Here is a 71,388-nt window from a genome sequence, read left to right on the forward strand (position 1 = left end):
AACCAGTCCATTCTGATGGAGATCAGCTGTGGGATTTCTTTGGAAGGAATGATGCTAAAGCTGAAGCTCCAGCACTTTGGCCACCTCATACGAAGAGTTGACTCATTGGAAAAGACTTTGATGCTGGGAGGGATTGGGGGCAGGAGAAGAACGGGACGACCGAGGATGAGATGGCTGGATGGCATCACTGACTCAATGGAAGCGAGTCTGAGTGAACTCTGGGAGTTGGTGATGGACAGGGAGGCCTGGCGTGCTGCAATTCATGGGGTCGCAAAGAGTTGGACACGACTGAGCGACTGAACTGAACTGAACTGAACTGTGGGAAGGAAATGAATTTGGAGGCTGTAAGTGCACCGAGGTCATAAAAGAGAGACTAGCCAATGAGCTAGTCTGTTTGGTTGGCAGCATTTACAACAGGGAGTGATTTCTCATGAAGTCCTCATTTCCTCAGGTCGGCCTGCACTGGCCACCACGTCCCACGTGGCACCCATTGGTTGAGCTTAGGTGGCCCTTTCTGAACACTCTACCTGGTCTCACTCCCAGAGGGGCTCACTCATCACCTGCCTCAGCTCTGAGAGCACTGAATTGCTGCTCCTAAGTTTCTAGGAGGCTGCTTTTAGGTTGCCGTGAAACAGCACTCTCATTTCCATCAGTGCCCTGGGGCTACCTGGAACTGGGTCATGGGGGTCCTGCCCTGAGGACCTACAGTCCCCAAAGAAGTCTGACGAGACACAGCTGAAGAAGAGGCGCGCCAGCGTTTCCGAGGCTTTTGCCACCAGCGTCAGCATTCAGGGTCTTGGGGCAAAACAGATAACCTGAAATGCTGGCCACGTAGAAATAATGAAATCAAGGTGTATGCGAACTTCATAAAACTTTTATTGGTGTATTTATCATGCCAACATTATTTTTTATTTAAAATTCAAATTCCATTTGAAAAGGAGGCAGCAAAAGATCGTTGGGATCCCAGGCTGCTCCTGGAGGAGCCTCCACACTCACAGGGAAGCACGCACACCCTACAGCCACAGGATTTGATCGCTCAGAGTTGCATTCTGGGAAACTCCTCCTAGAGCCCTGGCAGGATGCCTTTTGTTGGTGGCAAGGAAACAACAACGACAAAACAACTGCATCCTAAGACTTCTCAGAACATCTTTGGCTTTGAAACTATTGACCCTGAAGGATCCATCACCACCCAACCTAGAACATATGTGTATATATATATATTCCCACTGAAAAAAAAAGATGACGTTTTTGTTGCTGGCTGTCTCGCCAGACCCTTAGGATGGCCCTGGTACACTGGGTTCCCCTCCTCAGCAGGATCCTGTGGGTTCCGGCCGTGGGCAGTCAGCCCTTCAGGAGCGTTTGGACTTGCTGCATGTTGGGCACAGGAGCTGACCCTTGGTGACAATGTATGCCCGGCCACCCAGCAGCTGCTCGCAGCCCTCGCACACAAAGTGCTTTCGGTGCCAGGCCAGGTCTTCCACACGCTGGTAGTCCTCTGAGAAGATTATCTGGCGGAGGGGAAGCAGAAGACGTACAACTCAGGTTCTATCTCGAGGAGACAGGGCATGTGAGATGGTGGCCCCTCCACCCCCATTCTTGTTTTGTCCTTTAAATGCTTCAGTGGAGAAACCTGACATAAGTCTCAGGCAGTAAGTATAGTATTTGATGAAGATCATGGTTGCATCTTAGCATCTCGGACGGAAAAAAAAAAAACCCAACAATCCTCCACTATTGGCAGGTTTTATGAATCTGGCATCTGTGATGCTCTGTGGGTCAAATCTAAAGCCCAGTTGTGCTCTGAGCTGGTGAAGACCACCTCACTACTGCCAAGTGGCCAATGGTGAGTCTGCAAGAGTAGGCACACCCAGCGTTACTTGGGCTTGGGACAAAGTAAACTTTGGAACATCTGTGCGATCTGGTGAGGAACCAGAGAGGGGAACAGCAAACTGGTTCAATGTGCCTTCTCATCTCGTGGTCAAACAGGGACAAGGTGTGAATGTTCATTTAAATACATAACAGCTGCATGACTAGGGGCAAATTTCTCAACCTCCCTGTGCCTCAGTTTCCACATCTGCAGGATGGGGATATAAATACCACCTGGCCCAGGGGGTTTTATGAGTGTTCCAAGTGTTGCTGCAGATGGAGTACTCAGAAAGGTAACAGAGTCAAGGTCAAGGCTGTGTGATTAGCACTGACCCCTCTGAGCTACACTTTCCTCAGATGTCAAATGCAGATAGTGATTCCCTCCCCCTAAAGGGGTGTTGTAAGATGTTAATAGCACATCACGTAAAAGTCTACAGCACATTAGGATGAGGAGGGGTTACCGCAAGCATACTGTGGTCCTTAAAATGTAAGCCGGGGCCCAGGCCTGCTCACAGCCCTTTTCCCTTCTTAATGCTCTTGCTCACACAGTTAACGATGTAGGAGGATTACAGGGTCTTAACTTTTCACGGTGTTGGAGAAGACTCTTGAGAGTCCCTTGGACTGCAAGGAGAGCCAACCAGTCCATTCTGAAGGAGGTCAGTTCTGGGTGTTCTTTGGAAGGAATGATGCTAAAGCTGAAACTCCAGTACTTTGGCCACCTCATGCGAAGAGTTGACTCACTGGAAAAGACCCTGATGCTGGGAGGGATTGAGGGCAGGAGGAGAAGGGGATGGCAGAGGATGAGATGGCTGGATGGCATCACCGACTCAATGGATGCGAGTCTGAGTGAACTCTGGGAGTTGGTGGTGGACAGGGAGGCCTGGCGTGCTGAGATTCATGGGGTCGCAAAGAGTCGGACACGACTGAGCAACTGAACTGAACTGAACTTCTCACAGAGAGCAACAAGTGGAAGGTGGGAGGCGGAGATCCTAGCTCAAAGTGAAGAAGGCATTTCTGACCCTCATGTGTGCCAAAGGCGAAGGTAGCGAGTTTGCCGTCACCGAGGGCATGCAGACAGTAGCTGCTACCGTCATGACTGCTGCTGTCACTGTTCACACACCTGTGAGTGCCTCTAGTCTGGACCCATACTGGAGAGCTGCACCCCTTTCCTAGCGTCTCTGACTGTTGGCTTGTGTTATGTTGACACTACATGCTACAATAGTACTGTCGTCTCAGCGTGTATTACCTGATTCTAAGACTCACGGCAGCTTCTATTTTTTCAGTCACTAGGTCGGGCCCGTGCCAAGCATTTTCGGGCATGATCTCGTTTGCCCTCACAGCAACTGCACGGGGTGGGCACTGTTACCCTCCCATTTTGTAGGTGATAAAACTGCGACACAGGAGTTAGGGGCCCATATGCAGAGCCAGGTGTGAACGTGTTCTCTCTGCCTCAGGGCGCACCCCATGATGTTCTGAGCACTCACTAAGTGCCGGGGCCCTTGCCAAGGATAAGATTTGACAGGTGCTCTGTGTCCCACGCATCCCAACAGACCTGGGGGCAGGAACTAATTTCTGCCCATTTTGCAGATGGGAAAACAGAGGCCAAGAGTGTGAAGGGGGCTCTAAGCCCCAGTTTTCCTACGTGTGGATCACATCATTGGTGAAACCACACCCTCCTGGGCCTCGGGGTCCTCTCCTGCAGTCAGAGGCACGCCTACCCCACCGTCCACCCCCACAGGTCCTCACCTCATCGCAGCCGGAGCACCGGGGCCGCAGGCTCTCGCAGTAATGACGGCCACACCAGGGTGCCCCGTCCTTCCAGAAGTAGATGAGGTCCACCAGCGGCTCGGAGCACTTGGTGCACACGAAACAGGCAGGATGCCACTGCTTGCTGTAGCCTGCCCTGTCTGAGTAGACCACAGGGCTGTCGGCGGGGGCCACCCCCTTGCAGAGCTCACAGACCTGGAAGGAAGGGCGGGGGCGGAGCCCCAGGACACAAGGTCGTCAGGAGTGCCTCATGACCTGGGTGCCAGTGTCAACCCCAGTCCCCTGCTTCCTGGGTGACCTTGAGCAGGTTATGGTGCCTCTCTGCTATTCAGTCTCCTCATGTGCAAAGTGGAATAATAATACTACCTGCCTAGCAGGGAGTTGTGAGGACTGGAATATTTGTTTAGTACAGTGATTCTCACATATTTTGTTCTCAGGGTCTTTAGACTCTTAAAATTACTACTGAGAACCTCCAAGAGTTTCTGTTCATATGGGTTAACAGCTCATGGTATTTACCATATGAGAAATTATAACTTAGGAAAAAGTTAAATAACTACTTATTAATGCATTAAAAATAGAAAACCAACAACATGTCAATATAAATATTTGTGATTAGAAATAACTGTATTTTCCAAAACAGGAACATGGAGCCAGAGTGTGGCTTTGTTTACACTTTTGCAGCCCTCTAATGACTGGCTCAGTAGAGAATTTCTCACTTCCTGTGACGGCTTTAACTTTTCATCTTTTGCATTATGTGGTTTTCTGAGGAATTGAAAAAGAAAAGAGGGCATTTTTAAATAGCCCTTCCAGATAACTGAACTATTTTTCTTTGCTATTAATCAAAATTTGACAAGTGGTAGTTCCTCAGAAGCAAGTTAATGCAGAGTCTGAAACCATATCAACCAGCCTTTCATCCCTGTTTTCAACACAGTAAAACCCACCAGTCCACCTTGCACTTTGAATGAATCTTTTACCTGTGCAGGGTTGCCTTTTACTAAACTTAGAATTTTAGAAGTTTTTGATTTGCAGCTAGTGCAGAGAATTCTTGCAGACCCCACACCCACTGTCCTGCTTGCTTGGCTTCTTACAAGAATATGGTGTACTCGTCACAATCAGGTAACCAGTACTGATATGTTATTATTAACTAAAGTCCAAACCTTCTCCAAATGTGCTTCGACTTTTCCTAAGGCCCCTTTCCTCTTCTGGGATCCCATCCAGGATCCTGCATCATGGATAGCGACCCTGTCTCCTTAGGCTCCTCTGGGCTACGACAGTTTCTCAGACTCGCCTTGTTTTTAATAACCGTGGAGAGGTTCTGGTCAAATATTTGGTATTTACCACAGTGGTAAACGGCTGTCCTCATCACATCCTATCCAGACGGCATCCTCAATCTGTAACATCTTTCCAGTTGTTTTGGAGTTCTCGCCCACTCCCCAGAACTCCAGTGATGAGGGTGATACTGGATACACCTGGGGCAGGTGTATATCCAGTATTATGCTTGGGTGTTTTCTCTCCTGATGGACACCCTTATGGAAACCCAAGAGAGTTACTTTCCCTTCTCGAGTTATTTTCCTTTTAGGGAGACCTGTATGTCCTGCTCCCCCCCTTCCCCTCCCTCCACCCCCCAAACACGGCAAAACCCAGGTTCACAGAGATTCAGTCACTGTCGAGCAGCAACAGCTGACGGGAGGCAAAGCTGGGATTTCAGCACAGGCCCAGCCTGACCCCAAGCCCGAGGTTCCTTCTACTCCGCTATGTGGCCTTTCCATCAGTGCTGGCCCAACTACGGCAAACACGGCTTCTGCCTGCTCTTGTAGGAACCATCAGCTTCAAATGCATGTTACATTTGAACTCCAATTTAGTGGCATGTTTTTCTGCCCCCAAAGAATTCCATTTTTCATGAGCAGACCTGTCTTACAGACTGAATGATTCACCTCCCCCAGTTAATATGTTGAACCCCAAAGTGTGACTGTATTTGGAGATAGGGCCTTTAAGGAGTTCATTAAGGTTAACCGAGCTCATTAGGGTGGGGCTTTAATCAGACAGGACTTGTGTCCGTAGAAGAAGAGAGACCAGAGATGGCTGGCTCTCTTTCTGCTGTTCTCTCTCTGGGAGTACTCACAGGGAAAGCCATGTGAGGTGGGCTTGTAGCCCTCTACAAGCCAGAAAGAGGGCTCTCACCAGAACCCAATTGTGCCAGCACCTTGAGCTTGAACTTTTATCCTCCAGAACTGTAAAAACACACATTTCTGTTGTTTAAGCCCCCTGGTCTATGATATTCTTTATAGCAGCCCGAGTTGACTAATGCAACGTCTTGTAAAAGCCTGTCTTAATTATCCTACTGTATTTTGAATTTCAAAAAGTTGTGGACATTTATTTTCTCTCTTGCCACAGAAAGTTCTTATGTGATATCACTGATTTTAACTCTTGGCCCATAACACCTAATTAATTGATTACCTGGCCCTCTATAGAAATGCTTGTTGACCCATGGCTTGAAATGAACATACTGTCTTACTAAGCACTAATTATATGTCAGCCCAAATAGAGATTATTTATTTTTTGCTATGTAAAGATGAGTAGGCATATATTCAAAGCCTAAACACTTTGTCTTATTTATATGCTTTAATTGTATGCTTAATATATTCTTTTAAATGAAGAAGAAACAAAATTAAAATGGTGATAATCAGGGAAAGAAAACCAAGTGACAAAAATAAGCTCATGTACTGAGAGTGGTCCCTAAGCACAGCCGTGGCTGAGCGCGTGCCCAGATAGGAATGTGTTTGATTAATTAGTCCTGGCTGCCTGACGACGTGCCTTGGACCATACTGGCTTTGTGGTTTCATTTACGCTCACAAGAATGATGTGTGTGAGCTCCTCCCCAGAGTGAAACCCTGTCCCTTCGCACGTGACTGAGCCCCAGCTCACCTGGAACTCATCAGAGCCTGCGTGTGCGTGCCCGCTCAGTCGTCTCCGACTGTGCGACCCCACAGACCGTGGCCCGCCAGGCTCCTCTGTCCATGGGATTCTCCAGGCAAGAGCACTGGAGTGGGGTGCCATTTCCTCCTCCAGGGGGTCTTCCCCACCCAGGAACTGCACCCACATTTCCTGCACTGGGAGGTGGATTCTTGACCACTGAGCCACCTGTGCGGCCTCACAGGAAACCCAGATAACGGACCCACATTCACTGACTGTCACTTCTCTTAAGCAAGGCTGGGAAGTGTCAGCTGTCTGGTGAGGACTGTTTGAGAACCAAGTGAGTTTCCTATCCATCTGTCTTTCCATATTTCACAGAATGAAGTTTCCAGCCCCTTTTCTCCCACACAGAAGGGCTTTCTGCCCATCCATCATGCCTGGTCAGGCATCACCAGGCAACATCAGTGGGGCTCCCAACTTCAAATTAATTTCCAGCTGTTTTGCTAACACAGAGGTGGGAAGAGGAAGGGATGTAAATGCACCTGGGTGTGTCTGGGCGGGGGGAAGTGGTGGTACTGGCAGGTGCCTGCGACCCACCGAAGGAAGCAGAGGGCTGTGAGTCAGAGAGGCAGTCTGGGTGACTCTGAACTGTGGGTTGGGACCTCACTGTGGAGGTAATGGGGAGCCCGTGCTGGTTCTGGAAGCCAAGAGTGCCGAGTTCTGGTTCATGCCGTGGGAGAGAATTCGGGAGCACTGTCTGAAAGGGCTCTGTCAGGGCCTCTTTGGGGAGTGTCTTTTCTCTCGCTGTCCCCCAGCATTCCTGCTCTGCACCCCATTATTACCAGTAGCCAGTCCTTTTTCTTTTAAGCTGATCCTTTTTAAAGCAAACAGTGTCACTGCCGTTTTATGAAAACATGATGTTTGATTAGTAAGTCCTGTCAGCATGCGTCAGGAACCAATTTCTTCTTGCCTCTGAACTGTTTCCCATGCCCCCTTCCCTGTGGTCTCAAAGGATGAGAGATCTGATAGTGTCCTGGTGCTATCAATCTGGTGGTCCCTCAGCCACCAGGGTCATCCTGGCACCCAAGAGTCCAAAGGCCCAGCCTGCCTGGGTCCTGTGATCCGGGGTCTGCCTTTCTTTGCATAAACTTATTCTATCATCCTCGGCACTGAGGATTACAGTTTCTAAACTGCAGTGGATGCTTGGGGGTGGGGGTGGCTAGCTGTGTAACCTTGGGCAAGTTAACCAACCTCTCTGTGCCTTAGTTTTTTCCATCCGTCAAATGGAAAATACTACTAATGATATTCAGAACATCACAGGCCTCTTACATGGATTAAGTGAGATCCTAGAATAATGAACTTTATAAGGGTTTAGTACTACTTAGCTAAAAATCTACTGTCATCCCTGCTGCTGCTGCTGCTAAATCTCTTCAGTTGTGTCCGATTCTGTGTGACCCCATAGACAGCAGCCCACCAGGCTCCTCCGTCCCTGGGATTCTCCAGGCTAGAACACTAGAGTGGGTTGCCATTTCCTTCTCCAATGCATGAAAGTGAAAAGTGAAAGGGAAGTCGCTCAGTCGTGTCCGACTTTTTGTGACCCCATAGACTGCAGCCCACTAGGCTCCTCCATCCATGGGATTTTCCAGGCAAGAGTACTGGAGTGGACTGCCATTGCCTTCTCCGACTGTCATCCCTACCCAGCCCTATTTATAAAAAGTTGAGGCTTGGAGGAGCTAAATCCATTTCCTAAGATGACAGTGATGTCTCAGGCAGGATCTGCTTCTGGTTTGAAGGCTTGGGTTCCTTTCAGTAGGACCATGAGCACATGGAGTGTGAGGAGGTCATTCCTCCCACCTGTGGGCTCTGTGTTTTTCCATGTCTGTTCTCTTTCTCTGTACAAGGCCAGAGAATTGAGTCAGGCGACTTCCATCCTGTCACTACCCCAGACGCGGCTACAACCAGTCCCTGGCTTGGCAGGCCTGCTCGTCTCCCTCTCCCATCGTACCCCCTCTAAGACCGTGCTCTCCGGTTCCAGACAGGGAGGTGCGGCACCTCTCCGACGCTGCAGGGTCTGATGAGTAGATCTGGGAGTGGGGAAGGAATTTGCAGACTCCTAAGGGATGCTGGGGTAATCCGGGGACCACAGTTCACGAACCACTGTCATAGAGAATTTAAACATGACCTTATATATAAACTCAGCAAAAATGACATCACCAGTAAGGTTCAGTTGGCGCAAAAGCCAGTTTGAATTCCTGGGATGCTTCAGTTCTACACTGTTCTGAAGAAAGCTCAATAATAGTCATTCCCAGGCGATGTCCCCTCTGGAGGAGACAGCATGGTCCAGTAGAAGTCCTTTGGGACTGGGTTAAAAGGAGCAGAGAAGAACATTGATCATTGGCATGTCAGTGGGTTCTCATTCAGACTCCCAACTGGCTAAAATCAGAGCTTCCTCATGGGAATCTGTCCATGTACTGGTTGCCATGTGACCTAGTTTTCAGACTGTCATCCCTTGGGGAAAGGAGCTGCAGCACGGACCTTTCTTTTCTTTTCTTTTCTTTTTTAGAATATGTATTCATTTATTTGGCTCCTCTGGGTCTTCGTTGCAGCCCTTGAAATCTTTAGTTGCAGCATGCAAACCCTTAGTTGCAGCACGGGGGGGGTCTAGTTCCCTGACCAGGGATCAAACCCAGGCCCTCTGCATTGGGAGCATGGATTCTTAGCCCCTGGACCACCAGGGAAGTCCCCAGACCCATCATAAGTAGAACATACATGATGTTTTTCCCGTGAATGTCTCTTTACGCTGAAGTTTTGCCCTGTCCCTGTTCAAAAGGTGAAAGTATTTATCACAAGGGTCTCAATGAAAGGCTTTTATCTATTCTGTACTCTGGGTCTTTGTAAACACCTGCTTTGAGAAAGCACAGGAGCATGCTAAATTCAGTTGCCTCCAAAGCTCAGACCCTGTAGGGCTGGGTTCCATCCACTGTGATGTGTGGAAATGATGCTGGCAGCTCTGTGGACCTTCCTCCCACCTGTGGGTGTCTGTTTCCTTTGTTCACACGGGTCCTGCCTTAGTGACTCATTTCTGTAGAACCGAATGTGGCAGATGGGATGTTGTCAATTCCCGAGGCAGGACATAAAAGGCAGCTCAGCTTCCGCCAACTCTTCTTTGTGAGTTCTGGTGGGGGCAGAGGCAGAGGACTGGGAAAAAGTCCTGAGGCCCCCTTTCTAGGGCAACTACGCAGAGAAAACACAGAGATAGAGGGAGAGGCCAAGGGCCCTGCTATGGTCCAGCCCCAGCCCTCTCCGTCTTCCCAGCATCATGGCCGGAGACAGGCTAGGCCACTGAGCCCTGCCCGAACTGCTGATTTGTGAGCAAAACAGACATCAGTGCTCTGAGCTGCTGCCTCCTGGGGGGGTTTGCTGTGGGGCCCCAGGTAACAGAACCAGCACACATGGGCACGCAGAGTCATTCAGGCTTCTGAAGTGGAAGTAACCCACACACAAAGTGATTCAGGAAACAGCAGGTCCAGGCCAGTGGCCCCAGGTCCCACGGCCAGAGAACTACCTCCAGGGACGAGACACACTAGCCTTCAGAGATGAGTCTGCAGACACCGAGAACCTTCCAAACCAGCCACAGCCTCTCCGTCAGGGTGGCCAGCAGTTCTGCCCCAATCATGCCCTTCCCTTCTGGAAGGCTCTTATCCAAAGGCCTCCCCAGTCTAAACTCAGATTACCTCGTGAAAAGCTCGCCACTATAACACAGTAAATATTAACACAAGGGCCTTGAGTCCAGGCGCTGGGTTCCCTCCAACACAAATACTCAACAATTTATTCATAAACAGCATCTCCCCATTTCCTCTTATGGCGATTATTCACCATCTTGGCTTTGCAACCTCGTGCATCCCAGAGTAGTTTGGTTCCACGCCCCATCTCTGCTCTCTTTCCTGGCCCGGTGTTGTGGCGGGCATCTTCAGCTCCTTGTGCTCCGGGCCCCCACACCAGCATCTTCCCGGGTTCCTTCAGGTGCAGACTGCTTGGGATGGTGCAGGCGTGGTGGTCAGGGTTCTGGGCTTTTGTACGAAGTCCCAGCATTGCTTCATCTTGGGGGCACCTTGGATGACTCAGCCACCTGTCTGAGCCTCAGTGTTCTCCTCTGTGACACAAGGCGGGCCCTGATGCTGGGAAGTGCTTAGCCACCCCGTGCTTTGCCTCCCACATCTTCTCAGCCAGGTCCTTGGGGAGGGGGCGCTTTGCCAAGCAAGGTAGAATGCCAGGTGTGTAACCAAGTCTCCCTCACTGGTGGTCTGCTGAAGGGGGAGGTGGGAGCCACAGAGTCTTCTTAAATGCCACATTTGGAAGAGAGGCTGTCAGCCTGGGGTCTTCTTGCGTCCCCCTTTGACAAGCGTATCCTTATAGGGGGAGAGTGGGGACGAGGCTCACATGGGGCCATCTCCATTGCAGCAGCCTCACGTGGTGCCCAGGCCCCTGGGAGCTCTGGAAGTGCGGGAGCTTCCGTTGTTTGGAGTCTGTGCAGGGTTTGGAGTGAGGCTGGCCCGTGCTCCAGTTCTGGCTTCAGTGCTCACCAGTTAGACGACTGGCTGCTGAGGGGAGTCTATCTTGTCGAGTAATTCTTAGAATTGAATAAAACAGCCACGAGAAGCCCCTGGTGTGGTGCTCGGCACAACACAGGTCATCAGTGAGTGGCAGACACCACCACCCTCCGTGTCATCACTGTCACCGAGTAACCTCCAACAGGAAAATAAAAGCCCTGTTTTAGTCAATGGACTATTACGCAGCCCACTTCAAGGGGGGCAGGGCAGGGCAAGATACTTGTGAAGCCTTATGTGGCAACATGGAGAAGTATTTATAGTATCAAAAGTGGGATGAAAGGAATTTTCTGTGGAAAAGAAAAATCTCCTTTAATGTCATTAAAATATCTCCGCCGTAAAGGAGGAGGCAGGCGGATGTGGAGGAGCCTGGTAACCATGGCAACTGGGAGGGCTGCCTCTTGGGCCTTTGACCCTCAGTCCTCAGCTCAGATGGGGCTCTCAGGCATGGGGTGGTGGTTTCAAGTGTGCAGAGAGAGACTGGCTCTCCTGCCAGCCCACAAGCCAAACATCTGCTCTGACCAAGCTTTGGAAGTCCCTTGCCCACAAATATGTCCCCATCGGGGCTGGAGTTGGGCTGAGCTGCCAGCTGCTGTAAGTTTCCATCTGCGAGGCCGGCTCACGGGAGGGAGGGGACCAGGCCTCCGGTCCCTCCTCTGTGCATTCTTGTGGGGAAACAGTCGGGGGAGGTCCACTCTCATTTGGGACCTGAGGAACACATCTTTACGACTTCCAGAAATGTCTTCGCTTCTTTCAGTCTGTTCTCCTTTTAATCTTCTCTGGGGCCATGGCCTGGCCTGTGAGGCAGGAGCTGGGGGGCTCCTGGCAAGAATGAAAAATACGGAAGGGCGGAGATGACATTAAATGCTATGTCCTGGCTTGCTTGCTTCTTTCTTTGGTTACAAGTTTGGGGTGTAGAGAAGAGAGGAAATTCCTGGGCAGGATGACCATGCCCAGGAAATCTGTATATTTAATTTCTGAGAACATATCCAGTAGGCTCTGTAAACGCAGGGCAATGGTCTGGTAGAGCCGTTCACGGTCAGCACATCAAGGTCCGGTGTCTGTGGGATCCATCCAGGTGGGAGGGGTTGGGAGCTGGATGCGGGGCCATGCCTTGCGGCTGTGGAGTAGTCCAGGCTGCTGGGGTGGGCAGCGCCCTGACCATGGGATGCTTCAAAGCCCCCAAGACCCCTGGGAACCCATGGCAGATGGGATTGGAGTGGGGCAGACAAGCCCTTCCCTTGTTCCTGGCTTGCCCCTAGATTCTTTGCTGGCTGGGCTGTCAGTGAGTCCACATATCACCACTCACACCAACAAACAGAAGTGCACGTGCCTTTGCTTTGTCCCCACCCTGCCGAGACCCCACAGGGTGGTGACGCAGAAGGACTTGGCTGGGATCTCACTAGCAAGCCAGTTAACCTCTCCAGGCCTCAGACTCCACATCTGTAAAATGGGTACAACAACCCCACCCTCTCTCACCGGTTGTTCGGGTGATTCAAAGAGATGAATGAGACTGCTGTGCAATGACAGCCCTCCTGCCCACTCCAGGCACACGTAGTGGGGCAACTCAGGGAGAGAGAGGGAGGCTGAATACTGGGGGGGCGTTACTTGGCCTCAGTGGTTTAAAGGGCCTGCTTTGAGAGCGACAGCGGGCAAGCTGGAACCTGGGATTTTCCTGTGTGACTTTTCCTCATGGAGAGGGCTGACTCTCATGGGCATTTCCCATGCTGCCACCTCTCCTAAGCACAGCGTCACGGTGGCGCTTCCAGGGACCTGCTGCTCCCGCCATGCCGCCGCTCTCCGGCTTCACGCAGCACTCAGCCCGTGGGCGGGGATTCCATACGGATGAGGATGCCTTGGAACAGGCTTTGGCGGGAATGCTCCTCTGGTCTGGTCAGTCTGGTGGAGGGAGGAGTCGGCAGTCCGACCCTGGGGTTGTCACGGTCTGGGATCCTCCCAAGGTTTCCGAGGAAGGCCATCACTGTAACAGGCTGCCTAGCCTCAGGACGGAGCCGAGCGAGCACCGGGGAGGACAGCCGTGGGGCGCAGGCTGCGGGAGCTCAGATAGCAGGGCTCTTGGCCTCTGGCTGCTGAGAGCAGAGTGTTGTGAGGTCCCAGCTGGGGCGATCAGGGCCGGGAGAGAGTGGGGGCCTGCATTATCTGCAACTGTTCCCTGAACTCCCCGTGGCCAGTTCAAGGAACTTGAGAGTGCTGACAGTGTTCTCAAAGCTGGACACCCAAAGTCGGGCGTGGCGGGGAGGCCGCACACGTCTAGAACACGCCTAGGTTAGCGTCTGGAGGACCCTCACTGTGTTAACAGATTGGCGATATCGTTTTGGCTGAGTTTATACATCAGGTCATTTTCAATCCTCTATAGCAGTGTTCTCAAAGGGTGGCCCTTAGCCCAGCATTGGCATCAGCCTGGAGACTTGTTGGAAATGCAGATACTCAGGCCCCACCTGCACCCGCTAGTCTGGGCTGGGACCCAGGCTGCTGGATTTTAGCCAGGGTGCCAGGTGCTTTTAGACATTGCCATAGTCTTCTGAAGGCTCTGAGAAGTCCAGCCTGAAAGAAACCCGGTTCATTTTGTCCACTCTGACGTCCCCTTTACATGGCCACATGGCCCTTTAATAGCTTCATATCCATGAGCTTTCTGGGCAATACGCTTTGGGAAACAGGAAGATGGGCTTGGGGGCTGACAGAGGTTGGTTTGAACCCCACAGCCTCACCTCCTGTGGCTGGGTGGCTGGGAGCTCTACATCAGATGCTCCCCTGCTTAGCACTGTCCTTGGTTCAGCAAAGGCCACTGAATGGCAGCTGCCAGCAACAGTCCTGACGCTCACCGTCAGGCTGACAAAGCGTGGTATGTTACAACCGTAGCTCCAGTGTACTGCATGTCACATGTCCTTCTTTTTGCCTCCTCTTTCACGCATCACTGATTTCGAATGTCAGTTCTATGCGTCCTCCCTGTACCCGGGTTCTTAGGTTGAATGCCCCGATGGCTTCTAGCCAAGTTCACATCCCTCCTCAGGGGAGCGAAAGTCAGGTTTGTGCCTGACATTTGGCTTTGGAGGCTGTCCTGCTTCCCTTTTATGAGAACAAGAGGAGCCCAGCACACAGGCCGGCCAGCACCCACATCCCCTTGATATGCTGCCCCCTGGGTTGGGGCTGCCAGGGACCCACTGTCTACAGCCTGGCAGGATATTAGTTACCTTAATAGAATTTGCTCCTTGGCTTTGAGGAGATAAACACTGAGTTAAATACAGATAACAGGCAGGGTTTTATATTCAGCATCACACCGTAGAAAGAGTATCAGATCCGGAGTCTGCCCACCCCCTCCCCGCCAGAAACAATGGGGCCTCAGACAAGCTACCTATCTTCTCTGAATCCCTGAGTCCTCCCCTGCAACACATGTGTGCAAAGCGTCATGTCTGACTCTTTGCAGTCCCGTGGACTATAGCCTGCCAGGCTCCTCTGTCCATGGGATTCTCCAGGCAAGAATACTGGAGTGGGTTGCCATGCCCTCCTCCAGGGGATCTTCCCGACCCAGGGATTGAACCCGCCTCTCTCGCATCTCCTACATTGGCGGGTGGAGTCTTTACCACTTGTGACACCTGGGAAGTCCCACCTATAATAGGGGGCTTGTGACCACCAGGTAACGGTCTGAATTAATCCAAGACCTGAAAGTAGTGAACGTAGCATGCAGCACACAGAAGATGATTAAGGCATGTAAACGCGAAATCTCACTGTCCTCTCAAGCAAAACAGCCACCCAAGTGGTCCCCGTCTTTAGAGGATCAATTTAGTTTCAGCACTCGTTCATTCACGCATCACATAATTATCAAGCACCTTCTCTGTATATCAGTGGTACCTGCTGCAGAGATGGGGTGGTTTGATTTGTAGCCCTAGGTTACAGAGACGGACAAGACAGGACCTCAGTGTCTAGAGGGGGTGACGGAAGTGAGTCTACCAGTGACACAATTAGTTATCTAATTAAGATCAGGTTTAGGAAAAGGAACGGGCTATGGTGCTGGAGAAGACTCTTGAGAGTCCCTTGGACTTCAGGGAGATCAAACCAGTTAATCCTAAAGGAAATAAATCCTGAATATTCATTGGAAGGACTGATGCTGCAGCTCCAATACTTTGACCATCTGATGTGAAGAACTGACTCATTGGAAAAGACCCTGATGCTGGGAAAGATAGAGGGCAGGAGGAAGATGGGGAGACAGAGGATGAGATGGTTGGATGGCATCATCGACTCAAGGGACACGAGTTTGAACAAACTCTGGGAGATAGTGAAGGACAGGGAAGCCTGGCGTGCTACAGTCCATGGGGTCACAAAGAGTTGGGCATGACTTAGCGGCTTAACAACAACTACTAAGGAAGGAAAAGTCTGTCTTCCCTAACCAGCCCACCCCCCAATATCACCTTCCTGTGGATCCCCTATTTACTGTCTGGTCTTGCTTAAAAGCTTCTAAGGTGTCAGAGCTATTTTCTAGAGCTGACTGTTGCCAAGGACCTGGGATCTTAGGCTGCCTCTGCCCTACTTCCACGCTGTCCAAACATGTGGAATCCAGGATGAAATACGTTCTCAGATCAGCATTTCTCTCCTGGGAATGGTAACTGGGAGATGTCACAGACTTCAAGAAGCTGCCTTTCAATCTGGAATTCCGCAGTACTTAGCTGTTAAGAGGCGATGGCTACTGGAGGGCGGATAGAGAGCAGGGCTGGAGAGGGGCTGGCTTCTGAAAACATGGTCACTGCATGTAATTTTTAAAAATCAACTCCTGGGGTGTGAATTCTTCCTGAGAAACAGGTCTTTTCAACACCAGCACTACTTTGTGCTAGCGAAAATCAGTTTCATTCTTTTGTCTTCGAGTTCATTGGATAGCAATCCCAAATGAATGTGCCCATGGGGTGGGCGTTGGAAAGACAGAACGCAGGTTTTGGATAGCAAATGTGAGTTACTACAGAGAAGAGAGACCCCCTTCTTGATGTAGTGACAGCATCATTTGGGTGGGCATTTCCCTGGGATTCCTGGCTCATGTGGGTGACTCTTGCCTGTTGCCAGCAAGGCAGGTGATTTGCTTGATGGATTGGGACTTGTATTTCCAAATGTCACGTAGAGTCACAGGGCCTCTTCACTGATGGGGGTTAGGGTTGGAGTCCCATGAAACTTAGCAGATAGCCCCACATGGCCCCCAGTCTCAAGCCCACCACTGTTCTCTATGGCCCTTGGAGTAAAGTCTTAAGTCTATGACATCCCAGTATGGGGACAGGGTCCTCTGCTTGTTTAATTTCCTGGATCTCGGCAGACAGTACAGGCTAATGGATCCCTGAGTGATGGATGGATGGAGGGCGTGACTCTTCAGGAAATGTGGCTCCGCTGACCTTGCCAGCCCCCCAGTACCACACCATCGCCACCTGGCACTTCATTCAGTCCTTTGACTGCTGTGCTCTGAGACTCTCACCTCTTATAGGGCATGCTTACCTCTTGAAGGCAACACAGGCCTCCCATGAAGAGCCCAAAGGCCCAGGGGACTCCTAGTGACTCTTGCAAGGCCAGAGGGGGCCTCCCCTCCTCCCCCAAGCCCACCCTCACCATCGAGCAAGGAGAGGTGCCCTTCCTCTGAGCTGGTAGGCTCTGCTTGTCTGTGACCTGCCTCTGGACCACGACCATAGATGAACGCAGGAATGAAGGAACAGGGCCTGGAGCTGGGGTCTTGACCCTGCAGCCCCCACCTGGGCATTTTCATCCAGACCCGAGGCATGCATGGGTGGATGGACGGAGGGGTGGGACAGACTTACATATTCCTTGGACGGGTCACCGATGCTGCCGTTGGCGGTCGGGGCGGCGGTCTCGGCTCCCTCAGGCTTCTCCTGCTGCTTCCCCTCCTCCTTGGGCAAGCCGCCCTGCCCGGGGAGGGCCACCTCGCCCACACCCAGGGCCTCGCTCTTATACTGCTTCACAAACTCTTCCATCGCTTTCAGCTCGTTCTCCAAAAGTCCGCGGCAGCGAGAGGGGTCCTGGTCGTAGATGGGGAGCTGGTGCATGAGCTGGCGCCGGCGGTAGAGGGCGCCCTCGGTGCCGGTCACCGGCTGCTTCTCCTTGGGGATGAGCTCCATGTACTGCAGGCCCTGCGGAGGGGGAGGCCCAGCACCGTGATTCCCATGCACCCGGGCATGGGAAATCTGAGCCCTGGCAAGACCTGGGCTCCTCCAGGTTTTGGAGAACCCAAGGATTAGTCTCAAGGAAGAAAAGGGGTGAATCTTTGGCGGAACACCCACGAGAGGCCTGAGCAAGCTTCCACTCTCCCCCAAGTCGTAACTGCAGCTTCACATGCTTGATGAGAACGGGATAATTTCAGTAGACTTTCATTTCACATCTGCTGGCTCTGCAACAGGGATTTTGTTTCCTTAAAAACTGAAGATTTTTACCTCATTTACCTCATGGCAATGCTTCTCATTAAAAAAACTCATTTAAAATCGCTTTTCTTAGCAAAGTATAATTAAAATCCTTATAGGCAGAAGGCATTTCATGGTTTATTAATTTTAAAATATGCAAAGGCCCCTTCTAATAGTAGAATCAACAAGGTCTCAGGTCAATAACATTTCCACACTGATATGGCTGGGATAGATGGTAGGCCATCTAACTATACATATGGCCATGGATAACTGTCTGATTGGCCTTTCATTAGTTTGCTGGCTTGCTTTTCTTTAAAATGAGTAGAAATGTTATACTTGGGTGGGTCCCAGGTATGGGGAGATAAAGGTCAAGGCCACACAGCTTGAGAAAGTGTGAAACGCAAATTGTCTATCCTCTGTTTTCCACCTCTGTGCCCAACCCTGACCCTAACCCTCCCGCTGGATGGCCTGATGCCCATGGCCGTGGCTGCTGCCTTCTGTGGAAGCATTGCCTGGTGCCAGGATGCCCAGGCCCTGGATCTCTGCATGGCTCCCACCTTCTAGGGCCTGCACCCCTCCCTGCTCGACTTTATAAATCAACCCTGTGGTTGAGACTGTGTGTGTGACCTGCAGAGCTAAGGGGTGCCTGGCTGGCATCCTGGAGATAGAGACCTACTTTTCCTGTTGCAGCTTAAAGCCCCAGCTGGGTACCAGCTCTCTGCCTCTGCATTGACAAGGCCCCAGCATCTGGTTGTGTTTCGTGATCCTGGCTGGCTTGAGGCCTATGCTACCACTCCCTACTTACACACGGCAGACATTAATAATCAACCCCAATGAGGGTCTCAGAACCCACCTCAACATAGCTCTCAGACAGTTGCCATCAATTGGCATGGACGTGGGAAGGGGGCGATGGAAAGAGAGATTGGGTCAGAATCAGCGATCTCTCCAGGAAGCCAACCAAGGTCACGTTCCCAAAACCGTTAGCAAGAGGCCTTTTCTCAGGTCAGTTGGGAAGACTGCTTTAGGTCCTAGACCAATCTTTGGTTTAAGACTGGATGACCTTTCTGAATCATTTGGTGCTTTGCTCTCTGGTAGAGAATTCTTGGGGAAGAGGTTCCCAGAATCAGGCTTTTCCAGGAGAGAAATCAAAAGATCAGAGAGAAGAGTGGAGGAGAAAGGTGCTCTTTCCCAGGTTTGGGCAGTAGGACACACACAGGCTCCGAGGTCAGAAGACCCAGTCCCGGTTTTCCTTTTTCTATCTTCTCCAGCTGTCAGGCAAGGACGGTAAATGGGCTTCACATTCCACGCGGTCCTGGTCAGTCCTGGCAGCCTAGAGTGCGGTGCTGAGAAGGATGCTGAGGCCCAGTAGGGCTCAGTGGGAAACTGAGCAGTGGGAGGCTGAGCAGTGGTGTCTGCCCTGGGTTCAGGGGTAGACGATGGCACATGAGAGTGCCAGTCCTGCATGGACTCCTCCCCAGCGTCTGTTTGCTCCTCTGTAAAATGGGAGCAGTAATGCCGCCCCCTCCCCCCCCGCCACCCGCCATGGCTCAGACGGTAAAGAATCCACCAGCCAATGCTGGAGACCTGGGTTCTTCTATCCCTGGGTTGGGAAGATCCCCTAGAGTAGGAAATGGCAATCCACTTCAGTATCCTTGCCTGGGAAATCTCGTGGACAGAGGACCCTGGTGGGCCATAGTCCGTGGAGTTGTAAAGAGTCAGACACAACTGAGCAACTAACACTTTCCATGCATGTATAGCTCTTAGCGTAGCGCCTGGCACACAGTATGTACTCAATAAATACTAGCAATTAGGTTTATCATGACTTTAGTCTTTAAAAGCTCAAGAATTTCTCTGGTTTTTATTCTGGTTGGGAAGGGTGATAAAGAGCAAGATTCAGGCCATTTCCAAAATGTAGTCAGTCCCGATCACTTGGTAATTTAAGGAAAAGTTGGAAGGGTGAGTGGGAGGAGAGTCATCCAATCTCAGAAATGCGACTTGCTCAGGCAGGCCAGACACAGGGCAGACAGAAGGGCCTTTATCCCGTGTGGTTTTATGAGCCGGCATTAATCACGGCCCGACGATGCCTTCCTCTGATTAGGCTGGGGCTGAAGCATTTGAGGTTTTCACCAGCCAGTTCCTGTCGCCCACAGCCGGCTCTTTTATGAGATTCTTGCTTTAGTTTCCACTAACATCTTGGAGACCCAGTGATGGCTCACCCGGGCCCGGGCGCTGGAGGCAGACCTGTGTTTGGAACCACCGGAACCCAGCACTGCTGTTGTTCAATGCCTCCCTCTGTGGCCCCTGACCTGCCCCTGCCTATCCCCTCGTGCTGGCAAAGGGCAGTGAACCATTCTGTGTCCCCTCACAGGTAAACTGACCCCTGCCTCACCAGGTGGCTAAGCTCAGGCATCTCTGAAGTGTTCTTTGAAAGTATGCTTCTCAAAAAGCAAAGCTTAAAAAAAAAAAAACCAGAACTTTGTCTCTCTTTGCTTTATCTAGAAGGGATTTCTGCACCCCTCCTCCCTTAAACTCCAGACTTGAACCTTCTATGGTAAAGAATCAAGGTTTGCTTGGGGGTTCTGTTGGGTGGTTTGAATTGCAGGACGATCTGTGGTCTCACTGTGCCTGGTGAGACGGTTCTCAGGCCACGGGAGGCTGCGCACACGAGAGCTTTGTTTGGCCATCACGCACTTGGGTGTCAGTTGCCACAGAGGTTTCCTGATATTTATTCTCAATTCCTGTGCTTCTGTTTGTGGGCCAGTCACAGGGATTTTTACGGAGCAGGTCCAGCCCACTCACTGACCATACATGGTGTGTAACTGGCTGGGAGGTCACCTGGGCACAAATACTCATCAAGCCCGCTGCACGCTCTGTGCAGTGTGAGGCAAAGGATGCACCATGCACAGGACACGTGTACACATGCTCTGGGTGATAATGACGCACAGGCTTGCATGAGACAAGGACAGCTTGAAATAAGAGCTTCTAAGGATATACCTATGGCTGTTCATGTTGAGGTTTGACAGAAAACAGCAAAATTCTGTAAAGCAATTATCCCTCAATAAAAAATAAATAAATTAAAAAAAAGATCTTCTAAGGAGACCATGGAGAATGGAGAGAGGGAGAAAAATATCTAGTGGGATGAGTGACATCAGCTGTAGATGGGGTAGTGTGGTGAGGCCCGTCTGAGACTTGATTGACAGAAGGACCCAGCTATACAGAGAGCCAGGAAAGGATGTTTCGAGTAGAGGAAACAGCATGTGCAAACCCGGAGGAGGGCAGGAGCCTAGAGTGGTCCAGGGCAGGAAGGCAGGTCAGCGCACTGCCCGGTACTGAGTGAGGGGGCATGGCAGGAGCTGCGGGAGAAGCCTGCAGGGCCAGGCCACACAGGACTGGAAAGGCACTTCTTTCTCCCAGGAGGGATGGGATTCAGTGGCAGGTCTGCATTGCTAACCTTGTAGGGCTTTTAAAAATCTCATTAACCTGCAGAAATCACCCAGGTCCTTGCTACTTCAGGTGTGGTCTAGGAGCTGGCAGCCTCAGCATGACCTGAGAGCTTGGCACGCCAGCCCCGAGCCTGCTGGGTGTGTTTCTGCAAGCTCTCCAGATAGTTTCTGCACTTGTGGAAATTTGAGGGGCGCTAGTCCACTGCTCTGGGTCTTGAAGGGACCTGCGTGGGATGTTCATTTAAATTCTCGTGTCTGATGATTCTGACCCTGCTGTCTGGAGCTTCCCAACTTAATTGTCTGGGGTAAGGCCTGTTCATGGGGACTTCCCTTGGGTCCTTTTAGTTGGAAGCTGAAGGGGGCTGACTTGTGCAAGTCACCTGCTCTCTCTAGGCCTTGTCCTTCTCTGGGTGCCATTTCCCCAGAGTTATGTAAAGTAAACTGGCATAACTCCCTTCCAAGCCCAGGGGTTAGGGAGAAGAGAGGAGTGTTCCTGTGTTCTCCCCTAGGCTTGCAAAAGGCACATCACAGCCCACTTTGAGGGAAAATGAACAACTTGCGCATGAAGACAAGCACTCTGAGAATTCTGAAGGATAAAGCATCCTCTATTCAGAAGCAGAGAGCCCAAAGGGAACCATAAGCAACTGTGTACTGCAGCTGGAATTCCCATGAACACCTCTACCCATTTCATGGATGAGGAAAAATGAGGCCCAGATAGTTTTCACTTCAAGATCCCAGAGGTAGGAGCAGCTATGAAACCATAGCTATTCCTACCATTCTTATAATCTTGCACCTGTGTTCCCTTGTCTTTGACATTCAGGAACCCATGGTATGACTCCTATTTACAAGAGAAAGGAAATAACCACTTGGTTGCAGGAAGCTGTCTTACCAGTTTCTGGGTGACTCCAGGGGGAGCCCACTCGTAGGTGATGGTGTCAAAGGTGGGATCTTTCCCTGTGGCAATGGGGTTGGTCATGATCATCCGGTTCCTCTTGTAAATCCGGATGCCGTCCCCGCCTTTCACCCGGGCTGTGAGCGTGGAATACTTGGAGTCCATCAGCAAGCGGCCAATTTTCCGATCGTCTTCCAGGTCAGAGCTCAAGCAGTGGTCCTCTTGGCTGCATCTGCATGACTTGCATATTTTCCTGAGGGGTGGGATGGGGACAAGTGAGATCAACCTCCAGAAAAGAGACGCAGAGTCTCCCGCTGGCAGCATCTACGCTTTGGAAAGCAAGCGCAAAGTTTAACTTTAGTAACTTGAAAAGGTTAGCAGCAGACAAATGGTAACCGGAGACCAAAAGGCCTTTGGAATCAGCACCTCAATGTCTTCCTATCAATCTCTGGGGAATTTGGTATGACTTTTGTTGGTAAAAAGAACAGCACAATTTTTCTCTTGAGAAATTTTCCACCGCATTGGGGTGGCAAAGGCTGATTCATCATTGGAGATGTTCTAGGTCAGGAATCTTCACAGCCTTTGGGCTGAACCTGGCCCACAACTTGCTTCTGTAAATAAAGTTTTATTGGAACACAGCCATGCCCATTCATTTAGTGGTCTGTAGCTGTGTTTGGGTGGCAACAGCAAGTGAGTAATTACAAAAGAGGTCAGAGGCCTGCAGAGCCTAAAATATCTGCTATCTGGCTCTTTATTTTAAAAAGTCTGCTGATTCTTGCTGTAAAGAATTATTGAAATTGTCTCCCAAGATTCATGAGTCTCAGAGCTTCAGCAATTTGTAAACACTTTAGCACTCATCCTGAAGTTAAAATACAGCTGGAAATTTTCTTCAAGAAACTGGTGGACAGGACCTGGGGGGAAAGAGGATGAGCTTAAACCCCTCGGGCTAGAGAGATTGACATCCATTGGCAAGCCTTCGTCTTGGGGCTGGAAGAAGAAAAAGTGTCCTGGGGAGGCTTCATAGGCTGACTTGAAAGCCTGATGCTTCCCTCTGACAATTAAAAACAAAAGCAGTTGGCAGCTTTGTGTCATGCTGTTAAGGTTTAGCTATCCAGAATTCCCAGAGTGAGAGGAAAAGCGCTCCCCTCCCTTGCTGGCCGGGTCCCCTTAGGCAGGCTGCATCTCAGATGCTGGAACACACGCGATGTAGAGCTGGTTAGGTCAAGTAAGCTGAACCACGACCTATGGTGGGATGGGGCAGGGCTCGGTGGGAAGATGTCAGGGCAGTGGCCTGAGCGCTTCACAGCCAGGCCTGCTCAGAGGAAGCCTCCTTTTCTCTTCAAAACTCAGGAGATTGATGCATTTAATCAGTTAGCACAAATTTTGACTGTGGGGCTCTGGGAAGCTTACCCTGATGCTCTCCATCAGTGGTTCGCAACTACGGTCAGAACTGTCCCCAGGGGGCATTTGGCAATATCTGGAGACACTTTTTAAAAAAATTATTGGAGTACAGTGAATTTACACTGTTGTGTTTCTGCTGTATAACAAAGTGAATCAGTTTTAACATATGGATGGGCATATATCCACTCTTTTTCTTTTTTAAAGATTGTTTTAGGGTCTTTTCTCACATAGGCCATTATAGAGTACTGAGTAGAGTTCTCTGTGCTATACAGGTTCTTATTAGTTATTTACTTTATATATCATAGTGTGTACATCTCAGTCCTAGTATTCCAGTTTATCCCTCCCCCAACCTTATCCCCAGGTAACCATAGTTGGTTTTCTACATCCGTGACTCTATTTCTGTTTTGTAAATAAGTTCATTTGTACCTTTTTATTTAGGTTCCACATTTAAGCAACATTATACGATATTTGTCTTTCTCTGTCTGATTTACTTCATTCAGTACAACGATCTCTAGGTCCATCCCTGTTGCTGCAGATGGCATTATTTTGTTCTTTTTTATGGCTGAGCATGGAGACATTCTGGAGAAGGAAATGGCAACCCACTCCAGTGTTCTTGCCTGGAGAATCCTGTGGACAGAGGAGCCTGGCAGGCTACAGTCCATGAGGTCGGAAGAGTCGCACATGACTCAGCGACTAAACCACGGAGACATTTTTGATCGTCCCAGTGGGGTGCTCTGGCGTCTGGGTAGAGGCCAGGGTCACTGCTAAACATCTTACAATACACAGGGCAGCTCCCTCCACGGCAGACAACCATCCAGCCCCCATTGTTGGCAGTGCTGAGGTGGAGCCTGAGATGAAGAGAAGGAGGCCCCGTCGCAGCCTTCAAGGCGACTGCAGTGGGGATGGGAGAGAGAGAGACGCGCGGGTGGAAACTGTAATGCAAGGTAGAATCAGGGTGGGCCACACGAGTTGCATCCACTCTGGGGTGGTTCTGCTGCCTGGACTGGTTCCCCCGGGAGTCAGGATGTGGCACGTGGAAAGCGCTCATCGGTGACGAGTCTGGAGGACAGCGGGCTATAGAAGGTTAAACACGTTTCTTCAGTGCAAGGCTTGCTTCTTGTTTTTAACGCATGGTGGGCAGTGTGGTGTTCAGGAGAAGAAAAGACAGCCTTTTAAGCATTATTTGAGGAGAAGCTTCCAGCTTGCATTCAGTGGGCTGCCATTTCAGTCAGTTCAGTTCAATCACTCAGTCGTGCCCAACTCTTTGTGACCCCGTGGACTGTGGCACGCCAGGCCTCCCTGTCCATCACCAACTCCTGGAGCTTGCTCAAACTCGTGTCCATCGAGTCGGTGATGCTATCCAGCCATCTTATCCTCTGTTGTCCCCTTCTCCTCCCACCTTCAATCTTTCCCAGCATCAGGGTCTTTTCCAGTGAGTCAACTCTTCACATCAGAGGGCCAAAGTACTGGAGCTTCACCTTCAGCATCAGTCCTTCCAATGAATATTTAGGACTGATTTCCTTTAGGATGGACTGGTTTGATCTCCTTGCAGTCCAAGGGACTCTCAAGAGTCTTTTCCAACATCACAGTTCAAAAGCATCAATTCTTTGGTGCTCAGCTTTCTTTATGGTTCAACTCTCACATCCATACATGACCACTGAAAAAAACCATAGCTTTGACTATACAGATCTTTGTTAGCAAAGTAATGTCTCTGCTTTTTAATATGCTATCTAGGTTTGTCATAGCTTTTCTTCCAAGGAGCCAGTGTCTTTTAATTTCATGGCTGCAGTCACCATCAGCGTGATGGTGGTACAGTGGTTTTGGAGCCCAAGAAAAAGTCTGTCACTGTCTCCATTGTTTCCTCATCTATTTGCCATGAAGTGATGGGACCAGATGCCATGATCTTACTATTTTAAATGTTGAGTTTTAAGCCAGCTTTTTCACTGTCCTCTTTCACTTTTATCAAGAGGCTCTTTAGTTCCTCTTCACTTTCTACCATAAGGGTGGTGTCATCTGCATATCTGAGGTTATTGATATTTCTCCCGGCAATCTTGATTCCAGCTTGTGCTTCATCCAGCCCGGCATTTTGCATGTCATTTGGGACATCGTAAAATCAACACACTCAATGATAACTTCCGGGCAATTATCTCTAAAGATAAATTAGCACCCTAAAGATGGTAGGTAGCAAATGCAAGAAGGCTTTTCTTTTCATTCTCATGAGAACGGGTTGCTTGTTTTATGCAATTGGAGCATTTTTTCATGACCAACGGGCTTCTCAGGTGGCTCAGTGGTAAAGAATCCACCTGCCAACGCAAGTGACGCGGGAGACGTGGAAAGACCTGAGTGAGCCGTGAGACCTGAGTCGGAAAATCCCCTGGAGAAGGAAACGGCAACCCACTGCAGCATTCCTGCCTGGGAAATCCCATGGGCAGAAGAGCCTGGCGGGCTACAGTCCACGGGGTCATGCAGACTCGAACATGATGAGCGAATGAGCACGTGTGCACATGCGTGACCAATAGTATTCTCTAAGTGCCAGGCATGGCGGAGACGCCTTCTTTAAGGAGACTGGTGAGGGCACTTTTGGTCTGTGGGGGTGAGGCAGCAGCAGAGCCAGAAGCGGAGAGAGGAGGAAGAGGAAGGAAGGGAAGCCCGGAGTCCCATGGGCTCCTCTGACATCCGCACACCTTCCGTACTTGGACCTGGGGGAGGAAGCTGCCCTTTGGCAGTTTTGGTTCACTTGGATGCTATGAGAGGTGTTGGGATGCAGAATACCTTGAAACGGAAAATGCTGAGAAATATGAGATGTTCTTTGATTGTGTCAACATTACTTCTCCTTTATTTGTGCTGTTTTGGTTGCCAGACTCATTTCTGGGACCTTATAGATGAGAAGGACACCTCCTTGGTCCCATTCCTGCTCTTTCCAGGCACCCAGGTTGCGGAGGAATACACGCATCTAGAGAGATCCTCAGTAGTGCCACAACGGCCTTTTCTTCAGCCTGTCGCAGGTAACGTGAAGTTGCGGAAGAGGCATGACATTGGGATATAATCTCAGCCTGAACACGAGCCTACCACAGGCGCCTGCCAAGTTTCTTATCTGTAAAATCAGGCTTTGTCTACACCAGGGGTTGGCAATGTATAGCCCACTGGGCAAATTCAGTCCATCAGCTGCTTCCCTATGGCCTATGAACAGTTTTTATACAAGATTTGGAAGCAGATGATTACTTGGGGACACATGAGCACGGTGAGGAAGTTGAGTTTCAGTGGCCCTCACTGAAGATTGACTGGAACACAATGACACTCATTCACGACAGACTGTCTCCTGGGCCAAGTCAAATAGTTGTCATGGGAGGCCATGTGGCTTGTGTCCTGGACAGGCAGGACCTACAGGCTGAAGTCTGTATTTCTCAATTAAAGTTCACTTGATGTTCTGGGAACCGGTAGGATGATGAGAAAATGTCAGGATGGAAACGATGCTGAGAGGCTTCCACTCCCAGCCAAGAGGAACAGTGTCCAGAACTGCCCTCCTGCTATAAACAACTAGGAAACCAGAGAGAATATACCAAACACCCATTCTCAGAGGCCTGACAACAGGGAGTGTGGGCCTGTGCACCTTGAAAGAAGGGAAGGAACTGACCCCATGTGTACATTTAGGGAACACTATCCCCTGGCCCCAAGAACTCTGAAAGGGAGGCACCATCTCGTCTTCAGGGAGAACTGATAAAGTGCCAACCTCGTCCTCTGACACCCTGATGGCAGGGTCAGGACCGGCGGGGTGAGACGATGAGCAGGCAGACCCTCTTCAAGGCCAGAAAGAGCTCACATGGCCAAAACAGATGTGTGGGGAGAGGACGTCCTAGCTGTGGGGGGGATTGGTGCAGGGGACGGGAGTCGGGACTGGAGGACCTAGATGGTCCCTGGCATCTGGAAGCCCATATGAGCGCCTCTGAAGTGGGGGAGTGTCTGGGAGTAGAGTCAGGAACAATCTTGGACGTCAGGACTCTGCAGAATGGCTGGCAGCATGGCATGGGGCTTTACTCACAGACCTGAGTCTGAAGTCTGCTCCATAGTCGCCAGGTGCTCATTACCCACCCTCAGTTTCCTGATCTGTAAAATGGCCATACTAACACCTCCTGCTCAGGGTTACTTCAACATTCAAGTAGAAGAGATGTAGCTCAGCTCAGTGTATATTTTTGTTACTGCCATCTCACGGTGGAAATCAACTTCTCTGAGACAAACGCCTCCTGAGATGGGCTCCCTCTCTGAGTGCCCAAGGCCACCCTCTGGCAGTGGACACCAAAGCTCCTTTTAAGCTGTCATGCCCTACAGAGCTTAGCCACTCTCTCCCAGGGCTAGGGGGATGGCACCCTCAGACTGTGCCCTGCACACCTCCAGGGGGTGCCAGCTACACAGATGCTGATGTGAACAGTGCCTGAGGCTTGTGCAGAATGGCAGCAACACCTCTTGTTGTGAGTCCTCAGTGAAAAAAAAATGAAGCAAAACGAACAATGCCGTGAATCCAAGTCTAAACTAGATCTCACCGCCCTCCTGCCTGGACGTGAAACCAGGCCCTGGCTTTCAAGTGCTGCAGACACAGGGACTTTTATTTCGGTCCCCAGGGCACTTTGAGATCAGAATCCCGGGGGGCTGATGGTGCAGGAGGGGAGGATGAAGCCCACACACCGAACCCCAGGAGAGAGGGGTCTACCCAGCGTGGACCAGGCAGCAGCTAACAACTGCCCACCGCTTCCCCGAGCATTCTCGCCTCCACCTGGAAATGGTTTATAAAGCCTGAACTCCTTCTTCATCTTGGCTCCTCAAGAGCTTTTCTGTCATTTCTGAATTAAGCCAAGCAAGAATGCGTTCACTCCCAAGCCAGTCAGCCAACAACCCATGCACCCTAAGCAGTCCCAGGGTTCCCAGAAAGGACAGCCAAGAAATGAAGGCAGGCAGAGCCTTTCCTGACAAACTCCGTTACCTCCATGAATGTGGCTCGAAGCCCAAACACGTCCCCTTGCATCTCAGACAAGGCACACCTCTTGCTGACTGCTGCTGGCCCAGCGACATCTGGAAAAGGAGACAGAGAAGAGGGTGTGTTCCTTCCAAACGTCTTGGACCGGAGATGCTTGACCTCTAAAGACTTGGCATGCTGGTAAAGCAATTGTGTGGGGTTCAAAGGGCTCGAGATGAATAAGCCATGGCTTTACCGTTTACCAGGAACAGAGGAGACCAGCCGGGAAAGTGGCCACAGGGTAGGCAGGTGTGGAAGGGTGGAGTCCTTCCCATAAAAATGCACTGGGGGTTCATGGGCTTCTTTCTCCCACTCTCACCCACTCCCTTGATCCACTTGTCACTGGAATGGAATCTTCCAGTGAGTTTCTTTTCTCTCATTTATTTGTGATTTATTGATAGGGTATGATTAAACCAAAGCTACAGGCACAAACAAATGTTCAAGCTGCCAAATGTTTATAGCTCAAAGCATAACTTAAATATTTTGCTAAATCATGGACAGTCAGAAGCATTTGAAATCTGGTCATCCTTTGGAAAGAGAATAAAGCGGGAGACAGGTTTTATTGTTCATTACCAGCCAAAGGTAACCAAAGTGCATTGACTGCTGTTGGCTGATGCATTTAGACTCCAAAATGTGATCTTCAAACTAGTTGCATCACCAGAAGCTTGCAGGAAATGCCCTACCTCTGAGGGTCTCAGCCCTTTTGAATCAGAATCTGTATTTGAAGGAAATTTCCAGGACGTGAAGCAGTGGGTTAGCAAATGGATCTGGCAGCTGAGAAACTGACTTGATTCTATGCTGGGGATGGGGACTGACTTGGGGGAACTGGCCATGTGTACTAGGATTTTATAGAAGCATTGCTCCATCAACCAGTAAAATAAAGGGATAAGCTTCTCGTTCCATGAACTGCTGACTCACTGAAGCATTTATTTAGCATCTGCTATGTGCCAGGCACAGGGATACACTGTGAGACTTGTGGTGCCCTGGAGGAACACACAGTCTAGTGGGAGGTGAAGAAACACACACTTCCTGGAAGGGGTAAGTTTGAGGCAAGGGCAGCTGTCTATTGTGTGGTAGAAACCCATGGACTTCAGAGCCTGAGACCTGGATTTCAAACTCAGCTTCATGATTTAGCAGCTGCGTAACCTGGACAAACGAAGCCTCAGTTTCCTTACCTGTCAAATGGGTACAGAGATAATGCATGTGATGTGCCCAAACACCTTAGGCACCACAGATGGTAGCTGCTATTATTTTGCACATAGACTTTAAGAGCACAGAGGAAGGTTAACCTGAGTGGGAAATCAGGGAGGCTTCTTGGAGGAGGTAGCTCAGAATTAGGGCTGTGCAATGTATGCAGGCAGGAGAAAGGAGAAGAGAATTCCTAGCAGAAGGAGGAGGTGTGAAAGGGCAGACAGGTACAAAAGGGCTGGATGGCAGGGTGTCACAGTCTCAGCATGCTCTTTAGGGCATGATGCCTCTACCCTCTCTGCTTCTAAGTGGGAAAAAAGACAAGTTGTGAGGCTACCATCATTGCTAGTGTTGGAATTCAAAGATGGACATGGAAAGAAACAGTAACTCTTCACATTATTTCTCTGCTCCCCCACCAGTTCGTCTCATAATAACACCCAGCTCCACGCCACCTGCTTGGTGACTTGACACACCATGTCTTCACACGCTATGCTGTTCTAATACACCTTCACAACTTAGGGAGTAAGAGTCATGTGGCATGTATTTGGAGGGTTGCATGCTCATGTCTGTGCCTATTTGGTGTTAGATTCATGTTAAAATGGAAAACCAAGACGATGCTCACTGCCATCTCATTGTCTGTGCCAGGGAACTTTGATTCATGGGTGTAACTTTGCTCCCTAAAGCTGTTGGGATAGAAAACCTTGCCTCTCATTTCTGACCTGCTGGATTCTACTAGTTGAAATACAATGGTCCCCTTACACTTAATATTTAAGTCATTCGAAGCTTTGGGCAGAGGTAAACAATTTATGAATCAGGCTTCATCACTGGATGGTTTCAGATTGACCCCCGAGGCAACAAAGCCTGAAACAGGAGAGCTCTGTGGGAGTGTTTCCTCTCTGGTGAATTACCCTGCCCGCTTGAGCACTGTTGTTATTCTGGCTGATTTAACAGCCATCCGACAAGGGGATTAGTCCTAGTGCTTGGCCAGGAGAGCTAACTGCTGGCTCGGGGTCTAGTTTAGAAACAGTGGTGTAAGGCAGCTCAGTGCAGCCGGGTTCTGGTCTGCAGGGCGAGGGGCTGGCCCTCTGGTGCCAACTCTGACATTTATTAGCTGTGCAGCTAGAGGCGACTTCTTCCCTGCCCAGCCTACATTAGTCCTCTGTGAGATGAGAAAACTGGCCTGGATCGGAGTGGCCTGTATCCTGTTCTGTGGAACCCTCATTGTGTGGGATGTTACAGAGGGGCTTATGGCTGGAGGCAAAAAGCATGAAATGATCAAACAAAAATGGCGGACGCTGGATGACAGTGGGGTCCAGCGCCTTTGAAGAGCGAGGCTACAACAGAGACATGAAGAGAGATGAAGAGAAGGGAGCTGTTTCAAGTCAGGAGGTCCAGGCTTTGGGGTCAGAGGGCTGGTTTTGATCCCAGTCTTGTCCCTTTCTTCTGCTGGACTTGGGGCAGTGACTGCATTGCAGAGTCTGCTTCATTGTCTGGGTCACGGGGACAGTAAAGCACCCCTCAGGTGCGTGGAGTCACTGAGAGGGTTAAATGGGCCATGCACTCAAGGGCTTAGCATGCACTTCTTATACTCTGAATGTTTGCTGTTGTCAGTACCCCTGTATAAACGTGCTCTGAATCAGACATTCTCAAAAAATTGTTTTGCCTGCTTCAGAGTTCTTGGAAACTTTAGAGGAACTACTTTTTAAACTGCACACCTCATATAGTTTCTTTTTCTAAAATTAATTTTTATTGGAGTATAGTTGCCTTTTTTTTTTTTTTTTTGGCCTTGCTGTGTAGCATGTGGCATCTCAGTTCCCCAACCAGGGATCGAACCCACACCCCTGGTATTGGAAGTGTGGAGTCTTAACCCCTGGACTGCCAGGGAAGCCCCCACCCCATACACTTTCTTACTCCCTCCTTTGTTTCATGATTATAAACGTTGCCTCTCTGACGGTGCAGAAAGCAGGATTGGCCTGCGTCTCCATCCTGCTAGTGAGATGGTTTCTATGGCAACAGAAGGCCGTGGGTGAGAAAAATAAATGGCCTTGCAAGGAAGAAACCAATTTGGGCCATTGGACCACGCTCACTGCCAGTTTCCTGGCTGCCTATTTAACACAGCGAGCAGTCATTTGTCCAGGGCAGGCATGCCATCCAGCCAGGGGCCAGACAGATCCAGCTCACCCCCAACACAGAAAATGAGTCTCCTGTTTGTTGATGTGGGGGAAGAGCAAGTGTTTCAAATGAGACATTCTGGTTTGTAAACAGTAGGTTTCTCTGATGTGGATGCAGCTGCAGATGAAAGATAGCAAAGTAGCTCACGGTAGCTGAGAAGAGCAGAGCTTGAAAGGAGCCACCACTTAAAAAAATGGGTTCCTGGAATGCGGCCTCCTTTCTGTCCTTTTTCCTGAGCAGGGGATAAAGTGTCTGGACAATTTTCTTTGGCTCAGGATAGCAGGATGTGGTTCACCTGATGCTGTGCCACTGAATTGTGTCGGGGACTTAAAAGGACTGGGATGAGACCAGGAGCCCTCTGGGGTGTAAAGGGTGGGGGGCCGCAGGTGCCTCCCTCCCTCCCTCCTTTACCTTTAGTGAAGCCCAAGGGAAGTCTGAAAAGAGACAAATGCCACTGAGAGTAACGCGGGGCTGAGACGAGGGGGAACTGAGAAGGCCAAGTGTGAGATGGAGTTTCAGGATGGGCGCCAGACTCGGAATTAGGAAGCAGGATTCTCCTCCTAGCCCAGCTTCTCTCTCTCCTGTGTAACTAACTCAGTTTTCTCCTCTGGAAACAGGTTTTCCCTGACCTTTTTGCCCCAACAGGGCCATTATAAGCATCATGTAAGTGAAGTGAAAAAAGTATTTACCAAAATTGATGAAAAAAAAATCCAAAACTTGGATGTAAGGAAGAAACGGGGGTGGCACACCCTTTAATGTCACATGGTGAAGCCTGAGTGTTCCCTCGCCATCCCGCCTCCGCGAGGATCTAGGGAGGTTCCCTCTGTGCTCTTCTTACACTTGGCCGAGTTCCATGTTAGCTTGTAGATTTTTGTCCAGTAGTGACACCCATGCAGAGAGTTTTTGTCATTTTGAAAAAGACAGCCCCAAAGGCTATGGTTCATCGTCATGTAGGATATCAACTAGTTCTGTACCTATCAATCTTGTCCTAACAGTAAACTGCTTATGAATCCCTAGCTCCTCAAATGCTTTTTGGACTGCTCTAAATATCTTACTGGTTCCTTCACTATATCATGAGTTGAATATAATCTTTGCTAAGTTTCGTTTTATAGTTGCACAAGAATGCTGACCTTACCTTTTTGAAAACTATGTCTTAACACCATCACATGCCCTCCTGACTATCTGTGGGCTTGCTCTTTGAGCAGGGATGTTCTGAACTGATACTAAATTCTATTCCAAAGCAACTCCTCTGACTTGTCTTTTACAGGTAAACTCTATAAGCATACCTGTGTTGTTATAAAACATTACTGGTCAACGTGCTTTGTTACTTAAAAACATCCCTTTCCCCCAGGGTCCCAGGAGAGGAGGTGGAGAGAGGATGGAGATGAGTGGGGAAAAGGTGAAGTTATGAGAAGGCCCCGAAGAACTGAGATCATAAACAGGAACATGATCAGAAAGGTACTCGACTACCCTCAACAACCTCCAAATAAAAACAGCTAGACAGCCCACAGAGCGATTTCCCTTATGAAACCACTGTCTTCCTTAACAGTGATGCCAGCCCTGTGGGGGATAGTCATTATTCCCAGTCATCAGGTGATACGAGGGCCGTGAGTCTGAGACAAGAAGCACCTTGCCCATTCAGAATGCCCCTCTGGGGAAGGCTGGGGTCCTTAGTCGATCCTTATTTGAATTACAACTTCAAGCAAAACTGTTTTATTTTTCCGGGACTCCCCCGGTGGTCCAGTGGCTAAGACTCTGTGCTTCCAACGCAGGGGATGTGGGTTTGATCCCTGGTCAGGGAACTAAGATCTCACATGCCATGTGGCATGGCCAAAAAAAAAAAAAAAAAAAAAGATATATACCTTAAAAACAACTGTTTTATATTTCCTAATGATTATGATTATAGCTAGCATTTACCACCTTATGTGGGGGCATATGCCAAGCATTTGCATAATATTTAATTTAAGCTTCTTGATGAACCCACAGGAGGCACTTTTCGTAACCTTGTTTCCAGGTGAGGAAACAAGCTAAGAGAGGTTTCACCTCCCCTTCAAAATCTAACAGTCAATGAGTGATGGAGCTTGGACATGAAACCAGGCAGGCCTCACTTCTTGACTACGCTCTCATCTCATGTTCTATGGCCCAGGCACAGCACTTTACAGGTTGCAAAGTGTATTCACATCCCTTCTCTCACTTGGTTTTCACAACCAGCCTAAGATGTCAAGATTTAGCATTTGGCTCATGAGCAAAACAAGCTCCCAGAACTGTTAGGATACACCACTCAGAACATGATCCACACCACTCAGAACATGATCCACACTCATGTCTTTGGATTCAGATCCTGCAGCTTCCAACCACACCAGGTGTCTCCAGACCCCAGACAGCCTCCCGCGAGTCTCGCCTTGACTCGGGGCCTTGGACTATGTGGGTCCAAAGAGATGGACAGCACTCCTGTAGGGGTGGGATGTCCTGGAAGGGTTAGGAGCGGGGAGCAGTAAGACAAGGTCATGATCACCCTGGTCCCAGGATTTCTACCAGCCAACCTTGTTCTGCGAAATAAAGTGTAGATGCTCAGGGCATCAGACAGGCTTCAGTGGGAGAGGTGGCAGCCAGAGGAGGAAGTGGATCAGAACCATGGGCAGTGCCCGTGTGCGTGAAGCACTGGGCACTGGCTTCCCCCAGTTTATCTGCCCTGTCCTGGAAGCCTGAAATGACTACAGGTCACAAATGGCTAGGACCAGGCCAGGGAGCTGGTGCTTACGCTGTGACCCACGTTTACATTTCAATTTAACCCATACACTATAGGCAGTGTGAAGAAACTATCTCTAGGTATTCTGGGGCCCTTACACGGACTTCCGTAATAACTCACATATAGGAGGGGAAGCTCCAATACTTTGGCTACCTGATGCGAAGAGCTGACTCATTGGAAAAGACCCTGATGCTGGGAGAGATTGAGGGCAGGAGGACAAGGGGACAAAAGAGGGTGAGATGGTTGGATGCATCACTGACTCAATGGACATGAGTTTGAGCAAACTCTGGGTGAAAGTGAAGGACAGGGAAGCCTGGTGTGCTGCAGCCCATGGGGGTCCCAAAAAGTTGGACATGACTTAGTGACTGAACGACAACACTGGCTTCTGTAATAACTCACCTGAATATACTGATACAATTACAAGTGCAGTCGATGCCAGGAAGGAGGGAAGGCGTGTGCCACAGGATCGTACTTGAGTAAGACGATTTGGCTGTGTCTCGTGGACCAGCGCTTCTCAAGTTACCCGACTCTCTGATTAGCAGAAAGATCCCCTGAGATCTGGCCAGTGTGCAGATTCTTGTCTAGTAGATCTGGAGTGAGCCTGATATTCCATGGTCCTCCCAACCTCCCAGAGGAGGCCAGTGCTGCTGGTCTGGGGGCCACACGTTGAGTAGCCAGGGGCCACATCAGTGGTTCCCAAACCTGAGTGCATATTACAATCACCTGGTGGGCTGCCGTCTCTGGGGTCGCACAGAGTCGGACACGACTGAAGCGACTTAGCAGCAGCATTAGCGGTAATGAAATGAAAGCGTTCGTTGCTCAGTCATGTCTGATTCTTTGTGACCCCATGGACTGTAGCCCACCAGGCTCCTCTGTCCATGGGATTTTCCAGGTGGGAATATTGGAGTGGGTTGCCATTTCCTCTTCCAGGGGATCTTCCCGTCCCAGGGATCAAACCCGTGTCTCCTGCACCGTGGATTCTTTCCATCTGAGCCACCAGGGAAGCCCCTAGAATCAGCTAGAGATCTTTTCAAACTTCCGAAGCCTAGGCTGAATCCCAGAGCAACTTAGCTCCAGTCTTGGGGGATGGGCCACAGGCTGCAGACATTTTGGAAGTTTCCCCGGGGGATTTTAACATGAAGACAAGTTTGGGAACAACCGGGCCTCAGTACTGGGTCCTCGGCTATTCCAACTTGGACTTGAAGGCTCTCAGCTCCTTGGCTTAACATATTCTCATCCTGTACTCCTCTTGCAGACCACCACTCCTCCAGGGTGAGGTTTTATGGGCTGCCTGACTTTTGTTGTCCCTTCATTTTGGTCCCATCTGCCCCGGCACAGGCTGCCTCACAGGCTTCTGTGCCAAAAGCAGTAACATTCTTAACAGCCAGACCGAAGGGAAACCACACCCTTCCTCTTCCTTTAAATTTCACTGGCGGCCCAACACCCCTCAGGGGCTCTCAGGGATCCTGAGACCCTCTGCCAGGCCTGAGGTCAGGGGTGGTCCTCCCCTTACCCCACCCTGGGGCCAAAGCGGGGAGCGGGTGACGGTGCCAGACGGAGGAGCCCAGCCTGGCTGTGGCTTCAGATCTTGGCTGTGAGAACCCTGTTTCCCCAAATAGGAGAGGAAAGGCAGGGATATAGAGCCCAGACCCTGGCAGGGTCTTTTATCCCCTCCTCCGCCTTAGGAGGACTGGCTCAGAACATGGTAGCAGCAGAGAGTGTGCAGAACCAAATGCTGGCAGCTGCTCCCTTTTCCAAATTTCCATCCTGTGCCGTCCCACCCATGCTCTCTATGATGACGTGTGTATCAACCATGGAGACAACTTTGGATAAAGTGCTTTATAAAACCACAGAGAGTCCCCCCAGGCTAAAGCAACATCCTTGTCTACGTTAGAGGTCATATCTGGGGGCAGAGATGTTCTCCAGGGGGCTGTATCGAAATCTACTGTTTCTCCCCCAAGTTTGCTCCTTGAGAATTTCTCTTCCTCTGTCTGGACAAGCACAAATGTGAAGAAATCTCTTGAGTTTAGACCCTCTTTTCCTAAATTGTGTAATGAGGCTAAAAATGTACAGACTAAACAAATTGAGATGAGCCCTACTGATCTAGTGCTTAGAATTCTGTGCATGGAAAATTTTTTTTTCTTTCTGATTATAAAGAGCAATCCTGTTTAAAGTGACAGTAAAGGAAAGCACTGGGTGGGTGACAAGCCGATTGCAGAAGTGGCTGAGCAGCTTGCATTCTAGGTTAAGACTCAATTATTTTTCCTATTACATATGTGTGTGGAAATTGATTCCTTGGACTGGCTGTGGTTGGGAGAGTTAGTCTGATGGCTTTAGTTTAGGATGTTAGGAGTGTCTGGCGTCCCAAAGATAGTTTTACAGATGCCCCTAAAGAGTACTTTTCACTCCCTGTGAGAAATGGTGTTTCATCTGGGTTTTGTCCACTAAGATAGTTTGTATGGGTTCAGCTCTAGATGAATTTGGGTTTGGGGCAAAACATACCATGTTGTCCTTTATTGTCCTCTTTTTTAAAAGAGCTGAACATAGTTCCCTGTGCTGCATAGGAGTACCTTGTTGTTATCTGTTTTATAAACAGCAGTTTTTCTCTGCTAGAACGAAACCCCTAATTGATCCCCCTCCCCTTCCCCCTTTGGTAACTGTCAGCTTGCTTTCTATATGTGTGAGTCTGTAAATAAGCTCATCGGCATCACTTTTTAGATTCCCTGTGTGAGTGATATCATGTCTTTCTGATTCGCTTCGCTTGGTGTGATCGTCTCTAGGTCCATTCACATGGCTGCAAATGGCATTGCTTCCTTCTTGTTCCTGGCTGAGTAATATTCCATCACATATCTGTTCACCTGTCAGCGGATACTTAGGTTGCTTCCATGTCCTGGCTCTTGCAATCGGTGCTTCTGTAAACACTGGGGTCCACGTATCTTTCTGCATTAGAGTTTTCTCTGGATATATGCTCAGGTCTCTCAATACATCATGTTTAACAGGTAAAATTAAGTTTAACTCAGGGTGGCCAGGAAGGAGAACTGAATTCACAGATGCTCCAGAGCTGTAGTCCCCAACCTTCCTGGCACCGGCGACCAGTTCTGTGGAAGACAGTTTTTCCACAGACCAGGGGTGTGGGGGGCATGGTTTGGGGATGATTTAAGCACACGCCATTTATTGTGCACTTTGTTCCTAATCTAATGCTGCTGCTGATCTGACAGGAGGTACTGATCTGAGGCCCAGAGGCTGGGGACCCCTGCTCTAAAGTACGTGAAAGGTAGGCAAAAACCATGGTGGGTCCAGACCCTTTGTGGGGTGAAGGGGCCTGTCGCTTCTGTGTCTCCCACACCAGCTGTCCCTGAAGCGCGTCCCAGTCGTCTGTTCAGGCTCCTCGACAAGCATGTGCCAGGAAAGTTCTAGAAACCACTGTCCATTTCCTCCTATCGCTTCCTTAGGGAGGTTCTTCTTTTCCTAGGCTGGGTCCTCCCTCCTGCCCCCCTTAAGTTCCTAACAACCATACACAACCCTTTATGGCACATTTTTAATAGTTGTAATAATTTATATGGTTCTGTTCCCCTCCAGGGGAAGACATGATTCGAGATTCCCAAGGGTCACATCATGTGTGAACAAGGGTTAATCTAGCTAGGAAAACCAAGTCGAAAAGCAAATCCATATGTGGCCAGGGAAATAGAAAATGAAAGCCTTCTCTGTTTAAGACCCGGCCTTTGCCTCCCCTGCCCCCACCCTTGTCGGACAAGCCTCATTGATTTGAGGTTGGTTCCAGAAAAGCAGGAATGCCGAGACCGCCTGCCTTTGGGGCGGCTGGCTCTATTGATGATACTGCAGCTGCCCCGCCACCCCTGCACCCTAGCTGACCCTATGCTCAACCGGCTGCATCCTGGAGCTTTCCCCTGATTAAAAATGTCTTATTGCCATCATGGTGGAGAAGGAAATGGCAACCCACTCCAGTATCCTTGCCTGGAAAATTCCACCGACAGAGGAGTCTGACAGGCTGCAGTCCAGGGGTCGCAGAGTCGGACACAACTGAGTGACGGAGCACGCACGCACACGTTGCCATCGCGGGTGCCGGTTATCGGCCTGCTCGGCTGAGTCTGTGTGTAATGTCTGCCTGTCCCACATCATCACTTGGCAGCGCAGAGTGGACACCGAGTGCTCAGACAGCCACGGTGGCGGATTATCTACCCCTTTTTTCTTTTCCTTCTTTCTGTCTGCCTTTTCCATACATTGACTCTCTTGTATTTTTAGCACTTGCATCAAAAAAGCAGCTGAGAGCACCAGACGGAAATCAGGACGTTTTCCCCAAGGGTTGGCAGCTTATGGGAGGGCCTGACAGGAGGGCCGTTTAGAAGGAACGGCTGCGGCAACGCTATGAAACAATTGGTGTGGCCGGGCTCCTCTCCAGCTGGCACTGCCAGAGCCCTGGTAAGGGGGCAGCCTCGAAATACTTGCAGAGTATCTTTTACCTTTCAAAGGAGATGGGGCTTGGGGTCATTTTGAGAAAGAGGAGTACTGACTGGGGCAAAAAGTCCCATCTCCTAAATTGAGCCACCAATGGCTGGGTAGCTGGATCTACTTGATGGCTACGGAAAACCGAGGGCATTGTCAGCCCCCACCCAGGATTCTGACTCCTTTGTTTAACATTCTGTTGGCAGAGAGACAATGATGACGACCCGGGAGGAAAGCAAACCAGCCTCTTGGGCGGCCAGCTTCTTGTTGATAGCTGACGTTGTATCCAAAGCAGGTCCACAAGTCTTTGTATTAGGTTGGCCCAAAAGTTCGTTTGGGTTTTTCCATCTGTAGCATCTTACGGAAAAAGCTGAACGAACTTTTCGGCCAATCCAGTATGAGGAACCCAGCTGGACTCAAGTGATAGGTGTTTTTTTTGGACTGAATTCTTATTTCCCTTTGACACCAGCTCACTTTGCACCAGCTGCAGAACCTGCCCAGGAGACTGTGAAGAGCTCACCGCAAAGCGCAAAGAGGTCAAAACAGCCCAGGGGGCACAGCCCTTCTCTCCTGTTTTTGAGAGTCACCCACTTTTAGAAAAGCCTGCCCATCATCTCAGCAGCTCGCTCACCTGCTTAATCAGTGTGTGTTGGGGGCAGAGGTTCCTCCTGCCTTTCTGCTCTGCCACCCCCAGACTTTTATGGATCTTCTGAGACACTCAGGTTCCCAGAACATGGGCACCATTTCATCCACTGTGAAAGGGATTTCCACAGAGCAGGAGGAGCTGACCTGGCATTTCTTTTCCAACTAAGTGTTTCCAGAAGCTCCAACAATTTTTCCCCCCTTTGTAGTTGTCTCTTTTCCTTCTTGGAAAGGCCCTGCCTGCTTTGGGGGAGATGGCAGTAGAGCCACCAGGAATTATCCTGTCCTCCTGGGAATCCTATCTAGAGGTTTACCAAGTAGCCTGGGGAGTCAAGATCAAAGAAAATGAAGTCCCTGAATAGAGTATTTATTACCAACTCTCGCTTCTAAAGGAGAACAAGCCTGGTGTCCCGAGGTTACACTTGGAAGTGAAGATCTCATTGGTTACATGGTTCTTAGGTTTGGACCCTTAAAAGACTCCTTCTCAAGTATAAAACTGTAAGCTTGAGGCTGGCAATGTTTACTTATCATCTCTCATTTTAGAGGCCTGGTGTCTTAAGAAAAGCTTCCGGGACTTCCCAGGCAGTCCAGTGGTTAAGACTCCACGCTTCCAGTGCAGGGGGCATGGATTTGATCCCTGGTGGGGGAACTAACTTCGCTCATGCTGCTTGGGCAGCCAAATATAAATAAATAAGAACAGCCTTCTGTAAGGATGTAACTTGGTGTGTGTGACTGTGTGCATCTGAATCCTGAAATGGCAGCATCACTGAGCTTTTCAAGGATAATACACTTTTATTGGAGTTCATTTTGGAAATGTGTGTGTGTGGTGGTGGTGGTGGGGGGACTTAGCAACTCATATTGGAGAATTTATCTTGCCAATCTGAATCTTAATATCTTAAAAGGAAATGTGTGGTGTAAAGGTATAGCCCTGTTATTAAAAGTCTGAAGGCTTTACTTATATAAGTGATTCTGCTGGGAATCTCACGGTTAATGTATAGGACAAGGGAAGCGTTGAGACACAAACGTTTCCTTCAGCCAGCACTGGGGCCTTGATGGAAAAAAGCACTTGTGTTTTAGGGTGGTGTCTGTCACAGGACATTTTCTTGGTTTAAAACAAGATCCTTCTTATAAACGACTTCCCTCTTCTGTCTTTATTGCTATCATATGTTTCTAAAACTAACATTCAATACACTTTCAAATATTTCATCCTTTCCTTGATTTTCCAACCCTGCATAATGTACCAGTTGTCCACACTCTGTAGAGTTGAATGCAGCCTTTAAGAAAACCTGAGACAAGAAAATCACAGATTCTGAGAAAGGAAAACACCTTAAAGAGGAGGTAGGCCAAGGTTTTCATGTTTATGAAACAGAAATTAGCAGATGTCAGTCATTTTGCAAGTCACTCACTTTCCAGGTCCCACCTTTGCAGCTCACGGAACAGAATGAAAATGTAGAGTTAGAGATACAGAAGCCAAGTGCCCTGCCAGCAAATTATCTCTGGGGTAAATTTAGAATTACTCATGTAACTGTATGCCCTAGAAAAGATGTCAAATTCCTCTATCCCTCTAAGCTAGCCCATAGGCACTTCCCTCTGCTTGGACCATCTTCCTTCTCTCCTCCCTTCACCTAACAAACTTCTCCTCGTCCCGCAGGTATTTAGGGTCTTAGAAAAGCCCGCATCTTGCACTTCTTTGTTGTATCTATTGTGATTATCATTATTTAATGATGGTATACCCGTGAGTATATACACTTTGATGTCATTTTTTTTCCTGCTGGGCTGTCAGTTCTCTGGGGACAAGGTCCCTGTGTGTCTAGGTCATAGCTCCATCACCAGTGGCTAAGGTAGTGCCTTGCACTCATGTTGCCACTGTAAACATGGTGATCAATAGCTTCCTCTGCAACAATTTCAGTTTTGCCTTTGAGCATTGCTTTTTGGTGCTTTCCAGGTGGCTCAGCTGGTAAAGAACCTGCCGGCAATGCAGGAGACCCTGGTTCAATTCCTAGGTCGGGAAGACCCCCTGGTGAAGGGATAGGCTACCCACTCCAGTAATCTTGGGCTTCCCTAGTGGTTCAGACAGTAAAGACTCTGCCTGAAATGTGGAAGACCTGGGTCCAATCCCTAGGTTGGGAAGATCCCCTGGAGGAGGGCATGGCAACCCACTCCAGTATTCTTGCCTGGAGAATCCCCACGGACATAGGAGCCTGGCGGGCTACAGTCCGTGGGGTCATAAAGAGTTGGACATGACTGAGCAACTAAGCACAGCACACTGCTTTTTGGTGCATTAAAAGCTAACACATGATAGTGATCTTCTACCTGAAGCTGATGTCTGTAGTTTGCGTTGGAAGAAGAAAGATCGACTTTGGTTTCCTGTTGTTTCCAGAATTCTAGCCTCGCCTGATCACCCCACCTGCCTGGCCAGCCCTTGTGTGCTTCCCTCACTTGCTGCCCTCCCCTTTCCTGGGTTCTAGTGCTGGGCTCCGGTCTCCCTTTGGTTCTCAGGATGCTTCTGTCTTAGGCATCAATCTGCTCAAATCTTCCCTCTGGCTCACGGCATCATCCTCAGGAGTGTGTTCAGCTCCTGCAAGCTCTTCCTGGATAGACTGATGGAAATGCGAACTCACCTCCTTGGTCATCCAACCCCACTGGTTGTCCCACATTTATGGACTCCCCGCACATCCAGTCACCTGGCCCTGCAGTCTGAACCCTGGCCAACTGCTGGGAGAAATGGTCTTCCTGGGCAGAAGCTGGCTTTCCCTCTTTTATAGTTTGCGTCATCCCTTCCTTAGTGTACCCCAGAAAGTTGCACATGTGCTCCTGACAGGAGAACCAGTTTTGGAACCATCGAAAAAGTGAGTCACTAGCAAGACAAAGTCAGGCTTCTTTAGCAAAACTAGAATGGCATTGAAACATGTATACTATCATGTAGGAAACGAATCGCCAGTCTATGTTCGATACAGGATACAGGATGCTTGGGGCTGGTGCACATGGATGATCCAGAGAGATGATACGAGGTGGGAGGTGGGAGGTGGGAGGGGGGTTCAGGATTGGGAACTCATGTACACCCATGGTGGATTCATGTCAATGTATGGCAAAACCAATACAGTATTGTAAAGCTAAATAAAGTAAAAAAAAAAAAAAACTAGAATGGAGTAACTGTAGGCTTGTCCATGAAATAGCATGTACACAATCACTGGGAACTTATGAAACTCAGGCCAGTCAAGGGAGCCATCAAGTTCTACAGACGTCCTCTGGCATTTTGGCCCTGGTTACTTGCCGTGGAGTACCCCTTTATTCCCTCCTGCCCTGACACGATGTGCTGGGGACACTGGGGGAGGCACCATGGATCTTGGACTTGACCCTGAGCCCTGGGTGCTTTTTCACTGTCTGTGTGACCATGGTGAGCTGTTTCTGCTCTCTGAACCTTGATGTTTTAAATGGCTCATCTTTGAAATGGATCACAATCTCTACCAGCTTCATGGGGTTGTGGTAAGAATCCAGTGCAGGTCATTTATACAAGAGATGTTGAGAATTGTAAAGTGCTGTAGAGATCAGGGATTATCAAGTATTAGATGTTTATGAAGCCCTACGTTCCTCTTTCCTGAGTCCTATCCTCAGTATACCATCTCTGTGGTTATTTACTCTTAATTTTTCTTCAAAAAAAATCACTTTTTAAAAACATATTTCTTGAAAAACCCCTTTTCCTTACAATTTAGAAAAAATAAGAGGTAAGCCACAGACATAGAAAATAAACTTCTGGTTAACAAAGGCAGGGAGGAATAAATTAGGAGTCTGAAAATAACACATGTACACTATTATATAAAAAGGGATAAATAACAAGTACCTGCTGTTTATCACAAGGAACTATATTAAATATCTGGTAATACCCTATAATGGAGAAGAATCTGAAAAGTGTGTATATATATATATATATATATATGTGTGTGTGTGTGTATATATACACACACGCATATGTGTATGTGTGTATAACTGAACCACTGTACACACAAAACTAATACAGTATAAATCAACTATATTTCATTAAAAAGTTGCTTGTTTTGAAAAAATAAGAGGTAATGATAAAAATGCAATAAATATGAACCAACACCATTAAATTCTAGCTAATACTCTTGTTTTAAAGCTCTGAACCTGAGGACTGCTCTCTATCTGTTCAAAGTGACACTGGGCAAGTGATGTAGGTGTTAAAGCCCTATGAGCACCAGGCAGAGACTTTCTCTGGTTATAATCCAAAAGGTGAAAGAACTGAAAATGGAGACAAATTCTGACTAACATGGTTCAGCACTGTTAATGCATGTCTGGGTACCAACTTCATTCATCTTGTGACCAACAAGTTCATGGCCCAACATTGTGGAGCCCTATAAACATATTTGGTATAGATGAGAAATGGTTTAGAGGGAAGGGGGTTGCTGAGGACTGAACTGTCTACATTTAATTCCCATTTATTGCATTAGCTCTGTCACAGTGACAATTTACTTCATCCCTCTAAACCTTAGTTTACTCATCTGTAAAATGGGATTTATGTAAAGACAAGGGGAAAAAAACCTATGTAGCACAATGCCTGACACATAGCCCATGTGTGGTAAGTACAGGTCATATGCCAAGTATAAGAGCAAGGCTTCTATTTTTGCTTGTCATACCAAGAGCATAACTGGTTCAAGTTTCTGGTGTTTTGGTTCTGCGGAGCATGGGATGACTAAAAAAACTGAGGAGAAAATCTGGGGCCATTTCTCTACTAGCAAAGTAAAAAGGAGAATTAAAGTGATGAACTGGGCCATTCAGATTTTCAAAAGATGGGGAAAATGTCAACCAACAAAACAATCTCACCCAGCAGAACTTTGAATAGTCTTATCCACTCTTTCAAAAAAGTGGTCATAGTCAGCAGGGTGTCAAAGACTGGCTGAAATTATAAAGCACTGAGAGGTGTTGATATTATGCATTTTTAAAGAAGGGAGTGCCAACTCTGAGTCTGCAGGGTAAGAAGAAATATGATGGGTCCAGGGCCTTTTCAGAATTATTCTTGCACTTCAAAGAGCATGTACTTGGCATTGATTCCACCACTTTCCTGAGTTTGGTCAACGTGGCTGAGGGAAGGCAAAACTCTTAAAAATCCACACAGATGGAACATTTCCACTGGCCCTATTTTGGTATAAATATTCATCAAGGACTAGAAACTTTAAGTAGATATCGATGTGAGCTATGAGTGGTTTGGACTAAATTTCAGCCAGTTTTCAGTCGTCCTGCTGTATCTTATCTCTCCGGAGGGCCAACCCTTCTGAGATGTGGCTGCTGTTGTTTAGAGATCCCAGCCAACCTGTCTCCTTGGACCAGGGAAATCATGGGAGTTTGTTCTCAAGAGGCTTCCCGCCAGAAACAGGGGGCCCGCTTCAAGGTTCAGATGGGGGTCTGTGTTAGTTGTCTGAAGGCAGGAAGCAAATCAAGGCTTGGCTCATCCGCCACCTCGAAGTGTACCCTTGTGTAGATGAGTTTGAAGGAGGATGAGTTTGAATTCGGCACCAGACATGGAAAATTCAGGCTGCTCTGGAAGGGAGCCTTTCTGATTCCCCCTCACTTTCAGTTCCTTTTCATCTTAGGATCCTTCCTAAATACTCTCTAAGAGTCTTCCTCCCACTCTTCAGGCTACTTTCCCATCTTGCCAGTTCTGACTGTGGTCCATGAATCAGAAGGTTTTAGATTAAGCAGCGTGTATGGGGCTCTGGCAGAGGTTGACAGTCCAGCCTACTCTATTCTGTGTCTCTCTGTGTCCTCTGCCCTGCTCCTCTCCGTCTCCCTGTCTACTCCTCAGGATTCCTTGTCTCTGCCAGGAAGGAAAACCCACTTGCTCTTACTTCTTTTGATGCCTCTCTTCTCTCTCCTGTATCCTGATTCCATCTCATTTCCTTCTCAGTCCATTCATATTTTTGAGCCCTTCCTGTATGCCTGGCTTTCCAGGGTGACACAAAAGAGAAGTAAGGCCTGGTCTCTGCTCTCAAGGAGCTCATGAATGGAGGATGTAGGCATAAGAAAGATGTCATGGGATAGGAGTTAAATGGCCAGGAAAGAGCTCGTTGATAGAAGAGCTAGGATTAGAACTCAGGGTGTCTTAGCATTTCAGATTCAGAAAGACTTAAAAATGATTTTGTCCAAGTACCCCGTCCACAACTTTAAATGGGAGATGGAACACGTGGCCAGATGCTGTGAGAGCCACTTATAAGCACTGAGACCTCATCAAAAGATTAAGTTTTTTTTTAAATTCCTTTAATTATTAGACAGCTCTTTCTTATTTCGAGCTAAAATCTCTCTCTGAACCTAACCTCCCTCTCACCCATTGGTTCTGTTTTCCTTAGTTCGTTAGTTCAGGGATGCAGTGGCCACTTTTTTCTCATATCTGGTTCACCGTCCAAGTCCTACATATTGGTCAAGATTGCGGTCAGAGCATGTGTTTCTCGGGTGACTTCCTACCTGCCGGGAGACCTAGTAGGGTTCAAGGGAGGTACCAGGCAGGTGGCAATAGCTCTTCTAATTAGTGTGAATCTTGCTACAGAGTAAGTTCTCCCAGTGGGCTGTTTGCGCCTGTAGGCTGTGAAAGAGGACAGACGAGGAAATCCAGCTTTTCCGTCAAACCTCACCTCTTTGTCAGATCCTTGCAAACCCAGGGACTGTCCCCATAATTTCATTTTCCAGATAACTGGCAGGGAATCATCTGTCATTTCCCGCCCCCCCCCCCAACCTGTTTAACATACCATCTGCAACTGACCCAAAGCAACTGCCAACAATTATTTCAGTGGCATTTCGATATACAAACCATGTGGTTTTCATTGTGCTGCGTTACCTGCCCAGAATCATGGCAGGAAGGGGCCCCGCAGTCTCAGACCAAGTCAGAAACCTGAAGGAATTGTTCTGATGCAAGGGATCATTCTTACTCAAGTTTCCTGATTTTCCTTCTCACAGTTTATCAAGGAATTCTCTGTGGAATTTCTTTTCCTCTAGTTACTAGCTGAATGACTTCAGAATTGGAAGGTGGATAAAACTTGGGGTGCACACACCATCCTGTGGTCCTCAATTGTGTTTTCACATTCTGTTCACAGGCAAAGCATGCTGGATTTCACAGAGAGGGTGTGTGTGTGTGTGTGTGTGTGTGTGTGTGTGTGTGTGTGTGTATGTGTGAGTGTGTGTTTCTCTCTCTCTCTCTGTTCCTTTCTTTCCATATATGTTGCATATCCTCAGTTATTATTTTTTTTCCCTTCAATCACAACACAAATCTACATCTTCCTGTAAAAATTCAAACTGAGTCGGGGTGAGCTTGCTGTAACTCCTCTGCTGAGCTTGGGAGTCTCAAGCATGCCAGCTTGGCAGGCTGTGCTATCCTATCATCCCAAGGGTGTTGGTTGAGAGGCGAGAGGGACAAGTTCTCAGATGAGAAAGTTACAAGATGTGCCTGCTGGATGGATGGATATGTAGGAGTGTATCTCTCTGTAGTTGAAGATGGATGATACTTCTCAAGTTAGAAGTCAAGTCAAACTGAGAACAGGCGTGTCAAGACTTGGAACTCATAACACTGGCCTGTGACCCAAGCATAATATTCATTCATCCTTGTCTTTCAACATTCAGCTCAGATGTCACCTCCTTGGTGAGCGTTCCCTGACCTCCCCAGGTCGGGTTAAGTACTTCCTCTCTGATCTCCCTCACTCCCTCATTTGAACCTCTGATCACGGTTTTGATTCTCTGGTGGCCAGACTGGCTGTTTCATCTCTCAAACTATCAGCTTCTGGGACTTCTTTCCTTTTTACTTCTCTGCTTCCCAGCTCAGCCCCTGACTTATAATAATTACATGGAACATGTGTTTTCACAGAATGAACTCTTAAAGTTGGCCAAATCAGAGGGAGGTGATGAGTTTCACCAGAATAATGTTTGCACATTTTACTTTCATTGGGTCTTTCAATAGAAAGACACACTCAGGAGCTGTCAAATGCTGTATTAAGAACTTTATAGGTTATCGTCATGAGGACAACTTTTAGGCCCATTTTATAGATGAAAAAACTGAGGCTCAGACGTAATGGGATTTACCCAAATAGGAAGCAGGTGACAGAGCTGGGATTTGAACTGTTTGTCTACTTCATACAAGAGGCTCAGAACTCAACCCACTATGTTGAGTACATGTGCATGTATGCAAATATTTGGGTGTGTGTATGTAGAATATTGTTAGAGCTTTTTTTTGACAGAAGTCTTAATCTGTTTGCGTCCTTTTGTCTGATATGAAAGTGTCCCTTTTCAGAACCATGTTCTAAAAGCACAAATGAAAATATATAGTATTACAAAGAAAATGAATATTACTGAAATATCAATATGTAAAAGCTAATCTGTAATTTAGTAACATATATGCCTTTGTTAAATTAATTAACAACACCAGTCATGGATTTAATTACTGTTATTTCAGAATAAGGATGAGTATGAGCAGTATGCCTGTCATCTCTCTTGGCTGTAATAGGATATGAAAATATCAGATTTCTGTCAGTATGAGGGACACAGGGCCTATAGCCAGTTATCTTTTTCTAACTTAAATGTCACATTCAATAGCTCTATTTGCTTAAAAAAAAAAATAGGCACAGAGGATGCTAAACTGCCAGGGCTTTTGTTTTCATTTATAATGGAAAAAAAGAAATGTTTCATTTTGGTTAGAGGTTAGGTGTATAAGGATGCACTATTTTCCTTCATTTCTGTCCCTTGATACCATCAGTTCTATCCACAGATCCCTGTTTAAAAAAAACCTTCTCCTCTGTTGATACTAATAAGAGTAAAAACAAAATCTCCCTCCCATACTTTCTCTAAAATAAGCCTCAAATGCTGACCCCTACCCCCATCAGAGCCAGACCCCTTAACAAGGACACTAGTGACCACAGGGCCAAAATGGGGTGGGGTGCACAGGGTCCCTCAGCAGGTGGGTGGCTCTCCTCCAGGATGAGGGCAGGGCTGGGCTCCATTTCCCCTCCAACTCTTCTAGCCAGAGGACTAGCTGGGTCAGTCACCTTGGTGGTCAGCCGTGAATCAGTACGTGGAAATGCCTCTTAGTCACACGGCCCAAACAGCTGCTACCTTCCTAAGGCAGGTTTCTTATGGGGCATTAGTCAGCCAAGAGCTCTCACCCTGTGTTCCTGCCCTTTGGTGCCCCTGACACCAGCATCATGAAGGACATCATGGGGTGCTGAGCTGCCTCTGAGGACATGGGCTGAGCACAGACAACTGGTCTACCACCGTGTGCATGCAACAGGGCTGAAGGGGCCACTGTTTACTGGCTATTGCCTTCCCCAGACTTCTCTTCACTCAATGCCCTGTTAAAATGCAACAGCTGGGAGCAGAACTGTCATATGTACATCACTGTGGTACTGTAGAGATGACTGGGGTTGGTTGTGGCTCCGATGTGTGCAATGCTCAAATCTGAGGGCAGACAGTAAAGGAGGAGAAAAAGAGCAGTGTGTCTGTGTGTCTCTGTGTGTCTGTGAGATGGAGGAGGTCAAGGAAAACACAGAGTAATAGAACACTGACCTTATTTGGCTCTTCTCTCCCATGTGTGCTAAGTTGCTTCAGTCGTGTCTGATTCTTTGTGAGCCCATGGACTGCAGCCCACCAGGCTCCTCAGTCCATGGGGATTCTCCAGGCAAGAATACTGGAGTGGGGTGCCATGCCCTTTTCTAGAGGATCTTCCCTCTTCTCATACTTTCATGTGAAACACATTCCACTGGACTCAAGTCTACAAGGCAGGGACCAGAACTTTCTTATTCATTGTCTTGTACTGAGCGCTCAGCAGAGTGCCTGGCACGTAATAGGTATTAAATAAATATTTGCTAAATCAAGAAATGGTGACTATTATGCTGTTTTAAAAAGCAAGACATCCGAGGCTTGGCGTGGCTAAGTGCCTGGGTAAAACCACCTAGCTGGGACCGACGAATGGTCTCCGTGAAAATGAGGACTACTTTTTAGAAGCGTAGCCACCGGACACCTGGGGCACATTGTTGCCATTGTCCTGATTTTTGCAGATGCTGTGACCCGGGTCTATTTATGGCCAGGTCTAAGTTTAGCTACAAAGAGGTCCTGCAATCTGATATCTTAGAAGCCACCTGTGACGTCAGTAAGATGAACTTGGTCTTCCACGTTCTAGCACTTAACTTCCTATAGGATTTCTGTGCTGGGGCTGATGAGAAGAGGATACCAGTAGCAGCAGGAGGAAATGTTATTTTGAGAACATACTATGCATCCAGGTGCTTTACATACTTTCTCATTAGACTATTCCTTAAATATAGAATTATTATTAACTTTCTTTCTCAGATGAGGAACTGGAGGTCCAGAGAGGAGTAAGCAACTTGGTTGCAGACCTATGAAAAGCTCAAAATGGCCTTTAAACCGTGTGGCCAAAGCTACATTCACAGCCAAAATGTTCACCTGACCTTCTGAGTTTTGAGGGTATGAGGGTGACATGAAGTCAGGGGACCCTGGGCATGGAAGTGATGCAACAGAGAAGGTATCCTTTTCTTCATTCTTTCAAGATCCTGTGAGTCAGTGCCTCTCTGCTACGTCACATGCAAGTTTTGGATATAACATTGCCCCCATGTCCCCTCTGCCACCTGAAGGGACTGACCAAGCAGATCAGTAGCTTCTTCTCAGCTCTTTTATCTAATGATTCCTTCACATTTTCTCCAAAGATTTATTTTACAAAGGAACCCATATTTTAAAATAAGAGGAGGGGAAAAAAATCAATACATACACATATCAGATGGATTTAAAACAACTGCCACGGGCTGGACCCTGGCGCCAACTTTGTCCTACAAAAAGAGTGACTTGCCAGATAGAGCCTTTGGTTTCTTCTCCCTCAGCAATCTTATTTCCTTTTAAAGCATGTCCTAGTGGGGGCTCGGGCTGTGTTTTGCTTGGTCCTGATTCCTGGGTTATTGGGTAGACCATGAGTCAGGCTGACCAGGCATGTAGAGAATATGCATTCCAGAGGCCAAGCTTATCCCCAGGATAGAATTTCCTGGAAGCTCTGGAGCTTGGATCTCTAGGATTTTTTTTTTTTTTTTTGTCAAGTGTCCTTGCTTCTTCAGTAATTTCTAGATACTATTATATGATTCCTTAGATTGTCTCTCTACCAGCCTCCTCTCTAGACAGTTCTAGCAGACTTCTAGAAAACGAGGAAGGAACAGATCTAGGAAGTCTTTCTTTTCTACCTGGGAAATGGCTTTGACTTGGAGTGGATGACAGCATACACCTGGTTGTGGCCAAGAAGTATCAGAGAGGTACAGAGGCCTGGTAATCTTTGGCAAATGCTGGGCCATCCCTGAATCACCGTCAGCAGTGGGCTGACCTGCATCTGTGTGTGAAGCCTGCAGCAGGAACCCTAGTCCTTCTCCACCAGACTTGTGCTTCTGACAAAAGCCTTCGGGTGTCTTCCTGCAGTGGAAAGAGCTTCAGTTTTAGAGTCAGAGAAGAATGGGTGTGAGTTCTTAATCTGTCATTATATGATCTTAGGCGAGTCACTGAAACCCTCAGTCTTCACTTACTCATGTGTAAAAAGGACATCATTATGTTTGCAATGTAGTCCTAAAGACTAAATGAGACAAGCAAGAGAAAACATCAGGCATCCTGAGTGTACTCAAAAGATGTCTCTCTTTTTTCCTTTCCCTTACCTTTCCCCAAACTGGTCCATCCTAGCAGAGAACAGATGAATCTTTGTGCAGATCCTTGGGGGACAAAAGTCCTAATGGATGATGAAAGTAAGACCAACACAACCTGGGAAAACATGTAACAACACTTCTCATATAGGAGAGCAGACAGTGAACAAAGGGTTGATTTAGGGGTTTTATGAAGCTTTGTGATTGTACTGTTATTTCTGTTTTTGTGAAAGCCCAACTGAAATTCCACATCAAATATTTAGGCCTAAATACCAAACACAAGTTTAGGCCACTAAAATAGTCTAGGTCCACATAGGAGACCAAACTTCTTATTTCACTGTTTCTTGAAAAGCTTTATAGAAGGCATTTCTGGAGCTTCTGAAGATCTGGGCCATTGATACACTCTAAGCTCTGAGATTTAAAGATGCTTGCTTCTTGGAAGAATAGCTATGACAAACCTAGACAGTGTATTAAAAAGCAGAGACATCACTTTGCCAACAAAGGTCCGTATAGTCAAAGCTATGGTTTTTTTCAGTAGTCATGTATGGATGTGAGAGTTGGATTATAAAAAAGGCTGAGCGCCAAAGAATTGACACTTTCAAACTGTGGTGCTGGAGAAGATGCTTGAGAGTCCCTTGGACAACAACGAGGTCAAGCTAGTCAATTCTAAAAGAAATCAACCATGAATATTCATTGGAAGGACTGATGCTGAAGCTCCAATACTTTGGCCACCTGATGCAAAGAGCTGACTCACTGGAAGACACTAATGCTGGGAAAAACTGAGGGCAAGAGGAGAAGGGGACAACAGAGGATGAGATGGTTGGATGGCATCACTGACTCAGTGGACATGAGTTTGAGCAAACTCAGGGAGATAGTGAAGGACAGGGAAGCCTGGTGTGCTGCAGTTCATGGGGTCACAAGGAATTGGACATGACTTAGGGACTGAACAACAGAGCTCCAAGAATGGGTTCAGGACTGAAAGTTGCATGGGAAATGAAGGAAATGGTACAACTTTGAAGGTCTCCTGTAGAAGTGGTTGGTGGCCCTGCACCTGGTGAGATCACAGCAGCAGCTGCCAGCTAAATCTTCCTAATCAGCAAATGAAAGGGAAGAGGGGGCTATTTCCAAATGAAGGCACTTAGAGAGCAGCAGCTGTCTCTTCCTTGTGGAGGTATCAAAAAGCTCTTCCCCAGTTCCGCTCTCAAGGGAATGGTATTTGTGTCCTGTTTTCCCATAATCATTTGTTATTTAGGAGACAGTCTGGGGTCCAGAAAAGGTCAGTGGATGGCAGGAGGAACGAAGCTTCCAGCCGTCATTCAAAGTCAGCCCCTTCTGAGGAAAAGCGACCTGTCCAAAGTCACCAGTAAACGCTTGCAGTTACTGTGACAGCTTGACCCCTTGCCAGAAAACTCTGCTTATCATACATATTTCAGTGGTGTTGGATGAACATGGGGGAGATAAGAACTGCCAAGGTCTGTGCTTTCAGGACTGATTTCCACTTTATTATAAACACACTATTTTGAATGTGCAAGTAGAAAAGAAAGATTCTCCCTTGCAAAGTCAAATGGCATCTCTCTGTTGGAGCCCAGCTGACCCTAGAGGGTGGGTTATAAGAGGTACTATTCCCTGACTTCTCTGCTCCTGATCTAACCCTCCCCGGAAGTAGCGAGGGCAGGGGAGGGAAAGGAAGATGCCCATGTGAGTCTGCACATCTGCCCCTCCTCCTGGTCCCCAGCCTTTGCTGAATCCAGCTCATTCTTTTTCTCCCTTGTCACCTCTGGCCAGTTAACATGGAGAGATCAAACTGTGGGATCTTCAGAGGGGAATGCCAAAGCCACTCCATGTCCTGCTTGTAGAACTGTTGGTCAGCTCTGGGCCAGGAGAAGGTCTTGGAGCAGAGATGGCTAGAGTAAAGCCTAGAGCTGATCTGCGAGATAGCTTTCCCTGCCCTCCACCACCTCAGGGGGCAGATGTATCGGTGCAAATCAATTGTCAACCCTAACCCGACATATTTGAATACGTCTGTACGGCATGACAAGCATCTTCAGTGTACAAGTAACGGCTTCAGCCATCTGTCTGGGGAGAGCTTTCAGGACTTGGATAATTTCTTTCTTTCTTTTTTAATATGGATCTCTTTGGGCCAAGTTGCTTATACACCTATGGGCATGTCTCCAATGATTTGGCTATTAAAGTCTTTAAATGACAGCTTAATATATTTCTAAGATGGAGGGAGCCAAGGACAATTCTCGAGGAGCCGTGTTGACATTGGATCGGCTCACCCAGGCAGCGTGCCAGCAGCTTTGCACACGGCAGGAACTGGAGGTGAAAGCAGGAAGGGCTGAGTACAGGGGGGAGGGCGAAGCTGGAGGACAGGAAAGCCAAGAGGGACGTGATGTGGAGAAGGGTGGAGGGAGACGCCCAGCTGACCCTGGTAATGCACTTGGACGAGCCATCCTTTCATGCTCCTTGGACATTGTGCTGAGGGGTGAGAAATAGAACCCTCTGGAGCCGGTCCACTGGCACACAGGCAGCAGTGAACATGCTCTCAGATCTCTTTGTTCTAGTCCTTTCTAAATTCCTGCAAATGCTTCTTTGGCAGCCAAGAGCCTGTATTCTTGCAGAGCCTACCAGGCCCCGGCCCACCTTCTTAGCAGTCTCAGAGAAAGGACTTGACTGCTCTGGGTCTCAGTTTCTATATCTATCAAGTGAGAAGAGCTCCATGTCTCCTTCCAGGCCTAACTATTCCAGGACTCCACAGTGAAATGCTCACTGACTGATGATCTCTGTTGTGTAAGCAGATTGTGTGTGTTAGGCTAGAACGAAGACAAGGTCATCGGTCATTGTTCTAGGTTATCAATGCCGCTGGCTTTTGTTCAGCTGAATGAAAATTAGTTGCTCTTCAGATGGGCCAGTCATCTGAAGAAGTGTGTCCTCATTCACCAAAGACTCCTTTCAGCAATCATGCGCTCACTGAAATATACACCCACCGCCACGGACCATAACAATGGCCAAGTCTACTTGCCCTCAGGTGCTGAGCCCTTTGTACACAGCAACTCGTTTAATGACTACGGGCCCCTCGGAAGGAAAGCTAAGTACTTTGGCCACCTCACGTGAAGAGTTGACTCATTGGAAAAGACTCTGATGCTGGGAGGGATTGGGGGCAAGAGGGAAAGGGGACAACAGAGGATGAGATGGCTGGATGGCATCACTGACTCGATGGACATGAGTCTGAGTGAACTCCAGGAGTTGGTGATGGACAGGGAGGCCTGGCGTGCTGCGATTCATGGGGTCGCAAAGAGTCGGACACAATTGAGCGACTGAACTGAACTGAACTGAACTGGGAGGGAGATTCTTTTAGTGTCTCCTCAGTTTTCAGATGAGGGCACAGACTCAGAAGTTAATCAGCTTACACAGGAGCACACAGCTAGTAGGTGGTGGAGCTGGGATTTAAACCCCAGTCTGGTTACAAGAATATTGATGACTTAATAAACCAGAGAAGAACACACCCACTGTGGTGGTTGATTCCACCAAGAGAAATGGCATTTGATCTTCCAGGCTTTTTGTTACCAGGGAATGTTGGCTAGTTCCTGATTCTCAGGGAACAAGAACTCCATGCTAGGAAACTTTTTTCCCAGTTGAAAAACAAACCAGGGCTCAAGAGTAGCCAATGGGAGCATTTGGCTCAGTGCAGATGGGAGGAGGGAAGGGACTGTTTCTATACCCTGCCATGAACTAAGGATGGGACCCATGGCCAGTACCCCTGTCTGCCTGGAATTGGGGAGATGATCTCAAAGGCTGCCCCAACTTGGAGATTTTAATGTTCTCTCTCTCAAAGACTGTTTTCTGACTTTCCAGCTCTTGGGATTCCCTGTGGCCCCCCTCCCTTTGGGTGCAGGGCAGCGGAGTCCTTGTGGAGGCCATTTGAAACCATTTCTCATTTTGTAAATCGGTCTCTTGCAGCTCTAAGAATCTCTGAAATTGCCTCAAAATGCCTAAGTGTGATTATGCCTCCTGAAGCCAAATGTTAGCAAACCCACCACTGTTGCAGATTTAAAAAGTAAATATGCCATAAAATCTCTGCAACATGCTGTTGATACAACCCAGCATTTAACCGCCGATACACACCTCAGCAAGGAGAGATTTCCCCCCATTCCCTTCCCTTCCCTCGGCTTTCTGAGTGGAGGACCTGGGTTCATCACCCATACGGTGACCCTCCTCCTGATTGTCACAGTCCCAAGGGGTAAAAAATATCCTCCCTTTCATCTATATCCACCACATTCTTTCACTAAGCCTGTAATTGGATCTAAATGGAAAATAAACCCTTTGCAGGGCAAGGAAGTTGGCACTAGAGGGTGACAAGTAGGAGACTGTGTTCCACCTCTAATCCGGATAATCACACTCTCCCATGCAAAGGAAAATAAAAACAAGGCTTCCTCCTAGCTGGGACCTGGGCTGTGCTGAGAAGAGAGGTTCCGTGTCTCCTGTCTCCCTTCACACATTAACTGTCCATCAGCTTGTAATAAAACAATCCTGAATCATCTGATGTGCCACTGGACAATGAGACACTGCCCCTTTCGCTCTGAACTCTTTTCCTTTGGCTGAATCTGGGGAGGCAGTTCAGACACACAAATATGTTGGAGCTGCCACAAGTTAGAAAACAGTAACACACAAACTGTACTGTCTGCGAACACTATGGTCTTAGCTGGTTCACTCATAGTTTATTGAGTCATGCTGTGCATGGCAGCCTGCGACGGAACAGAGATGAGCTAGAAAGGTTTGTCCCTCAGGGAATTTAGAAAGATGGGTAGAAAAGTAAGAGCAGTGAGTGCCTGACTCACTAGTAGGTAGAAATTAACAGGACAGGTAGCTTACTAAGGTCTAACATGTGAGAATTCCAGAGAAGGAGAGATGACTGGATTCTGCGAACAGTCTGGCAACTGTGAAGCGGGGGTGGGGTGGGGGAGGGCAGGAACATTCCAGAGGGATGCTCTCTGGATGAAGTCTGCCCTGGTGTACACATTCAGAGGTCCGATGGACTCTGTGTGGGAGTCTGGGGCAGGTCAGCCTTGCAGTGGTACAGTCGTAAATCAGATGCATAAATCCTGCACCTCTAAGTGGCTGACTTGCATTTTGATTCTGACATAGTTTTTCTTTTTCCTTCCCCCTCTCATTCTATCCCGCCTTGCCCAGGTAATAGCAAATGTTTACAGGGGACTTTGCCTTGAAAGACCCAAACTCTGATTTTCCCTGAAATCAGAGTTTAAGTTTAAACATTACTACTTTGGGAGAGAACACTAAGGGGTACCGTAGCTATTATTGCTGCTGTGAGGGAGGCGGGGCCTAACATCCCTCTATGGGAGACAAGGGAACGGAGGCTCAGAAAGGTGATGGACGTGGTTGGTCATTGTGGTGCAGCTAGAAAGTGGCACAGCTGGGGTTTCCATGCCTAAGGCTTTCCCATAGGCTCCACAGCCTCCCAGAACCAACTCTCTGTGACCCTGAGACTCAGTTTCTTCACTGGTCTAGGCTGTCTCTGGGCTTCCTTCCAGTTCACAGGTCCTCTTAGCCCTAGCCTGTGACAACCTCCCCCCACCCTGCCCCCGCCCCCCACTGTCTACAGGTAAGTAACCATCGGGGATTGGAGCTAAAGTCACAGCTGCAGGCCCCTCAGGCAGTCATTCACCCATGACCTTCTGGGCTCCCAGCCAGCCCTTCTTGAAAGGGAAAAGTGAAGACCCTGGGGACAGAAATTAGTTCCCGTGTGCTGGAACTGTCGCCACTGCCAACACCACCAGCTAAAGAAACTGTTTTCTTTGTATGTGTGTGTGAAAAACAGAAAAGGCTGGGATGAGAGCAAAGGGGGTAGCTTCCTTGTGAGTAAATATTATCCCTTCCCACCTTCACCTCAATCACTGGAGGAGGAGGGTAGGGTTCCTTCCCCACTCCTCCAAAAGCACAGAGTTAACATTTAAGAAAAAAGTTTTTTACCTTATTTAAATTTTAATTAGCATCATCAAAGAACCAAGATCCTTTGCAAATACTTTACACAAAGGCTTTAAAGAGTAGCATTTGGGGTATGTGCCTGTTGGCTCAAACCTGTATTCCCAACGATTCTATTTTCTATAAAGTCTTGGAATTTAGTGAATTTTCTTCTCCATATATCTAGGAAAGCCTCTTCAAACAGGAGAGGGAAATGGGAAAAGGAGTCTGCCTAAGTACAGACAGATCTCAGCTCACCTTCTGAACTCTCGGGTTGAGGTCCTTGGCCACCTTTGCCATCCTCTTCTGGGGTGGACAGACAGCGCCTGGCTGCTCAGGCTTAGGCGCGAGGGCGTGCAGTGGGGACAGCTGTGCTTGAATGGCTAAGATCGCTGGCCCAGGGGGAGCTCTGTGCGCAGCCGGTTGCGGCGGGGCCCTTTAATTGGAGAGCGGGACTCCCTCTAAAACCTCGCCAGCCAATCGGCGCGGGCGCTCGCACTTGGCCAGCCAATCCCAGCTCTCGGGTCCCCCCCCACCCTTCGGGTGTTCGGGCCCGGCCGGGAGGCTGCGGCCGATTGAGCGCTTTCCTGACGTCAGTGAGGCCGCGGCCCCGCCTGTCCGGGTGGCGCACATCTGTCCCTGAGGGGCAGAAATCCGTCCCCACGCCCTTCTCCTTTAAAGGACAACGGGTCGAGGGTGGGGCGGGCCGCCGGGGCCCCGCGATCCATTCAGGTCAAAAGGGAGAGTGATCAAACAGGGAGGCTTGGGGTATTTTTAGTGAGCTGGGTCCAAAAATAAACGCTGAGCTGTGTTCCCCTGCCCACCCTTTCTGCCTTGTCGCCTGGGGGATGCGAAGGGAGCGGAGGTGGGTAGGTGGTGTAGGCGGCAGCTTGACTCAGCTGGTTAGCCTTTCCCAAACCTGAGCAACTTTTCCAATCACCAGAGAGGAGGTGAGATTCGAGTGAGTGGTGATTTCTTTAAAATTAATGTTTCTAAAATATTCATCGGCCTTTTATAAGTTGCTTTCGCATAAATCATCCCGATTCAGGGAGGGAGAGAACACTGTCCTGATTTTATAAATACCAACATGTACATCTTCACTCCTGGAGTCCTATTTTCTCATGACAATCTCATAATTATCACAAGTGTTGTTATAACATGATCATGTTGATGATGATCACTCCCATTTAAGAGATGAGGGAATAGGATCAGAGAGGGTCATTGGTCCAAAGCTGGGCTTTTCAGTGAGGCTTTAACCAGGGAGAGAGAGGGTGAGATTTCACCTGGGTAGAAGGTGCTCAGGATAACGAGCCATAAACTAAGAAATTAAATTTTTTTTGCAGATTAATTGAGTCATGCAGGTCTGAACAAGCAAGTTTTCTCATATCCTTGGGATGAAGTCTCTTGCAACATCTCACAAGTCGTATAAGTCAAAATCTACTAGGACTCACTGTTCCTATAAACCCACATCTATTAAGCCAGTTCCACAGACCTGGGTTCTTAGAGCCATTATCCTAGCCTAGACAGAGGATTAAACACAGTCCCTTTTCACCTTTTTTCACAGACAGAATACTCTGTCATGAAGTTTTCTTCCTGTCACCCTCTGCTGGAAACCAGGGCTCAAGTGGACTAAACCCTGGGTTGTAAGGAGACTGCAGAGTGGCTTCAGATGCATGGCGTGGCCTGATGTGAAGGGAATGGGGGGCTGCAGGTCACTACGTAGGGCTTTTTCTCTTCTTGGAGGTGCTTTCCTTAAAGACACCTTCCGTTGGTTCTTTTCTTTTTCTTTCTTTCTCTTTTGGCTGTGCTGGGTCTTCATTGCTGCGTGGGTTTTTCTCTAGTTGTGGTGAGCAGGGGCTGTTCTCTGTGGTGGCTTCTCTTGTTGGGGAGTACAGACTCTAGGGCACTTGGAGTTATGCAGCTCCGGCTCCCAGATTCCAGACCACATGCTTTTATCAATAGTTGTGGCTCATGGGCTTAGTTGCTCATTGGCATGTGGGATATTCCCGAATCAGGGATGGAACCTGTATCTTCTGCATTGGCAGGCGAATTCTTTACCACTGAGCCAACACGGAAGCCCTCTAATTGGATCTTAACACATCATCATCTTTAGTGATCCCAAATCTGAGTTTGGGATCCCATGATCCCTGCTTGTGGCTCCTTTTTCACCTTCTAGAAAGGGCTTTCTATGTATGACTCCTCTTTTGCAACATGAAGAATGATCTTTTTCTTCTTTCATAGATTTCTGCTATCGTCAATGTTTGTCTCACTTGCCCCTACCTGTAGCTCCGATACCTAGCACACGAGCAATGCTCAGAGCATGTCAGTGGAATGAATGGAGGTTGGCTTCTGGCTTTTAATCAGCAGTGAGTTGGCAAGGTGGGACTTGGAGAGATGGCCAAGTGCCATCCCTGGTTTGGTTTGTCCAAACTTCCTAGGTGGGCTGCATGATTAAGCCAGGGTGTAAGTAAATGGTAGCCAACGGAAGCCTGGCCTGGGAGAAGTTTCCATGTGAATAGCCCTTTCAGTAGCAAATCCTAGGAACAATGGTGTTGAAACTGGGATGTTCTGCCAGAAGCCTTTATACTTCAGAGCTACGGGGAACAGAAGCCAGGAGAACAACAAAGGCAAGCTTTATCCTTTGCAAACTAGGCAGAAGCCTGCCCAGTGAAGTCATTTCCCGCTCTCTTCCCAGCCACACTCCTTGCCCCATCTTGAAAAATTATCATTTCATAGAATAATTTGACTTCTATGAGCTTTAACAACGATTAGCTCCAAATAAGACCCTCTTCCCCTCTCTTATTTTTATCGTTGGCCCCAGTTTCAATCAAGAAGGCAGATGTTGTGGCTGTTTCTGAGAATGTAAGAATCGAAAGCTACTGCTTGGATGGCCTTACCTTTCATGCCTGCTAAGTCGCTTCAGTAGTGTCCAATTCTTTGCAACCCTATAGACCAAAGCCCACCACGTTTCTTTGTCCATGGGATTCTCCAGGCAAGAATACTGGAGAGGATTGCCATGCTTTCCATCAGGGGATCTTCCTGACTCAGGATTCAAACTTGTATCTCTTATGTCTCCTGCATTGACAGGTGGATTTTTTATCTGTGAAGCCCTCTGGCCTTGTCTTTTCTTCCTTTTTCCTAGTAAAGAATCTGTCATGGGCAGAAAGCTGCTCCTTGCTCCTCTGGAACTTATTCTGTCCCCCGCTGAAGATGATGCTGACTCTGACTTTTTAAATGCTACTCTCAAGACAAAGGTTTCAGGGGATCTATAGTCAGTTTTGTCTGGACACCTGGACTGCTGCTGCTGCTAAGTCGCTTCAGTCATGTCCGACTCTGTGGGACCCCATAGACGGCAGCCCACCAGGCTCCCCCGTCCCTGGGATTCTCCAGGCAAGAATACTGGAGTGGGTTGCCATTTCCTTCTCCAATGCAGGAAAGTGAAAAGTGAAAGTGACCTTGCTCAGTTGTGTCTGACTCTTAGCGATCCCATGGACTGCAGCTTACCAGGCTCCTCTGTCCATGGGATTTTCCAGGCAAGAGTACTGGAGTGGGGTGCCATTGTAATTGGGATTCTTCTGGAAGATGGAGGAAATAGGACCTATTACATCTTAAGCCTCACTCCATGGCTAGGATCCTTTTGCTTCTGTTTGGAGGAAAATGGGGTATCAGAAAATAGGGTATCTTTTCCAGGTTGGAACAATAGAAAGATCTGATTTCCCCAAGGTTCATTGCTTTGTGATGCTGGGGATTTTTAGAAATTTTATTCACCCATCAAGTAGTTTTGGGGCATCTGCCTTAAACCAATCCTTGTTCTAGGTGCTGAGGGTACCCACGTACATAAAAGAATCTTTCCCCTTCAAGAATGTCTTGCTGTTATCTTACTTGATCTTCAAGACAACCATGATATAATTCTAATTATTTCCTAATAATTCTAAGTATACCTCTGGGAGAAAATAGAGATTTGGGACAGTCAAGGGCTTCATGCAGTGTCACACTCCAGCAAGTGGCAGAGTTGAAATTCAAACTCAGGGCTTTTAGCTCCAGACTGTGTCCTTTTAATTATTACACTGCCTCCTATAGTGACTGTAGAGGATTGATTGCAGGTTAAGAGTCAGCAATCGAAGCAAGATGGTGGTGTCATCCTCCACATCACTGGGTTTGTCCTAAGTGGAATTTTTGACTCTGAGTTTCATGCTCTTTTCCCTGTTCATTCATGCATTCAACAAGCACTGAGCTGACAACTATAACTGGTGTAGCCCTGAGCTGAAGATCCAACACTGGCTGAGTAAGGCCAGAAAGCATCCTGCCCTCACACAGCTGCTGTTCCCCGGGGGGGAGGCTGACATGGAGCAGGGGAACAGATCATTGTATGAGGTAGCTAAGAGCGTCAGCGAGGGCCTTGCAGGAAACGAGGAGTGAGTCACTGACTGTGTGACCCCTTGAGATCAGCTGGTCCAGAAAGGCCTGGCTGAGGTGATGTGAGAGATGAAATAGAAAGAGGGAGTTTGAGTCAGCATGGCAGTGAGTCGAGCACCATGAAAAGAGCATTCCAGAAGGACGATGTCATGCATGAAAAGACCTTAAGGTGGGCATGGGCTTGATGTGTCTGAGGGATCATAGGGCCACGGCGGTTAGAGAATAATGAGGGACAAGGAGAGTTTGTGAGGAAACCTGGGGGACCAAATCACCTTGGATACTGCTAAGCAGTTTAAATTCTTTTCTGAGGACAGTGAGAAACTGTAGATTAGTGCTTTCCCTCTGAGATATAATGTGAGCCACATACACTATTCAAGTTTCTAATAGTCACATTAAAAACAGTTACAGAAAGGTAACCTGTTTATATTTTATTTAACCCAGTATATCTGAAATGGTATCATATCCATCTGTGCATGCTATAAAACATTCCCTTCTCCAGGGGATCTTCCCAACCCAGGGATCTAACCCAGGTCTACCCACATTGCAGGTGGATTCTTTACCAGCTGAGCTACAAGGGAAGCCCAAGAATACTGGAGTGGGTAGCCTATCCCTTCTACAGAGGATCTTCCTGACCCAGGAATCAAATTTCCTGCACTGCAGGTGGATTCTTTACCAACTGAGCTATCAGGGAAGCCCCTATAAAATATTATTGAGATGTTTTCCATTCTTTTTTTCATGCTACATCTTTGAAACCTGGTGTGTGTTTTATACTTACAGTACATCTCAGCTGAGGTCAGTCACACTGCAGATGCTTAATAGCTCTGTGTGGGTATGGGGGTTCAAGATGGGGAACACACATACACCCACGGCTGATTCATGTCAGTGTATGGCAAAAACCACTACAATATTGTAAAGTAATTAGCCTCCAATTAAAATAAATAAATTAAAAAAAATAAAAGTGTTAAAAAGAAAAAAAGTAGCTCTGTGTGGACTGTGGCTACCATATGTGACACGGTGTTACACAGAGCTTTAAGCAGGGGCGTGCGGATACCTGATTTACTAGTTAACTCACAAGAAGGACACCCAGGAGGTTCTAAGAGAAACCCAGTTGGTAACTAACAACCTCTCCTTATGAGAGAGTAAGGCTGAGGGGCAGGGGGCCCACAACTGAGTGTCTGGTGTCCTATGTGTGTTTCAAGCAGTGAGCTGGGAGGGGAGAGTGCTTCCCTCAAAATCACAGAGCTAGATATGCGGCCAAGCAAAACCCTGAACCCAGATCTCTTAGTTTCAGGCCAATTTAGAAAATCGGCAATCATCATGGCTCAGGAAGATGATGTTTTTACTGTGTTGCAAGCGTGGCTTAGTTGTTTTAATACACAAACATGAGTGATGGCTTCTATTTGGTTATGATTGTTCTCAGCATACTGTTTTCATTTAAAACAACCAACACTTAAGAGTAGGTAGATATCAATAATCCCTGAACCACATGGTATATTTTAATATGTATTAACTGATATAAACATACCATGAACCACATAATACCTTTTACTTTGTATCAGCTTGGCCCATCATTTGTACAATATATATGTGAATTGTTCACAACTTGCATTTTTTTCTTTCTTTCCTGCCATTCTTACAGTAACTTTAATTTTAGAAAAACTATCTAATTTTCTCCAGATTTTTGGATGGACTCCTAGATCAAGAAAGGCTTTGCCTGAGAGGCCAAATCATCTGGATGAGAACAAAACATGATTTCTGGACCCAGCTATTCTCTTGCCTTCGAGCTTGTCTTTGACAGGGACAGTGAAAGACACAATGAGATCTGTCCATTGTGAAGGAGCACTGAGTCAGGAGTCCAGAGCCCTGCATTTGATTCTAGCTCTGCTAAAAGCCATGTGGCTGCCATCGTGCACAAGGCCACTTGCAACTCATTTATCATTTACTGGGATCAAGTGATCAATAAGCTCTGAACATCAGCTACGTGTCCCACTTGATGGTGCAACAGAGCTTCCCTTCTTTGCCAGTTTGAAAAGTGGAGGAGAGAGAACGTTATTTTAGGTGCAGAAGATCTCCCTGTGTGTTTCAGCTTCGTCACAGAGGCGAGCTTATAGTTTGGGTAATATATTTAAGAGTCTCTAAGTCCCTGAAAAAATGAGGTTAACCATCTTTATTCCTCTTACCTTACAAAGCATATCCTTACATTCATTTATATATGTCTGTACTGAGCAGAATTCTAAGTTACTGCCAGGTTACCCAGGCCCATGTATAGTCCTCTCCCTGTGAATGTGGGTGGTACTCGTGACTTCCTTCTAGCCAACAGAATGTGGCAAAGATTGTGGGATTCTGCTCCTGTGATTTTGCTGAGTATTGTGACCAAAGTGAAGCGATTTTACAGGTGTAATTAAGGTCTCTAATAGGGAGAGTCTCCTGGGTGGGCCTGACCTAATCAGGTGAGCCCTTCACAGGCGGAGCCAGCAGTCAGGAAATCTCTACCTCTGACCCGCTAGTCTTCAAGAAGTGAGCTGCCACGAGTTCGATATCTGTAGGGAAGTGAATTCTGCCAACAACCACGATAAATGAGTGTTGTTCTAAGTTGTTAAGCTTGTGGTAATTTATCATGCAGTGTATTGACAAACTACATTCTGCCATCCTCATTCTTGGATCTGTTTAAAATATTTACTTATCTGCTATTTCTTGGGGTGAAGATGTTTGGTATCTCTTTTCAAAAAGAAATACTTCTGCTCCCCTCAGTTCTTAGCGCTTCTTGAAGCATTAAGTTACAGGAGTTGGGTGAGTCCTTTAGGAAGCAGCCTTTACCGTGGACAGGTGTCTAGTTACTGTCCTGGAGGACTGAACCATATCCACATTTAATTTCTGTAGGTGTACTATTTACTGCCATCCTCGGTGTGTGCGTGTGTGTGTGTTTGCGCCCTCGTGCATTTCTGGACGCGTGCGTGCGTTTCTCTGCAGGCACATGCGCTTCTGCGCACGTGCATGCGCGCATATGTCTGAATAGCAGGGAAAGATGAGAACAGGTGCGCGGGATTTGCTCCGTGCCGTCTGCATTTCACGTGGATAAGCCTTAAGACCACCCCCAGGTAGCAGGTGTTGTTAATCCTATCTGCAGATGAGAAAGTGAAGCTCTGCTGTGTAACGTGAGCTGCTCAAGCTTCAGAGCTAGTTGGGATCTACACCCAAGTGGGGTCCCTCAGGAGATGGCTGGCTCTGGAAAGAGGGCTCAGCCCGGAAGACGGCGGAGGGACAGGATTCCCGGCCGTCAGAGATGGTTCTGGATGTTCCCGGTGACCCCCTCCAGCTCTGGGCCTGGGAGGCAGGGGCTGAGGCCTGAGGTGGGTGTCTTTAATCTCCCGGCTTCCTCCCGGTTGGCCTGGGCGTTGGATGGCCGTTTTCCTCCACCTGTCGCCACAGCTCCTGTCGGCCTGCGGGCCGCTGTCTCCCTCGGCCCCTTCAGGCCGGGCGGGGTCCCGGAATCCCGCGGTCGCTGGCCGGGGGTGAGTCCTCCGCCCCTCCCGAGTGGGTTCAGGGCCGCTGCTGTTTCCTCGTTCGTTGGCTGCCCTTTCGTTAAACTCTCTTCAGTTACTCCTTCGAGTGTTTCCAGTCAGGACCCTGACGCGTCCGGGAGCGAAAGTGGGCTTTAGAGAGGACTCCTCCCCTGGAGGAGACGCGCGTCGCCCTGCGGTTTCTCACGTCGTGCTTTTGGCTCTTCGCTTGTGAATGAGTTAAATGAGGCTTGGCACTTCATTAGGATGGGAAACCCAGAGAGCTGGAAAAGCAGGCCAGGGAGCTGGCGGCCCTCTCCCGGGAAGTCTGCCGGCCGCTCTGGAGTCTTGAGGAGAAGACTGAGCGTGCAGGGCTCCTGTGGCGGGTGACAGTGACGCGCGCGGTCCCTCGCTCCCCTCTGCCTTCGGTGCCTGGTGTGTGAAGACGGCGGCCGTGGGCCGTGGATGGGGGGCTGCGGCCTGCACCGCCTTTCCAAAGGGGCCTTGTTCCCATGCCCGCCCAGCTCACGTGACTCTAGCCTTGAGTTTTTGGAGATGAGGTTCTTTTCGGGAGACGCTGGGGAACCCAGAGCAGTTTGCGAATCTGGGCCCTCTTCCTAAGATGAAATCCCTGTAATTCGCTGACCTCGATGGAATTTGCAACCACGTGGTAGCAAAATACTTGTATTCCGCCTGGCCCACTGAGAGGGAGGTGTTGCTATGACTCACTCCAGAGAAAGGCTGTTGAATGCGATGAAGAGGCAAACCTGCAGTTCCGGGTTCCTAGCCTGAGAATGATTTTGATCTTTGGGTGAGGGGTGGACTTGGAGGGGGTGCAGTGGAGGGTTTACCGTGGCCTACCCAAGGAGGAGCTGCTCAGCTTCAAGTGAGGTGCTCAGGATAATGGAACCCAAGTGCCCTTTTTGAGCTCCCATCAACAAGACTCTGCCAGACTCTGTCCCTGAGCCATTCCACAGCATCCTCACAACACTTTCCTGAGGTGGTGGTCTTCTCACCCTTTGACCAAAGAGCAAACTGAGTCCCAGAGATGTTATATAATTTCCCCAAGGTCATGTAGCTGGTTGCAGAGTCTTAAATTGGACGCACGTATGTCAAACTCCAAAGATGGTAGGAATAGAAACTACAAAACAACAACCAGCAACCATTTCTTGGACTGTTCCCCGTATGTCAAGCTAAATTTCATCACCTTTAATTACTCTGCAGTGTAGCGTCTCGATCCCTAGCATAGATGTAAAAAGCATTTCAGCCCCCTGACCCCCAACACACACTTAACACTGGTGGTTGTCTAATTGTAAGTAACCCTCATGATCTAATTATGACAACTGTTTAGAACAAAATCTATTTTTAAAATTTTTGAAAACTTTTCATTTTATACTGGAGTACAGCTGACTATGCGGATCACAATAAACTGTGGAAAATTCTGAAATAGATGGGAATACCAGACCACCTGACCTGCCTCTTGAGAAACTTATATGCAGGTCAGGAAGCAACAGTTAGAACTGGACATGGAACAACAGATTCATTCCAAATAAGGAAAGGAGTACATCAAGGCAGTATATTGTCACCCTGCATATTTAACTTATATGCAGAGTACATCATGAGAAACACTGGGTTGGAGGAAGCACAAGCTGGAATCAAGATTGCCGGGAGAAGTATCAATAACCTCACATATGCAGATGACACCACCCTTAAGGCAGAAAGTGAAGAAGAACTAAAGAGCTGCTTGATGAAAGTGGAAGAGGAGAGTGAAAAAGCTGGCTTAAAGCTCAACATTCAGAAAACGAAGATCATGGCATCCGGTCCCATCACTTCATGGGAAATAGATGGGGAAACAGTGGAAACAGTGTCAGACTTTATTTTTCTGGGCTCCAAAATCACTGCAGATAGTGATTGCAGCCATGAAATTAAAAGACGCTTACTCCTTGAAGGAAAGTTATGACCAACCTAGACAGCATAGTCAAAAGCAGAGACATTACTTTGTCAGCAAAGGTCCATCTAGTCAAGGCTATGGTTTTTCAAGTAGTCATGTATGGATGTGAGAGTTGGACTGTGAAGAAAGCTGAGCCCTGAAGAATTGATGCTTTTAAACTGTGGTGTTGGAGAAGACTCTTGAGAGTCCCTTGGACTGCAAGGAGATCCAACCAGTCCATCCTAAAGGAGATCAGTCCTGGGTGTTCTTTGGAAGGACTGATGTTGAAGCTGAAACTCCAGTACTTAGGCCACCTGATACGAAGAGCTGACTCATTTGAGAAGACCCTGATGTTGGGAAGGCTTGAGGGCAGGAGGAGAAGGGGATGACAGAGGATGAGATGGCTGGATGGCATCACCGACTCAATGGACATGGGTTTGGGTAGACTCTGGCAGTTGGTGATGGATAGGGAAGCCTAGTGTGCTGTGGTTCATGGGGTCGCAAAGAGTCAGACATGACTGAGCGACTGAACTGAACTGACAGCTGATTAACAATGTCGTGATAGTTTCAGGTGTACAGCAGAGTGACTTAGCCATTTAAAAAAATATTTATTTGACTGCGTTGGGTCCTTGTTGCGATTCCACGTGGAATCTTTGCTCTTTGTTGTGCCATGCAGCATCTAGTTCCCTGGCCAGGGATCGAACCTAGGCCCCCTGTGTTTGGAGTGCAGAGTTTTAGCCACCAGACCACCAGGGAAGTCCCTAAAACCTATTTTAGAATAACTTTTACACACTAAGGATAATGGGGAAATTCAGCCCTGTTGAGCCCATCAGGAAGTCTCTAATGAACAAGAGGTTGGGTGGGTGCCTTATAGCACCCAAGTTTCCCAGGAGGACTTAAGGAGCAGAGAGGAGATAAAAATCAGTATAGTTGAAGCTGCCATTAACATCTTTTCCCATCATCATGTTTTCCATTCAGTTTGCCATATTGGCATTTTAATTTTCCAAAGCCTTGTGAACCTATTTCCTGTTAATATCTTCTCTTGGCATGTTGAAATCATACTCTTAAAAAAAAAAGATAATTGTTCTTTTATATGTTACCTTTATGAGCAAAGTTGACATATGCAGGCTTCATTCAGATTGAAATGTCTGAGGTCCCGTCTGTGAACCCATGTTAGGGGCAGTTTGGAACCAGTTGTATAGTTTGGTCTCAAGGCCAAAATGAGACTGAATTGTGAAGGAGGTGATGTCTGGTTTGATTCATTTCCTGTTTCTTGTCTTTCTTCAGTGATTAAATTGACCTGTCTGAGCAGCCCATTTTGACCTGCTCCCCATGTCTTCCTCTACACAGCAGCCTTATCTTTCCTTTTCTGTTCGTCACACCCTACCTGTCCTGAGAACTGTGCTTTCAGAGCTGTGCCCAATCCCCCCTTCCCTGAGTTCAGTATGTAGTTTGAGTACATATTGAATTGATAATTCCAATTTTCACATTGTTATTGGAAACCATATTAATAAAGGTTTTAGTTATTCCCATGCACAGTATGAAAAAGAAAAAACTTTGGAGAAAAGAGAGATGATTTTGAAATAAGGCCTATCTGAGTATGAACCAATTATGAGCTGTGCAGCCATGGGCAAATTAATTCTTAGATTGGTCTAGCTGTGAGATAATGATGATGACCCTAGTTTGAGAGGGTGATACCTGCCTTTAATAAAGGAATGTAGCCAATCCATTGCAAGCAATACAGTAATACCCCCAGTTTCCTTCCTCTCCCAAGAATTTTGTCCCTTCTAATGTCCACCCTGTTCTTTGTTTATCACAAGTAGATTCAGAATAACAGTTCCCCATCATTGCTTCCTCTGTCCTGAGGACGATGAAAGTGTCACAATGGGCCAATTCTGCATAGGCTTTTTCACTTGCATGCCTGTGGCAGATAACTGCGAGGGTAACTTTGTCAGATGGTTACTAAGCATCTCCCCAAAGCTAACAGAGGGAGTTGGACAGGACCTCTGAGCTATCTCCCATCCCCTCCTCTTTGGCACCCAACAGGATGTTTGCTGCCATCTGCGAGGACTCTTTCTGTGTCTGAGAGCCCATTCTCTGACCAGACCCAGCAGTTTTGGACAACTCTCATTGTTACAAGGTGTCTTGCTACCTTGGGCTGACATCTGCCTTCTGGGCTGTCACTCATCTATTCTTTCCAGCCTTTGGAATCTCTTTGGAAGGCTCTCCTTTACCCACGTGTTGGCAATAGATCAGCTAGCAAACTGGTCATGTGTTCATGAGGTCTTCTCCACCTTCTCCCCTTTAGATTTTAGGCTCCACTTTATCCTTCTTAAGTTACACTCCACTCTTCTGATCCGCTTTGTCGTCAGTCACCTTTCCCTCCTATCTCAGTGGACTGTGGTTCAACCTCTGCAGGGGTAGGAGCACGAGCTTTGAAATTAGGTCTGGTTCACATACGTGCTTGACACCTACTGGAAGCCTCAGTTTACCTGTCTGTAAAGTGGAAACAGTAATACCAATGTCATAGTACTACCATGCAGGTTAAATGCTCTGCTGTCTAGAAAGTGTGCTGTCTAGAAAGCGTGCAGTCTAGAGCATGGAATGGAGAAGGTGTTTGATACCTGGTGGCTGTGTAATTATTATTTAATTATGAGGCAGTTATTGTTTGTTCAGTTTCAGGTAGGTAGTTATCATGTTTGGTTCTCTTAGAAAGTCTTCTCAGGGACCCTTAAGATTTTTCCCAGTCTGGATGTGGGTGTCCTTTCCTCCCTTACAACAGGAAAGTGACCTTAAGTAAGTGTTTCTGTTATTTTCTTTATACTCACAGATTCTTAGGAGGATAGGATCATCAAAATACCGTCTGATGGTCATGTTAAGTACCTTAGTTTGAGGCAGGTTATCATTTAAGAACAGTTTGCATCTTCTTTGGCTGAGTATGTCCTAAGAGGCTCCATGAGAATGCAACACGATGTCCAGACGTCTGTGGGCAGAATTCCAGAGCTTCTGAAAGATGAGCCTGTCCTGTGGCTGATGAACAAGGTATGAAGACACTAAATCCCCCTGAGGGAATCTAGAAAGGCCTTGCCCCTGACTGGCCTTTTTGGAAAGATGGGATGAGTTCACTCAGAAAAAAAGGGATGGGGGTGTTTTCAAGGAAGAGTCTTCCTTGTCAGAAATTAGACAGTGAAAGATCTAGGGTTTTCTGTTGATTTTCCTAGTTGTTCTCACAGCCCAAGACACATGGTTTGGCCATGATGTCATCTGACACGGATAGACATGCCACAGCCAGAAGCTGTCAAGCAGGTCCTGGGTTATGATGGAGGGTGGGAGGGATGTGCAGTTTGAGGGCTACGTGAGTAATGTTTTCCAGTAGGGTATTATCACCCATCCCATCACTGATGGAGGGGATAGAATTGAACTCCTTAAAATAGTCAAAACCAGCTTTTCTGTACCATCCCCAAAGACCCTGATTTTCCAAGTTAAAAAGCTGTATTTAGCAGTCTTGTCTTTTGTCATGCTGGGAAGTATTTTCAGATCATCCAGTTGAATGTAGATGATGAATTTCAGTCATTTGTCTATTAATTCATTCAATCGATGGATCATTCAATCATTTGGTCTATGGTTCAGTTGGTCATTTGGTCTCATTCCATTGGTCCATTGATTTTTCAGTCTTTCAGTCATTCAACAAACAGCCATTGCAGAACTCTGTATCAAGAGCTCTGTGGGTGTGGGGCAGCCCACAGTGATTAAAAAAAAAAAAATTCACAGGCTCTTCTGCTGGGAAAGGCAGACGTTAAACAAGAAATTACAGCCAAAGGTGATGAATGAGGAGCACTGCAATAGGAAAAGCAAGGGCCCTGGGGGAAAGGATGATCAGTTTGGCTGGATATTACAGTTCTCTGTCATCTAAAACATCAGATTCCCGTGACTTAACTTCCAGGGTATCTAAATAAATAACTCCAGACAGCCCTCCACTAGAAAGAATTAGAGCTCACATTTGTGAAGCTTTTGATATGTGGTCAGGCCCTGAACTAAGATGAACAAAAATGGTCATAGTTAATCCTTGCAATAACTATGGGTTAGGGACTCTTAAGTATCCCCATTTCACAGATGAAGAAGCTGAGGCTCAAAGAGCATTAGCAACTTGTCTGTAGTTGCAGAGAGTGGAGTGGCAGAGCCAAGATTGAGCCCTGTTCTCTCTGCTTGCAGAGCACATGGTGCTAACCACAGATGCTTTTTTCCTACTTGTGCCCAGTAATGGGAATCCTGTAATAAAGGGAGAGAACCCAAGGCAAAGAGGACCCTTCCTGGCTTACTCCCAAAGAGCCAAGTGTTCTGCAGTGAGGCTGGCAGCCCATGAGAATAAGAG

At 48.0% G+C, this 71,388-nt stretch overlaps 1 protein-coding gene across 1 annotated transcript; it reads right to left on the reverse strand.

The window, feature by feature from the left end:
* Positions 857 to 57,597, reverse strand: LMCD1 (LIM and cysteine rich domains 1). Its single transcript, XM_005695648.2, has 6 exons — positions 57,429 to 57,597; positions 28,266 to 28,354; positions 21,887 to 22,142; positions 16,958 to 17,287; positions 3,610 to 3,825; positions 857 to 1,508 (listed from the first exon to the last, which is right to left on the reverse strand). Exons 1-6 carry the CDS (start codon positions 57,468 to 57,470, stop codon positions 1,350 to 1,352), a joined length of 1,092 nt encoding a protein of 363 aa, XP_005695705.1. The 5' UTR covers positions 57,471 to 57,597; the 3' UTR covers positions 857 to 1,349.

The sequence above is a fragment of the Capra hircus genome, chromosome 22 (genome assembly GCF_001704415.2).
Source record: "Capra hircus breed San Clemente chromosome 22, ASM170441v1, whole genome shotgun sequence".
NCBI lineage: Eukaryota > Metazoa > Chordata > Mammalia > Artiodactyla > Bovidae > Capra > Capra hircus.

Coding starts and splice junctions, on each gene's coding strand:
- LMCD1 (XM_005695648.2), bottom strand. CDS start 57,470: ATGGCAAAGGTGGCCAAGGACCTCAACCCGAGAGTTCAGAAG. Junction 17,288..21,886: donor CTGGAGTCACCCAGAAACTG/GTAAGACAGCTT, acceptor CCCCCTCCGCAG/GGCCTGCAGTACATGGAGCT. Junction 3,826..16,957: donor GTGACCCGTCCAAGGAATAT/GTAAGTCTGTCC, acceptor CCTTCCTTCCAG/GTCTGTGAGCTCTGCAAGGG.